This window comes from Glycine soja, chromosome 16 (genome assembly GCF_004193775.1).
Source record: "Glycine soja cultivar W05 chromosome 16, ASM419377v2, whole genome shotgun sequence".
NCBI classification, from domain to species: Eukaryota; Viridiplantae; Streptophyta; class Magnoliopsida; order Fabales; family Fabaceae; genus Glycine; species Glycine soja.
The window spans coordinates 8,573,913-8,646,001 of NC_041017.1; the positions used below are offsets into that span (position 1 = coordinate 8,573,913).

Consider the following 72,089-nt stretch of genomic DNA (forward strand, 5'->3'; position numbering starts at 1 on the left):
AGAGGAAGATATATACAAGGTTGGGAGACAAACAATTAGAAAAGAAATACATCAACTTGTATTGTATGCATAGAGAATTAATGTGTAGACATTCCTATGCATACACTGTTAGCAAGAAATAAAAATTGATAGAGGGGTAAGTGGGTAATACTTGTATTAATACATGACTCTTCTATAGGTAGAATTTTAATTATGGAAAACAGAAAAAGAAATTTTACAAACCACTGAAAATTTAAGCGCAAAATTTAATCAAGAGTATAGAAATTTAACTAGTAAAGTATATATGTTGCTTACTATTGGGAAATAATTACCTATCCTACAAGAACATCCAATTCCATCCATTTACCCCCTCTAAGAGAAAAAATAGATAAATCATTAACACATGACATGTTACATTAATGTAATTGTAATTGGAGTTTGAAGGATTTTTTAGACCAATTTACTACAAGCGTTGAAACAGTTTTGCTCTTGAATTGTACTTATTCAGAAATTAAGATATGGTGATGTGTTAACGGTTAGAGTAAAATAAACGTACACAGAAAAGAACCAATCAAATTTATCAATTTACTTACAATGAGAGGAATGAAAGAAATCCAGAAATATGCGTGCCAACCTGTAAAAGTAAACCAAACATCTTAATTTTGAGAGTCAAATTAATTTTCTTTGAATAGAAAAGCCAAAACATGCAATTGAACCACTACTCCTTATAGGCAAAGGTATATCATTATTGTTTTTTTTTTTAACTCAGGTATCATTATTGTTAATGATCCTCGTTGATCACACTTGAAATTAATTACGTATACATAAAATCCTTCACATCCTTTTTTTATGTGCAAGAATATTTTATTTACATTTATTTCATCAACAAAAGCACAAAAAGAGATTAGTAGGAAATTGCTACATTCGTAAACAATGTCACATGATATAAAATTACCAACAAAATTGATCACTTAGATCGATGAAGGCCATAAGTAGAAACACAAAACAGGTTCTGGATCCCAGTTTTGGGCACCACAGAGAAGGTTCAAACATAGCAGAGGCAATTAGACTCTGTTATATATAACATGTACACATTGGCTTAGGTGGGCTCATTGGGTTTATTATTAAAATGATTAAAAAAATTGGAAAAACCAAAAGAAATGAAAATTAATATTCTAACTCAAAAGTCTAAATTATTTTATAAGTATATCCACTAAATCGCATTAAATGCTTTTTTAATGCTGACTTTTATATTAGGCGTTGTTTCAATTTTTTTTACATAGTTGGATGGATTTAGATATGAGATTATCAAATCCGATTCCCAACTTGATAAATCCATGAACCCAACACAAACCAAATTTATGGTTGGCTCACATCAGATTAGTTGGGTCAAGTATAGCCATGATCACCATGCATGATCCATCCATGTTGTCAAGAAACCACAAAGTTATAGTAAAAAAAGATGATTGGGGTTCAATGTGATACAAGATATTGATAACAGAAAATGAAAATATATACTTGCAATTTCTCTGGTCCAATAAAGTATGTAATCAACTTATAACTGCAGTATTCAATTCATAAAAAAAAAAAAAAAAAAAATTAACAATAACTTTAAGTAGAAATTATAGATAACATGCAGTAGTAAAAAAAAGGTCATAACTTCAAAGTCTAGTAGCTTACCATGGACATTCAGCAACATAAAGATGACCACAAAGATCCAAAGATACCAGCTGCAACCATGAAATTGTAATCGTAACTACAAAGAATAAAAAACTTACACAATAGGCTAAACAACAAAGAAAGTTTGCAATTGATGAATGAAGGTGTGTGATAAGTATATAAGCATAAATAATTACTAGAGAATTATTCTTCAGAAGCATATACCTTATACCAACAACTTTCTTGAAATCATCTTCAAGGGTACGAATCATGTATTTATGGAAATTAAACTTTGGATTTCCTTTGCAGTGGGTCTAAAACAGAGATACAAAACAGATAATATCATGAATCAATTATAGAAGCCACAGCCTAATAGCAAGCTAGAGCTTATTTTACTGCACATTAAATACTCACCATAATGAACCCAAGCCTTAATGTCACATAATCTAATTTGGTCACAGATCCATAAAATTGCTTGAAGAATGATTTCTGAAAGAAACATGAAAAATGAGAAAGAATTACAATAATTTCAGTAACAGCATGACAAAGTCACATGACCATAATTTCTATAGTTACTAGTGTGTGTTGCCTATAGTAAGGATCAATCACAATTTTAACCCCTTAAGAAAATTGTCAATCGGTAAATGAAGCTAGACTGGATCAGAGACAGTGAACCAAATAAATTTAGCATGTGTGTGGTTGCGCTATATAACTTGTAACGGAAATGGTGGCATTAGTGTGTCTTCAAATGAAACGATTAGAATATATATATATATATATATATATATAATATCCTCTCTTTTATCAAAGTTTAAGACAATTTAATACTTGTAAACAACTTACCACCCAACCCAGAACAGCAGAATCTTTGCCAAGACCAGTAAAACGATTCTGGATAAAAGCGTGTTGGTGAACATGAGTCACTGTTGGTTCCAAAACTGCATTAAACCAATATGCATTTTAGCAGAGTAAACAATCGTTGGATGGCTTATACGAAGTTTAATACTAAGCATATTATGCTAATCCAATCTAATGTGGTGCATATTTGCATTAAAAGTTTCTTGTTGGTCACTCGAGGCATAAATTGAAGCGATTGAAAGATATGTAAAATGAGAGATAGGTTATGAGATAGCTTTTCAGAAGTTCAATCAGCAACATAATTTGTAAAATAATTATAGACTTAGACTTGGGCACATTGAATTTTTTATCAGTTTTTGTACATTTTCCTATAAGAAATGATGGACATATTTCATTAGTTGTTTTGGAATAGATTTTGATGAAAGGATACAAAGCTCATCTAAACTGATTGGTGCATAAATGCATTTGAAGTTTCATGTTAGCCATACATGCATTTGAAGTTTCATGTTAGCCATTCAAGAGACATATATTAAAGAGATTAAAACAGTTGTAAACTGAAAGATCAATTATCAAAGGAGAAATCAAGTAAAATATTGAGTTAACAATATGTAATTGAAATTTAAACTGAATGGAGAACTGAGGGGTCACTCCCACTTCAATTTTTATATATGATGATGATAAATAGAAGTTTTAAAAATTAGCAATCACAGAAACAGAAATTTGGCCTACAGGATCATGATGAGTTGAAAGGCTTAGCGTTTGATGGCTACCAAATGCTCCACAGGTTAATGAAATAATTGAACATAGAGAAAGTAATTAACCAATTAGTATATCTGTTTACCTGGTTGTGTTTCATTTTTATTGTCATTGCCAATAGAGTCTTCCCAGTGCTTCCACTCACGTATCTGTTAATCAGAGTTAATTTTTTTTGTTTTTATGGAATCAGAGTTAATTATTAGTACTGTAAAAAAGAGTTTTAAACTAGCACATCTTATAATAAAGCATATTATGCACTCACTTTTAACCCTCCAAAGACAACAGTGAGAACACAAAATGTGACATGGGCCACAGCTAGGACAAAAATAAAGGTATGAAGGTGGTGCAGTGCCTCCACAGATAATAGAGGAACCTTGCCCTGAAAACAAAATTTAAATACATATGATACTTTGGTTAGGCATATTAAAATTGAATATCGAAGGCATAAAAATGAGAAATCATCAAATAAAAACTGTCGAAATAACTATGAATATGATAATTGAAACAACAACAACAAAGCCTTAGGTCGGCTACATGGATCACACAACGGTCATTTGACACTATTAAAAATCAAACATTCAGGAATATTATTAAACTTGAGATCTCCCTTGATAATCGAAAGGAAGAGATAAAAATGACCATAGCATAACATGCATTTTATTCTATGGTTTTAATACCTTCCTAGCACAAAGTTTTTCTCCTGTTGCTGGTTGGTGATCCTCATTCTCACTCTCACTCTCAGCTAAAAGGCGCCTAGCAGTGCCAGAAATATCAGAGAAAGAGAAAAATGTCTGAAAATGTGATGTGGTTTTTGTTGATTCTTCCTTTTCTTTATCCTTTAGACTGCAAGGAAGCATATGGTGAGTCCAACCCACTGGAACACAAATTCTGATGATCCCATTTTGTGTTATTGTCAGTAGCAGAGAAATAAAGCCCAACAGCATCAACTCTGAAACAAAAACAGAAAAGGAAAACAAATACAAATTAATCACATCCCGATTTTCATAACGAAAGTCCCTGCATACCCATTAATCATTAAGAATTATGCATTATTTAATCAAAATTAGAATTTTATCTCAATTACTAATGCCTACTTAAACTCTAATTTGAGAACCACGCCAAAAGCCAAAAAGCATGTATAGTTAAAGCGCCTAAGTTTTGTTTCAAAATTGATCACATCATCCCATTTAGCCTATAAAATTGATCACATCCCATTTTTTCATATAAAAAAACTCTGCATACCCATTAAAAATTAAGAAGAAAAAAATGGGAAGTCAACTCTTTGATATTTAACCATTTTTCTCGGCTGATCAGTCGCTAATTCCTCGCCAACAGGTACACTCATGAATCAAAAATTAGACTTTCAATAACTCGTGTTGACTTCATCATTCAACTTAGTCTTGCAAAACTCTAACTTTGAGAACCACACCAAAAGAACAAAAGCATGTATAGTTGAGGATCACTTAAGTTTTGTTGTAAAATTGATCATATATTCATATCTCATTTAATAAAAAAAAATGTAAAGAAAGGATAAAAAGAAGTACCTTCTTTGATTTTTTCCAGGGCTTCATAGAGTGGCTTCTGATTCTTCCTCTTGAGAAACTTCCCTCCATAATGAAGAAACCTTTCAGCAGCAAACGAAGCAGCAACAATCACAGAACAAACAACAGCAACAACCCAAGTGGGAGTGAATTCCAAATTGTTCCCTTCTTCACCTCCACCACCCATTTTCTCTGCACTCTTCTAAACCTCTCTCTATATCCCTATATATATAATCTCTTCCTCTCTCTTCTATTGTGTTAATTTCAATTTTTCTGTGTGGAAAGTAGAAACTATTCAATACCCTTTTGGTTCAATAACTCGTCACATTCAAAATTTTAATTGTGCTGAGGTTTGAACTCTGAAAGCTCGAATTTATTGTTGTCTTTGGAACATGATGAAATTGACATGCCTTAACAACTCTTGTAGGGTGTTCATTCTGCAAAACCACGCGGTTAAGGCGACTTTTGACGCATGAACGTGTTACAACTTAATTACAAAAACTACTATCCTATAGTCTCACGATTCAATGCTATGATCTATGTACAGTATCTGATTCCGTTTAAACTATTGTTCATTTATAGAGTTTTTCTAACCTTGTATACGAGCTTCTTACTTAATTAGTGCAAAAGACCAAGTGATTGGTCCATCACGTTGGTTTAACTCTATTATATTTCAAAAGAAAAACGTGATGTAGTCATAAACAAAACAAAGTGATTGATTCGGTGCCTTAAATTTTTTTAAGAGGGTACCATTGTCTTTTCACCAAGAATCAATAAAAAAAAATTCACCTCTTTCTATTATTAACGTATAGTCAACAATTTTTTTTATCAATTATTATAATAAGATTTCTTTTCGTATCTTTTAGCACATTATTTATTTTTTTACTTTGAATTGTCTCTTTCTCATATGAATATCGGAGAATATGAACATATTTTCAATAAAGTTAAAGGATAAATTTTAAAAAATATTATAATTATAAACAAATTTAATTTTAATAACTAAATTAATTAGTGTAAATTAGCCCATTGGAGAAATTATTTGAAAGAATACATTTGTTCTAATTATTTTAGCCCATTGGAGAAATTATTCCAAATTAGCCCATTGGAGAAATTAGTCCATTGGAAAAATTATTTTAAACTTTTTTTTGCTTAAATATTTTTTCCTTTAAAATACATTTGTTCTAATTTTAAATAAATATTTAGTCGTAAAGACCGATTTATAAGAATTTTTAAAGAAGAAATTAAAAAAAATTAACATATATGTATATAAAATAAAAAATTATGAAATTATATTTTAATAAAAAAAGACAAATCAATCAATTATCATTATATAATAAGAAGGTTTTGTCATCTAAGAGATGCATGTAGCATCACTTTATTCATTTTTTTTCCTAAAATTCGTCGATTTTTATTTTTGTTTTTAAGTCATAAAAAATTATTATATTTAATTATAATAATTAATTTTAGCATATCTATATATATAATTATATATAATAATATTTTAGTCATTTAATATTTAATACTTTAGAGATTATTTTTCTATTGAAATAATCTATTCTTTTAATTTGTAAAAATATGTTATTAGAATAATTATAACCATTCCAACAACACATCGAATTATGTCGTCAATATAAAAAAATTATGTAGGCAAATATTACGTTAGAATACCTCATTCATTCTTTTTTTAACTGAAATGTAATTGATTATTTTTAATTTATTTTTTAATTAATAAAATACATAATTACAGAAATTAAATAAATTATAATGATTATTTATGTTGATAACATATATATATATATTAAACATTATATTAATATAAAAGAATTGCATATTATAAATTCAACACTCAATGCACATATCACGAGTCATTACGCTAGTAGAATTCAATATAATTTTTATTAAGATGAAAATTCAAACGAAAAAAACTCTGTTTTTTTAGAGGAGAAAAAAACTGTATTAATTAATTACTTGCAAACAGATATTCCAATTATTTATATTTATGTCAGGCTTAATCTATTTTTTTTATTATTTCTATGGTTTTCTAGGAACTGTAAACTTTAAGTCCATGTTTAATTTTATAGTTAAAATTGTTACTATACATGTTCTAATACACATCTATCAAATAAAAGTAAAAATATGGATTCTAATATATACATCTATCCCGCAATCTTACGACTTGCGTACTGCATTCAACATTACCAATTAATAAGCTTCGCTAACCTTTCATTTATTTGGATCAAACAATTTTTTTTCTATCATTATATTATTCTGTAATCAATAATTTATTGATGATAAATTTTTATTGAAAAATCTAATTGATAACTTTGAGGTCTTTTCTCCTTATCATATTTTTCTATTTATGAATTAAAAAAATCTTAAAAAAATTAAACTCAATTCTACTTGAACTAACTAGGTCAATTGTTGAACATTCAAATGACACAACTATAAATTTCATATAAATATTTTAATACAAAACTTCAGAAAACAATTGTTGGTACAATTTTTTTTCTATCATTATATTAGTCTGTAATCAATAATTTATTGATGATAAATTTTTATTGAAAAATCTAATTGATAACTTTGAGGTCTTTTCTCCTTATCATATTTTTCTATTTATGAATTTAAAAAATCTTAAAAAGATTAAACTCAATTCTACTTGAACTAACTATGTCAATTGTTGAACATTCAAATGACACAACTATAAATTTCATATAAATATTTTAATACAAAACTTCAGAAAATAAATATATAATAATAAAATATTTTTGTAATGAAGCTTAGGTTTAAATGAAAGGACTGATCTTTATAAAGTTACAAATATTTAAAAGTGTCAATATTTTCCTTAAAAAAAGTGCTAATACTGCTTGACCCGCATCACAAAAGCTAGTCTCATAAAAAATTAATATTTTTCATAATAAAAAATATTATTAGATATTAGATTAATGAATATATTACTTTTATTACAAAGTTACTAGACAAAATTATGTCACACTAAAAGTATATGCGGGTGAATTTTAAACAGCATTATATAAATGTAAATAAAAAATTTATTAAATATGTAGCTAAAAATTGAAAGAGGAATAATATTTTTTTAAGCAAAAGGGACGACCTGAAGCAAAGTAGAGGGAGACATCCAACCAATTTAGCACCCCTCCCTTTACTTCAAAAAGACAACAAACCCCAAATATATATAATAAGTTAATAACAAAAAAAAAAAAACCAATTACAGAAGACAAGGGATACATAAACCAAACACTTTCCGTCTACTTTTTTTTCAATCTACACTACTTTAATTCTCAATATATACTACTTGAGATTTTCTCTCTCTTTTTCTTGTTTTTTTAAATTTAAAATATTATAAAATATAAATATTATATTATATAACTTTTTAAATTAGTTTTAAAATTACTTATTTATTAAATTAATTTTTTTTATTTTTTTATTTTTTTTAAATAAAATGATATTATTAAATATAATTAGTTTTGTTTTATTATTTAATTTACTTAACATATTTTTTAGGTGAATATTTTTATTTAAAATCTGAATTTTGTAATATAATTATTTTTAATATAATTATGTTACTAAATATAATTAGTTTATTTATGTCATTAGATTTAATTAAAAATGAGAAGACTTTTTTGTTTAACAAATTATTTATAAAAAACCATTATATTGCATTATCAATCAAATAATTAAACAATTATACTTGGTTAAGGAAAAATTTAAGATGAAAATATGTTAGGACAATTGTTTCTGTACCATATTGCCGGCAAGTTCCACAATTTATTTTCTACTTTTGTCGAAAAATAATTGTTAATTAAATATCTTTAAAGATATTTTCTATATATTTTTATCATAAAAAATAACTCATATTTAGCAGTTATCAATATCTTTTGAATATTTTAATTTTTTCTTTTCATTTCTGCAAGCCATAAATAATAAAAATATTAATTCTTATCACTTAAGTCAAAAATAACTGTTAAATAAATATTTTTAATATATTTTTATTTAAAGATATTTTTAAAGATATTTTCAATACAACAATTACTACTCTTTAAAAATTTATGTCTATTGTATAAGATAGATGTATCAATTATTTTTTTTACTATGTTTTTTAGTTTATTTTAATACTACTAACTAATTTTCTTATTTTTTTAATTAACGAACATAACAAAAAAAAATATCAATAGCACATAAATTTAACTATAAAAGTACATACAAAGTAACTAAAAAATTTTATTTTAATTTTATCCAATTTTTTTATTTTTCTATCTGTATATTTTTTCTTTAAAAAAATAAAAAAATTTATAAAATTTAATTTAATAAATAAGTAATTTTAAAATCAATTAAAAAATTATATAATATAATATTTATATTTTATAATATTTTAAATTAAAAAAAAATAAAAAGGAGAGAGAAAGTACAAAGTAGTGTAGATGGAGAAAAAGTAGGAGAGAGTATTTACGGAAAAAAACCACAATAGTTTATATTAAATATTACTATATTAAATGTTAATTTTTCATTATTTTAATCAATTTTATTTGATAAAGATATTCCATATAAATAGTACTCTATTATTTTATTTTATTTTCCCATTTTATCTTAATATTAATTCCTACAATTATATAAACCGATGCAAATCACGGGTACTATATACATATGCTACATATATATTATATCTCAATCTTTATTTGGTGTAGTTTACTTACGTCTGTAGCCATAAATTGGAATGAATTTTGTCCGAGTTTGTTCCGCGTCTGGTTACTTCAAATAAATGAATTTAACGCACCGAGTCTATCAGTAATCAAGTGGGGTTGCTTTTAACTGGTTACTTATTTATCGATTTTAGATAATGTCTAATATTTTATTTATTTGCATATTAAGACAATTCCATGTATGATCCCCATGTGTGAAACCTTGTAGTATTTCTTCAATTTCCCACTTTGGAATGAATTTTGTCCGCGTTTGTTCCGCGTCTGGTTACTTCTTCAAATAAATGAATTTCATGCACCGAGTCTATCAGTAATTAAGACGGGTTGTTTTTAACTGGCTACGTATTTATGGATTTTAGATAATGTCTTATATTTTATTTATTTACGTACGTATTAAGACAATGCCATTTATGGTCCCCATGTGTGAAACCTTGTATTATTTCTTCAATTTCCCACTCAATATTCCTCAGATTTCCTGCTCTACAACGCTCCTGTTGTGTCCCACTCACGAATTTGATTACTACCAAGCGTGGATCACTGCTTAAAATTAGTTCAACATAACTACTCAAAATGAGAATTTTATTATTCATGATGATTCTATCGTATTTAAATAAAATTGTAACCAATAGTCTAAAGAAAAAAAAAAAGTCACGAACTTGGCACACAATCTTATGCTTTAATGCTTGTGATGTGAACTCCATAGTGCATGTCTTAATTTCTCACTGTCTGTCCCATGGGCCACACACGATCTTTGCATATGCACAGCTTATTGTCTCAGAATTTCATGGTTCTAATTAAGGTCCACATAGTGCATGTCTTACTCTCTCGATCGCAATCTCCTGCAGTCCTGCTTGTGATGTCCGGAGAGCGAAAATACCAAATGTTTATACGACAAGGATCAAACCATCTACCTCCTTTCATGGAGATAAGTTAGCACTTAGCACTAATTAAGTGACATTCGCATTTAGCTATTTGTAATATATGTATATCCTTTTATGTGATTTAAGTAATAATTTATAATAAAAAAACAGCTATGCATTGAATCATTAATAATATAAAAAGTTTTATATTGTTGTTAAATCTCAATTATGTATATGATAATAAGTTTATTAACTTTTTAAAATAACTATCATAATAATCATTCCAATAAAAATTTATAATTACTTGACAATATAAAATAACTTTACATTATTAATGCATCACTGTTAAACTTTAATTTAGTAGTCTAATTAATTTAACAATTCATCGACTAAATAGTTGATAACACCAATTAGTTAGTTAAATTATGAAAAATAAAGGTTTAGATTTTATGAAATTCTCAAATATATTAATGCATTATAGAACATGTTTTTTGACAAAAAATTATAGAACATGTTTGTTAATATCAATTTTTTTTCTTTCTTTTAAATGAAAAAAATACCTAGTATGGATTAATTACTTGATGTTGTTTCACCTTAATTAACTAATGAAACCAATTTCAAATCTTATATACTTAATTATATTAAATATTTATAACGAAAATTTTGTTATATATATAATCTTATTAAACTTGAGCAAACACTACTACAAAAAACACAAACAAAGACAATGGAAAATAACATACAAAGACGGTGGAGCACCGTCTTTGAATCTAACGTCGTCGAAAGTTTATGACGAGCCTATAAAACGCGTCTTAAAAAAAACGTTGTCTTCTAAGACGGTCGTTAGCTAACGACCGTCTTAGAAATGTAACTTTCTAAGACGGTGGTTAGCTAAGAAACGTCTTAGAACCTTTCTAAGATGTTTCTTTGCTAACTTTTTAAGATGTTTCTTTGCTAACCACTGTCTTAGAAAATTACATTTCTAAGACGTTGTTTAACTAACGACCGTCTTAGAATGTTATTTTGACAAAAAAAAATATTAAATTTAAAAAATAATAAAAACATTATTTGCTATCAGTAGTTTCCATGTTTTGGGACTTAGTAACATAAGAATTTATTTTTTACAACTATCTTAAACAAACTCTAAATTTATTTCTAATAGACCTTTAAGACAAATAACAATAAGAATGGTCCAAAAACATAATACTGGGAGCTATGATTAAATAAAGAGAGAGAACTCTCATGATCAAGGAAAATTACTAAAGTAGAATTACCTTATTAAATTTACTATCCTACAGAGGAAAACTTACAATTTTGCCATCCCTCCTTGCTTCTTCCAAATATTGGTCTCACACTTCTTTGGTGGTAATAACTTTCACATTCCCAGCAACAAAATCCACGTTATCATCAGAATCATTATCCTTAGCTTTGTTCTACAAGCATTAGAAATATGAAACTTCTCAGTCAACTTGTTTATCAATGTCTACAAAGTTAAGCATTGAGGATTTCCAACTAGTACATGACCTAATTAACACTCTAATTTTTCAAGCATTCAGGCTAAAATATTACTTTCAAAAGCAATTGAAACCTTTAATTAGATAGGGAAAAAAAGAAATTATATGTAATTATATGTAATAAATCAGAGCAATCTAGAATTTAATGATTCCTATGAACGGATTTAAACACCATCTTTTGATTTTGATAACAGAAGATAAAATAAAAACGATATAGAATAGGGGGGAAATGAATGGTCCAATCATGTATCAACTGCCAACAAAACCCATCTGAATCAATTTAAAAAATACATGCAGCCTTTAACTAACTGTAGGAAAAAAAAAGTTTACCAATTGCATGAAAGTAATATTTTAGCCTGAGCTTTGCAACCATGACAAGAAACATTCAACAGATTCTATCTTTCAACAGAATCATAACAGGCCTTGCATGAAAGCTCATTTAAGATTAGAAAAATACCTAGTGTATACTGAAATTATTTCATATTTTGTAAAACTATCCTCTTGAGAGCCAATCTCATGAAGATATAGACAATCTGGATTGCTGCAAGGCTGGTCATCAAGATCTATCCCCAACCAAGCTTTAACTAATGAAAGAACAAATTATATAATTCATAAGGAATTAGTAATTTTCAAACCATGTTTCTGAGCCATGCATGACAATATTTAGTGGTTCCAAAACAAGCCTTGCAAATGCATAAATTAAAACCTCTACCCTTTGTACAAATTAAAAAAATCCAAAAATTACAATTGAATAAAACCAAGACACACATTGACATAACAATACAGTGAAACACACATTTCAGTTTCTGCATGTGCAACAAGGTCATTAACTAATAAGAACTACAATCAAATAAGAGAGAAAATTATACCTTGATCTTGGCCAACATTATCTTGAACCTATCAAAATCATTGAGGGATGCCCTTCTCTTTCTGACAATGAGTTTCTGCCCCATGAACTCTTCCCTCACTTGGTCTTAACATTTGTTCATTAACAAGTAACATAAACAAATATTTTCAATTATAACCTAATGATAAAAATTAACAATAACAATAATCGATAGAAAAGCAACGAAACAACATCCTCCATGACTTTGACAAGACCTTTCTTCTTAGGGACCCTCTTAATGTCAATCTTAATGTCGGTTAAGGAAAGCCTTTTGAAATTGACTTGGGACCTCACCATATCAGGGGCATCAACAAGAGCCTAATATTATTAGCATTATCAACAAAGCAAGAACTAATTCTAAGAAAGCATGCAAATGGATGTGTGTAAATGTGAATAAAGGTAAGAACTTGGGTGGTGGTGGGGGAGTTACTCTGTTATGGTCAATGACGTCGACAATGACGACAAGCCTGCCATATTCCTTGCCGTAGTTGATTTGGGCAACCCTCCTGATCTCAACATACCTCTTGAAAGGCTGAACAAGAAATAGAGAAAACGCAGTTAAAATACAACAATATGAAAGAGAAGAAGTAGCGTAGAGTGAAAAAGAGAAGGAGAGGAATCACCATTTTGGCTTTAGATTGCAGAGAGGTAGACACGGTACATGCATCTAGGCAAAGCCACCTTCTCCGAGTTGGCGCACGATGTGGAAGCAGTTCTCATTGATCCAAACATCACCTCTGCCGTTCACGGAGTCGTAAAGTGCGTTCAACCCAAACTCCGAGCTGACGCGTGAGGGGTGGAGCATCTCGGAGGCGAGGTTGCGGGGCGCGCGACGTGGTGCCGTAGGGGGTGGATTGGTTGTTGTTGACGATTTTTCCGATTGTTGGTATAGATTTGAGAAGAATGGAGTGTAAATGATGGATTAGGGTGAGCGTTTTAGGGATTTTGAAATTGTAAGTAGTGAAGGAGCGTGTAAGAATGACAAATAAATCCAGGTACACGAAATAATATTTATCAGGGAAAACAATTATTTCTAAATTTTAGGAATATACTAAGTAAAAAAGACAAATAAATCCAGGTACATGAAATAATATTTTTAGGATAACCATAGAAATAATATTACTAAAAACTATAGTTGAATTAAAATAAATTTTATGAAAATGAATGCCACAATTTACTTACTGTTTAAGCGATAGATCAAATTAATCTAAGTTTGACGAAAGAAAAAGTTTAGGGTGTGTTTGATTTGCATTTTTATTTTCTGTTTTTATTTTCTTAAAATTGTTTTCATTTTTAAAATATTAGAATTCTGAAAATATGTTTGGTTTGACTTCTTGTCTTTTTATATTTTTAGATTTGCTTAAAATTATATTTATTGTCATCGCAATTTCATTTTATCCGAAATAAGATTTCTTTTCTCAACTGTAAATACTAAAAATGAGAATTTATTGTTTTCATTTTCTGGTTGTTTCCTATTTTCATTTTCACTGTTTTCAGAAATCCAACCAAACGCATTTTTATCACCATTTTCTATTTTCAGTGACAATGAAAATACAAAATAACCAAACCAAACACCCCATAATAAACTTAGATTCTAGAACAGTTAAACTCCAGTATTAATTGCATCATTGCAATCGTTACCCCTTGGAATAGACCGAAGACATCATTGAATAAATAATGATCATGATGCATATGGTATTTGAAATTATATGCACCCACATTTCACAAAAATTTATAATATGAATATTCAAAAGACCAATGATGTAATTTGAAAAAAAAAATGGTCATCATTATTATATCCATATTGAAACGTCGTTGTAATACTGTATTTGTAATAACACCCACCAGCATTTTACAAACAAGTGAAACAGGGAAGTGAACCGTACATAACCTAACAAGCATGCATAAAATATATCCCAAGTTTTTCATAGTGAGACATTTAACGCATTCACACATTCATGTAATAAGAAATGTCAGATAAAACTCCAACAACTCATATTTTATCTCCATAAATTATATTTGAAATACACACACACACACACACATATATATATATATATATGAGATTCGAATTGTTTGATGTTCACTAGCATGTCAATCATAACTGCCACTCTTTACTTTTTCTATCTGATTTGTTTATTTGTCTATTTAGGAAATTTAATTTATTTACTTAAATTATAAAATAGAACATGAATTTGGATTCTCATCGCTGAAAAGTTGTGGCGCGTAGACATAATGAATAATATAAGGAACATTATTATCCTTTATCTTAATTTCCTCTTTTGGGTGCCCTTGATGAACCTCTATTATTTTGGTTGTTTCACTAGATTTGCCGTCTCCTTTTTCCTTGGTTGATTCACCTGATTTTTTATTATTATCATCATCTTTTTTCTTGGTTGATTCACCAGACTTACTGTGATCCTTCTCTTTGGTGGTTTCTGAAGACTTCAGTTCCTCTTTGCCCTTCTTCTCTTGATCCTTTTTCACTTCCTTTATGGAAGTAATCTCAGCATTTTTATGCACCTTTTTTCTAAAAAATGATATCAATTTCTCAACTTCAATGGTTCCTTCCACTGTTACAGTTTGTGCCTTCTGGTCAGTTTTCACATTGAAAATACCTACATTAATTTCTCAAATCAAACTTAGAATTAGCTTGTTTGGTTAGATGGAAGGGGATTCAAATATTATACTATATTATAAATCCATCACTATGAGTTGTGTACCTTTGTGCTTTATTAATCTACTTTTTAGGTCAGCCTCACATTTGTCACAATGCATGTGAACCTTCACCGAGATGATGCGGATAATCGGCTTGAAACCACACATGAAAATAATTAATTAGTTGCCATAGTCCCAAAAGTATTTCAAACATGAATTGAATGATAGATTATTTTGCTACTTCTCTTTATTAACCACTTTTATCCAATTTTTAAAATCTTGACAGTTTTGCAACTCTGTCGAGATACTTAATTAATCATGGGTTGAACTGGTCAGTCGTTAGTTGAACGGTGTAAATTAATGTAATTGCATAACATAAAAACTAACATATATATATATAGTAGGTGAGCATCACTTAAAAAAATAGAAAACCTTTTACACTTTTGATATATTATAATTACATTCTTAATTATTTAGGTTATATTTGACTCAAATTTTTATTAATTTCAAAGTTACTTTAAAGTTAAATATCAAAATAAAAGCTTTAATTTAAAAGTAAAGTAAAGTAAAATTGTTTCATATTTTTTTAATTTTAAAATTCCTTTTAAGCTAAGAGTTATTTAGTAAAAAGATTTAAAACTTTCAAATTTATTTAAAACTAATTGCCTCACTAAAACCAATATATTGATAAAAAAAATTAAAATATGATGTAAACTTAATTAGTCAACATAAATTTTCTTTAATGATAACAAAATAAATAAAATATTAAAATATATGTTTAACATTTTAATTTAAAAACGTCAAACATTACTTTAATTAATAAAAAATAATTTAAAATATATTCAAAAAATATTTTATTATTCATAAAAATTAAATAAATTCAAGTATTTATTAAAAAATATAAAATATATAAAGTTTCTATATTATTATAATTCACTAATAATGAATTTGTTTTTAAACAGAATTCAATAATGCCAATATATATTTAAAATTACTAAATAAATAATATTAAATTTTTTATAAATACATTGTCGTAATTAAGATATAAAAAACTTAAAGAAAATTATTTTTAAAAAAATAATAAATATAAATTAAATTTATAGAATAAAAATCACAAATATTTAACATATCAAAGTTGTATTTGACTATATTATTTACTCATTTAAGTAACACTCTTTTTATTTCTTACTGAATACATTAAAAATTTTAAAACTGATTTATTAGGTTTTTAGATATGTCAAAATTTATTTTAGTAATTTAAGATATGATTTATAAGAATTTTTATATATAATATTGATTACATAAATATAAGTATTATTTTCAAAAGATAACATATCTAAAAAATCTATATTATTGTTCAAAAATATATTTAGAATGTAAAAATGAATTATTTAAACATAGTTTGATAATGCAAAATTAATATTTTATATAAAAAAATTAAATTAAATATTTTTTTTATTTTTCTAAAATAAATAAGTTATAAGCAAATTAAGACTTCTGGATAAATAAAGATAATTTAATATATATATATATATATATATATATATATATATATATATATGAGAATTATTTAATGGGGAAGAGGTGAAGTACTTAAATTGGAAAATCAGTATAAAAAAAAATGTATATTTGGGTCGTGTTGGAATTCAAATTTGGAATTGTATGCATAAGCTATGTGTAAATTGTTAAAAAGCTCTATGTAGTAATGTAATTGAACGCTACTTTTTTTTTTCAAATTTTGTTCTATGAAAATATATTATTTATTTTTCTAGAACTATTTCGTGAAAAATATTTGACTCAACTTCTTCTTTTGGAAAAAAAAGATAAATTCAAAAAAAAAAAATCTAGCCAAACCAAAAAAGGGAGGGAATAAATTATCACTTATAATATTTTTAATATACATATATATATATATATATATATATATATATATATATTAATATTGTCAATATGATTCGTCTTAACTTAATCATATGAGTGTCGTTGCATTTTTTTTTTCTTCTAACCAGTTTATTTTAACATAACTAAAAGTATGGGTTGGACGAGTAGATATTTAATTAGATAGATGTCGTTATCAATGTATTTTAGTGTTTTAAAGGGAAAATGAAATAGTTGGTAGTGAAAGGATAAGAATATGGAATTTCATGAATGGAAAATAATCAAAAGTTTAATCAACGAAGGGAGGGTCGATGTTCCCATCACAAACCTCCCCAAATTATAACGTATGACAACATCATAGACTAGGAGTAGTTTATGGTATAATCGAAATTTCATTAGCAGATTGATACGATAAACATGATAATTTAAACAATTAAATTGATTTATATGATTCGGTTAATTTATGTGTTTATTTTTTTCTTTCGCATTATTCATTATATTTCATGTTTTTCCTTTTTTTTAATTATATAATTGCTGCACTAATAATTCGAACAATATAATTTTAGACTGTGATGTTTAAATTGAGTATGAAATTTGATAGTGAAATTTAGTTGACTTTATCTACAATCTAAAATAAGTTAAATCTGATTATTGACTTTGGACTATATGCACATAAAATACACAATGTTTGAACTCGTTTCGGCCAGCGTATAGCTAGAGTTTTCAAATTAAGACTAAATACTTGTGGCTATTTGTTTTCTTCTATTCCGGGTAAGATTTCTTTTTTTGGGTCCAGAATCCGAGCAAAGTTTAAAGTTAAACACACCAAACCTTGGATATTAAAAAATAAAAAAGGCCAGGCAAGTTCATACAAACTACAACCTTTACCTTTACCATGTGTTTGGACGAAGAAATTTAAAATTTTTAGAAATTTTAAATTCTAAAAATTTCAAATACTTCAATTAAAATTCTTTTATTTTCAAAATTTTGTATGTGGATAAAAAAATTAAAATTATGAGGATGAAAAAAATGAATGAAAAAAAGAGAAGATATGATTGGTATGCTAATTATACGTGTTACTCTATGCTCATACCCGATCGATATTTTAGGAGCTCAGACGGTGTTTGTTGAAGAAGACTGTAAGAAGATAATTTCAATTTCTCACCTTTTAGAAGGAAATTGAAATTCTAGATTTTTAGTTGTTTAAAATTCTATTTTAAAATTCCAAAATTTTAAATTCTTTATAAAAAGCATCCAAACAATGAATTCTAAATTACAAAAATTCAAATTCTCTGATAAATTACTTTCCTCAATTAAAATTCTCTATCCAAACATACTCTTAATAAATTCATGATATCAAATTTTCTGCAATGAATGTGGAAATCCAACATTTATAATATTAGTATGTAGAGACTATTATATTTATATATTTGCCTTATATAGGTGTTATCAGGGTATATATGAATAATATGATATATCATAAAAGAAAGAATAGCTTACATCTTTTATTTCCTTTGTCTTTTGTTCCGTAGTAGTAATATCCTTAGGCTTCACTTTTGGTGATATTAATTCAACTTTTTTCTTGCTCTTCTTCTCTATAAGCTTCAAGATATTCAAAGGGTCTATTTTCCCTTTTGCCTTGATTTCTCCTTTCTCAAACTCTATTTCCACACTCTGTACCCCTATTGAAAAATCACCATGACATAAAATTATTAGCTCGATCTGTTCATTAGTGCATAAATTTCGATCAGTAAATATTAAATGTGCTTTATATTTCTAAGACTATTTACTTTTTTCTTTATAAAGTTTTTGGCAAATTTGTAGGAGAATTAACAAGATTAATAGAACTCATGAAAATTAAATTAACCATAGGGGAAAAAAATTAGAATATGTTCATACCTTGGGTAACCATGAGATGCTTCTTGATTTTGCTCCCACATTCCTCGCAGTGCAGGTTAACTTTGTAAATGGCAGTGATCACTTCAATGTCTTCTTTCTTCTTTTCTTCTTTTCCTGCTGCCATTCCCTATTGTGCCAAATGAAGGCTTGGAGATCGAGAATGAAAGAAGCAGTTTAAGAAAATGGATCAAGATCACTACAATGTTACATATTGAAATTTTAAAACTACAAGTTTTCTTAACAAAATTTCTTTCTTGGTTTAGCTAATGGTAGCTCACCAATTTCTTGAAACTTGCTTACATGAACGAAAGAATCTTGTACGTTTCACCCAAATGGGCACAATCAGATGGTTAGTTGAGGATGTTGAATTTTTCATTGGTTTTTAGAATATTGTATAAAATATTAAAGGCTAATTATACCAATTTGCTCTTAACTTAAAGCTAATTACACTTAGACTTATATATTATGAACAATTTAACAAGGTTTTAAATTACCGACAAATGCAGCCAAACAAATATAATTACACTTGGAGTAACTCCAAAAAGCTTGACGCGACAGTTGGAATCACCATAATTTAAAATCTTACAATTTTTATATGATATTCTTACGCTGTGACACCCATTTTTTAATTAAAACTTTATACAATTCTTTCTTATTTTTATATATAAATCATATACATGGCCCATCCCGTGTAACTTCCTCTTAGACAAATATAAATAATGCTTAAAAATAACAAGGAGAATAGGTATGATTTTATAAACAAAAATGGTTTGAGTGTTAATTACTACACAAATAACCTTACAAGAGATCGATGAAATTATCTTCAAAATTAATTATTCAGTATTTTTATTAAACAAAAGAAATATAAATAGTTATGTCAAAATATATACCTTTGAAAAAAAGTTATGTCAAAATAGCTTTTTTTCTTCAAAAATTACGAGATTGTTTAATGACTAAAATTGATGTAATCTATAGATATTAAGAGACAAATTGTCATCTTTATTTAATAAGGAACTAAATTAATGCCGACATTCTCTATCTTTTAAAATTAAATTGATTTAAGATATCATTTTAAGGATCAAAACAATTATTTTCACTTTTCTCCCACTACACCCAAAAGAAAAACATTTATTTTCACTTTTAAGAACAACAAATCGGTTTATATAGTTAAACCGCTTTTTGAATGGGCTGCCTCTGCCTGACCCACCATTACTCAACCACTATTTATATGTATTCAATAAGACTAAATTGGTAAATATACCTTATTTAATCTATCTAATATCTTACTCATACACTTATATATAAAAAATATTATTTAACCTATGTGAAATGAATTTTTGATGTTTTAAAAAAATATTATTCAGAATAATATAATAATTATCAAAATTATACCGATATAATTTTGATAATTATTATATTATTCTGAATAATATTTTTTTAAAACATCAAAAATTCATTTCACATAAATTATATATACAAAATTTTATATTAATCCAAAATCATTTATTATTCTCATTCATATAGATTAAAATCAACTTAATATAAATATTTTAAAATATATTAAAATATGAATCATTTTATTACTTTCATGTTGATCAATTTTAACAAAATTTGATACAAACAATTTTGATAATATGTAGATATAATTCAACGATTAAATTAATAAAATTCACATTCTATATCAAGTTATAAAAATGATATAATAATTATTAAAATTTAACCGATATAATTTAATATATATATATATATATATATATATATATATATATATATATATATATATATATGCGCTCTCGGGGAGATATGTGTCACATGGATGTTGTTTGAGCATGATCCTATCTAGAATTCTAAATTTTACAATAATAATAATAATAATACAAATCTGAAACTCTAAATGGAGGACAAGCAAGGACAACCAACCAAGAGAATCGGAGAAAATAACCAAATATGGCTTGATCATACGATAGATACTAATTTAATTTTACAGTTATAATATTAATACAAGCTATTAATAACTAATGACATGTCAAGATTAATTATTATATGTGAATAGCAGGAAGTAACAAACAATGACTTGCCAAGATTAGTTGAGCTGTTTTATCGAACATGCATTGATCGACTTGAATTAATTGACTATTATCAAGTGGGGTTTAACAAAAAAAATATTTACCTCAAAATTCACGACCACTAATCACATTCAATTGAAGACAATATATTATTATTGTAGTTAAATAAGTTCTAATTACTACCAACTGTCAACATGCAATCTTGGGCCGTTTTAGTTTTAATTTATTTGTTTGAATTTTTGGAGCTTCTTTAAAGCTCTTGCTATTTAAACCCCTTTCATCTAAGTACATCCACATACCCCCTTTCTACCTCCCCATTACCCATTATACCCTTTTTCTTAAACAAGTATATCCCCTTTGCTTTCTAAAAATGTCTTTCCAAAATTACATATACTTATTTTAGAAATGTATCTTCACAACTATATGATCCATAGTTTCAAAGATATACTTTCAGAATACGTATATATTTTTTTAACAAAATTTCACTTAAGAATTAAGATGGTTGACGAGAAATAAAAAAATGATAAACGCTTATCTTATATCCTTGTTTATTAGTCTTATTTTAATCCTATCATTAGTATTCTTTAAATCCTATCTAAAATTTTATTTTCATCTTATCTTTATTATTCTTTAAACCCTAATTTTAAACTATATTTGTCATATATTCATTATATAATACTGTATTTTCATCATCATTATACAATATTTTGTATTTTCCTTCATATGACACTACGTTTCAAGATATTTTTATCACTAAGTTCATATATTATACGCCTTAATTACAAAGCAAAGATATTGACAATGGTTTCTTTCCTTTAAGTGTGTTCATTCATTTTCTAATCCAATTCTATGTCATTGATTCAGTCTCACATGAAATTAGTGATGAACGTATCTTGAAACACATTGTCACATGAAGGAAAACATAAAATATTGTATAATAATGATAAAAATATAGTATAATGAATATATGGTGAAGATAGTTTAAAATTAGGGTTTAAAGATTAATAAAAAATAAGATTTTAGATCAAATTTATGATGAAAATAAGACTAACAAACACGGGTATAAGATAAGTATTTATCATCTTTTTTTATTTCTCATCAACCATTTTAATTCTTAAATGATTTTTATTGAAAAAAATATACCTATTATGCAAGTATTTCTTTGAAACTATGAATCATAGTTCTAGAGATGCATTTCTGGAATAGGTATATATAATTTGGAAAATACATTTTTGGAAAATAAAAAGAGGTATACTTCTTTATGAAAAACGATATATTGAGTAAAGGAGAGGTAGAAACAGAATATGGAGTGTACTTAGGGAAAATGGAAGTGTAAATAGCAAGACCCTTCTTTAAATATCCCTATGTTGGGTTGAGATGGGCTAGGTTCCTTCCTCCTCCGACAATTACTCAATGCACTCCATTTTTATTAGTACACCCCATAAGCTAAAGTAATGAATTTGAATGGACTATTATGCCCTTGGTAGTGTTTTACTCCACCCCTACCACCAGAGACAGTGCTGTTGTGATGTAGTCGGCGGAAACCATTAACCTCACCCACTCCTATCCATCTTCATCTTCACTGCATCACACCTCTCGTGGTGGATGCGGGTCTAAGCTTAAGGCCAATGTAGTGTGGGAGCTTGGTGGAAGGTTAATAGTCGACGATGCGAGAGAAGACGACAAAAGGGAGATGTTTGATTATGAAGGAGTAAAAGAGTGTGACCATTATGAAATGGAAGCAAGGATTGAATTCGAGAACCATAAATACGAATTAATGATAATTGTTGTGCATAGGTATATTTTATGATTAAGTCATATAAAAATTATTTGATTTCCTCTCTTTTATTGTTTTTTTAGTTGAATAGTTAGAACTTTAATATCATTCAAATTATTGTCCAGTAGGTATTTAAAATGGTAAATTTATAGTGTGTTGGTGTTATATTTGTTGCAAAAACATAGTGCAAAGCTTGAGAAAGAAGTTAAAGATCTGGAGATGCTTACTCAGCGCGTCATACGCGTTCAACGCGACGCAGTCACCCAACGGTCAGAACTCGCTTAGTGCAAAGAAGACACATGGAAAAGCATGATACGTGAAGGCGCGCTTAGTGCGAGTTGTGCGCTAAGCGTGTGATCACCGACTCACTCGCTTAGTGCGGCGATCATGCTTAGCGTGAAGTTGCGTAAAATTTAAGCTAACCGCACCTATAAAAAGAGGAGGAAGCAAAAGAAAAAGACACACTGAATATCCATGAAATTAGAGCTTCCCATAGAAAGCAAAGGATATGATTCATGCAGGAATAGGGAGAATCAACCATTAGAAGTCATTCCTTCCCCCCTTCTCCATCCCTTTTCTCTTCTCATCACTCTCTTGAATTTGTAAAATCTCTCATGACAATGAGAGGCTAAACCCCTCATTGTTGGGAGCCTAGCAACCAAACTCTCATGATATAATTTTTCCTACTATCTATTCAATATTATTTCTATTTCATTGTCTTTTTTCGATGCGTAATTTCATTGATTGTGGTTTGATCACCCATATTCATTTATGTGTTTTAGGATTTAGGCATTGGGAAATATTTATCTCCTAAGAACTGGGAAAGGTCATCTAAATAATTCATATCTATGGATAAAATTACATTGTTTAGCCTATTTTATGCATCTCTATTTATAATGCAATTTAACTAGTTTATTTTCTTAAGGGATTAGGTAAATTAGGCTTTTTCACTTGAGGGATCATGGTTAAAGTATATGAGTAGATATAGGTGATAATTTGAATAATATTAAATAGAGAAATATCATTAACATTATATCGAGAGTAGTTTTGACAGGCTAGGCCCCAACATATCCATAGTCTGAATCAACCTACGCTTCAAGAGTGTGTTTTTCTTCCCTTGCATGTTTTAAAAAATTAGTGTAATTTTATGTCAATTTATTTTACTATTCTTTTCACAAATCTTTAAATCAATTCATTGATTACTTGAAAATTGGATATACACCAATTTAAGTACAAACAAAGTTCTTGTGTACTCGACACTCGAACTTCTGTTTTACTTTACTACTTGAGAGAATTTAGTGTAGTTGCTAATGAGTTAACAATTAAGTAATCTAGAATACAAATGTATTGTGTATTATTCAATCTACAATTATGGTTTTAGTCTGCTTCCATTTCTTTAGCTTGTCCCTAAATGTGTTGCATCCGTGGAGTTTGTTAATGGTACCCCTTTATTGCTAGATATACTCTTTGATTTTAGTTTTTTTTTTAACAAAAATACCCTTCATAAAAAAATGCTTTTATAGTACACGACACAAGATAGAAACATGTTTATGTTTTTCATTGAGGTGTGCATTCCCAATACAAAACTAGAGCACATCTCTATTTTGTATTAGGAAAACACACCCCAATGCAAATGGAGAAGCATATCAAAACTTGTCTATCTACAACTAGCTCCCCATTCTCACTTAACCATTGTAGTTTGTAGAGCCTAGGGTGAGGGGAAGTTTTCAAGACAAGCTTTTTGATCAATCTTTGGCTAGCTACATTAGTGCAACTATCCCCATCAATAATCAAAAAGCATATTTTTCCCATGACCATGCACCTAGTATGAAAAATTTTCTCCCTTTGAGTTTCATCTCTATCCTTACACACACTATCCATTAACCTCCTAACCATCAAAAGATCACCTTCTAAGGGTTGTATATCACATTCACTTTCACTCTCACTAAAAGAGCTAGAAAAAGATGCACTAGTGATATTCCCATTACCCAACACAACCATAGTCCTTTCGTTAGGACATTGGGAAGCAATATGACCCTTTCCCAAACTCATAAAACATTTAATAGAACTTGCCTTTGAAGAAGTGGGAGTAAGGTTAGAATTATTTTTACCAAGGACAACACCTTTTTCATGAGATTTAAATGAAGATCCTCCCTCCTTCTTAAATGTCTCTTTTTGTTTCCAAGTTGAAGAGCCATAGGGGGACTTCTTGTATATTTGCTTCCTCTTTAATTGTTGCTCCACCTTGATAGCTTGATGAATAAGATCCTCCAAAGAGACATAGTGGTGCAACTCTATAATGTCTTAGATCTCCCTATTGAGACCATGCAAAAACCTTGCTATGGTGGCCTCTTGAGACTCCTCAATTTGAGCCCTAATCAAGGAAATCTCCATTTCTTGGTAATACTCATCCACACTCTTATTTCCTTGAATTAGTCTTTGGAGCTTGTTGTAAAGATCTCTCCCATAATAGGATGACACAAATCTCTCTCTTAAAACTCTCTTCATGTCTTGCCAAGTATTAATCAAAGGCCTTATCATCCTCTTAACATTACTCTTCACTTGATTCCACCATACTAAGACATATCACTCAAACTCCAGGGAGGCCAATTCGATCTTTTTCTCTTCATTGTAGTTGTAGCAAGCAAAGACTTGTTCAACCTTCATCTCCCACTCAAGATACACTTCCGGATCACAAGTCCCTTTAAAAGTAAGGATCTTCACCTTCACTCCCTCAATCTCTTCCTCTCTTTGCCTACCTCTATATCTTCTATGATTTCTTCTCTCCCTATACCTCTCATTCATCCTTCCTCCCACATCCTTTTCATACCCCTCATATTCTCCATGAGAAGAATTAGATTATTTGTCCTCTCTTTTTTGCTCTACATTTTCAATCCTCACACTTAAAGCTTCATTGCTCTTGTGTATTCTTCCCAAACTCTCCTCGTTCCCCTTTCTCATTGTCTCCATCCTTTCTTCATTGTCATAACTCATTCTTCTCATTTGATCATCAAGTTTAATCATCTCCGCCATGAGCCTTGTGGTTTTTGGAGATGGTGGAGTAGCATCTCCACTTGTAGAAGCCATACCTATAAGTAAAGTTAGTGCACAAGTAATAAATAGAATAAGACCTCACCACTCCACTTAGTATTTCACTCAAGTTCACTCGTGTATCACTCTTGCAAGACTTTTTTCTTTTATAATATGCACTCTTGCTTTTTACCACTCTTGCTTCTCTTTAGTTTTTAAGCAGAACCTTCAAGCTCTAAATCAATCAGTATTCAATGTGAAATATGTCACAAATCAAAACTCAAGAAACCAAAAATAGAAATACTCTAAGACAAAACTAAGGAATTTTAAAGACAAACACTAAAATAATGAATGAATACTCAAAAGGAATGCCAAGGAAGACAAAGTAAAAGACTCCATAATCAAGGAAAGGATTATCCTAGAATTGAACTAAATTTGATGTAAATAATCAATAAGACACATTTTTTTAAGTATAGGTATGTGAAAACTAGAAGGGAAACAACTCTGAATGTAGAAATTTATTTTGCACTTTTTTTGCATTTTTTTCTTTTTTTTTCTTATGTTATCTCTGCACTTTTTTTTTGCACGAAATTCAACTTTGAACGCAAATGAATGGTTGGCCAGATCCAAATTTGTAAAAACAAATTCAAATCCTAACAACTTTAATTATTCAAATGTAGATTGCAACAAAATTTTGGCTCCAAATCAAATTCAAATCCTAACAACTTCAATCATCCAAGTATGGATTCTAACATGATTTAGGCTCCAAATCTGAAAATTGAATTTCTCTTATACTTTTTTATTTCCTTTTTTGCACAATTTTTTTATAATATACATATAAAGAAGACAAAAAGATATTGATACTAAATAGAGTTCAAAAAATGAACATTATCCTAAGGAATAAAAAAAAAAGAAAATGCGAGATTAGTAAATGAGATGGAAAGAACAATGCCACACTACTGAAAGAGTTGAAGATGATTCACCACAAGAAATAAAATTCTTATCTTAAGGTTTCACACAAGAACCAAGAGAGAGACATTATCCCAACTGTGTCTAATATCAAATTTCATACAAACAGTCATTAAAGTGCTACTTAAGTCATTTATAACTCCTACTAATAATCCTAAATTAGGCTCAAAGGTCCAATAACTAATACAATAATTAAAAGACTAAAAAAGGTAGCAGCTATTAAAGTCTAAAGATAGGCTGAAAATACAATTACAAACAAAAATAAATCTTATTCTAAAAGTTAGCTAAAACTTATGAGTTTCACTTTTCTCCTTTTCCTCTAGTCTCCGGTGAAGCTCTTCTTGAAATGTCTATCTTACTCATTGCTCAAGTAACTGGTTAATCCATGTTGAGTCCCCAAGTTAAACTCTTCCTCCTTGGATAGTCTTTGTATGTTGAACTAATACAAAATGGAAACACTTCTAATTTTGCATAGGGAAATTTGAGGTAGTCAACAATTAACAAGTAAAAATGATATCATGCTATACAGAAAAAATCAATAATAACAAATTGTGACAGTACAATTAACAAGTATGATAACGATGAGTTTATATGACAACATAATTGTATTTTTTTAAATATATTTCAATCATTATTGGAGTATCCAAAAGAATATGTTAAAAGATATTGTTAACATTTTTCATGAAAAGAAAAATTGGATTTCCATCCTAATACCTTTCCTCTCAAAACTTCTTAAACCAAACATAGCATAATTTATTTCAAGTCATTTGTTGTCTTGTTCCTAATTGTTTCTCCAAAAATAATATCTATTGCAAGATAGATGAATTTTTTTAATATAATTGCAAGTTGTTTGGAACAAAAATTTGTGAAAGCAATTTAAACATACTTACGGAATGATTACATGGTAGCAGGACCACCTGTCCCCTTTTCTTGTTTTATTACAGTAGTTTAGGGGCTGGGAGCTTATTCATGGAAGAAGCGTGTTGTGTTAAGAATAAGGAGGCTTAGGCATCTACCTTTAAGGTAGCTGGGATTGAGATTGCCTACTGGGGCAAGTCCAAGGAGGTTATCAACTTAGGAGCCTTGTTTTGGTTAGTAGAAGACACTTATCTTTCCGAATCTACCTTTAAGCTTTGTTTTGTTGCAAGCTTTGTCCTCAGCTATTCCAATTTTTTATTTATCTTTCCTTAAAGCTTGGATAGGAACTTTGAGGGGAAGAGAGTTCATTGGGTAGAAGTAAGACAAGAGATAGTAAGGATGTTGGCTCAGGGATGTAAATTTTGAAATTGTTTAATACGACTTTACCAGGGAAGATGGATGTTAGTGGAGAATCAGTCTATGTGGTATAGGGTTCTGCGATGGGAAGTTGCATTAGAAGACTCAAAGTTCATCTTGGTGGAAGTGAGCTAGATGTGGGTGGTTGTGACTCTTGATTTTATTGAGACTGTGAAGAAAGCAGTTGGAGATGGAAGGAGACTCCGTTTTGGTTGGAGCCATGGGTTGGGAGAGAGGCTTTGGAGGTTCATTATAGATGACTTTTTTCATCTTACTTGCTTATCTGATTCTAAGGTGGTTGAAACTCGGGTGAGAGGAGATGGAGACTGGTGTTGGAATTGGTGGAAGAGGGATCTTTTGAGGTGGGCAAAAGATTTGTTACATGATTTGGAGGTTGAGGCTGGTCATGAGGGGTTTAGGGAGGGTTTTGGAGATTCTCGGAGATAGTTAAAGGATCCTCTTGATGTATACACGGTGGCATCAACTTACAAATTCCTCGTAATGTAAGGTATTTTCTCAGGGCATGGTTTGAGGTGGTATGATCAGTGTGAAAAGTGGGGAATAAGAAGATATTTGAAGGAAAGAATTTTTCAGTAAATGATATCGTGGAATCTGTCAAGCTTCTATCCTGGAAGTGACTCAGGGAGAAGGAAGGGAATTTGTTTAGCCTATCTCTTCGTGGTTATTTAATCCTCTTTCTTGCCTTGGAGGTGTGTGATGCGCGGGGTGTGAGTTGATGTTTTCTAGTTTGTCAGTGAGTTCGGTGCACTGGGACTCTATTCAAGTGTACCTTATTGGCTTAATATTGTTGCTGGTTTCATTGGGAGTGCAATTTTTATCTCTGCTTCATGTGTTTTGGGATAGAGGGCTGCTGCGGTTGTTGAAGAATTATTCGTGTTTTTCATGAAGTGTTGGGTAGCAAGCACATGTTCATTTCATGTTTTTTATTTTATTTTATTTTTATGTGTTTCAGCATCTTTCTTGTATTTTGCTCTCTTGGATCCTGTAGGGTACGCCTTGTGCTTTTTCAAGGATTTCTTTTTAATAAATTTGTTAGGCCGTTCAAAAAAAAAAAAAAAGAACAAGATCTTTAAGTCACGTCTCAAATATTGCAAGTCTCGATTATTAATTCAAAAGAACTTATGTAACATGCATTAACTAAACAGTAATACACTGATTACCTTTGTACATTTGGTACCCTTTTTACCATGTTCTATGGGCATGAACACAAGTTCAATTCACCAAATCTTCAGAAATTCATGCTAGGTACCCACAAATATCAGTGACATCCATTTGGCAACTGTGCCTATAATCCTAGCTTCCACGGTAAGTGCTGAATGAGAATGGTGAAAGCAGGAGAGGAACATGGAAATGTTCCCTTTTTTGTGACTCCTTGATTTCAAACACTAGAGACACATAAGGAAAGAAACCATTTGGGATGTACTTCCCAGTGTTGAAACTTATCCTGTATATCCCTGGATTCACATCATCAACTATGCTCAACAGTTGACCACTACGACCATCTAAATCGGTCGTTGAAGACCCTTGGAACACCCAACTGCCACCGCCTGAGGCCCCAAATGTCGGTCGAGACTGAGTGCCCCTCCACACCTCCAGAAGTACCTCGATACCAGCAGCTGGAGAGCCCTGAGAAACATCCAACACATGAGTGGTAATGGGAGGGCGGGTTCTGGCAGGATGGTGAATCAATTTTGCTGTTGAAATCTCTGAAGCAGCAGTCACGTGACCACCAATAATGCTTATACGATCTTCTAGCATTGGGAAAATTAAAAATCAAGATTGGTTATAGGTTTTAAACAAGGAAATATCATGATGTAGAAGTTGGAGACCTGAAAATTCATACCACATACATTATATAAGCAATAGGAAGGACAATTTATTCCCAACCAAATAGCAGACAATATACCTTTCAAATTTCCCAAGGAAGTGTTTAATGCCAAAGTAGGTAAGTTACAACTTACAAGCAGACAATAATAGGGTCATGCAATAATCAATCATTTGCTACATGTAGAACAGTTCATAATAAGGATGAATGAAAAATAAATTGTAACTAGACTTCCTAGTTCCTAGTTCATTCTTAATTGTCTAAATTAAATAGATGAGGTGGGGGCTTAGGGATCACTACAAATGATGGAACATCAAGGACTCAAAATGTGCACCACTCGACAAAACAACATGCCTATGACAACACAATGGAATAAAAGGAGCTAAGGTTTGCATAATAGGGAGGTCCAATTCATCCAGATTTAAGATATAAAAAGGTTTCTTAGAATATCTGTTTCCTTGGTTTTCTATTCCACGCTCCCTCCCCCTCTCACAACCACAGAAATGTTTCCCACAAGAACACACTTTTCAGTATTCACTTATGAGTTTCCAGATACCAGAATTTCAGAGGTAAAAACTATTCAATCACATAACTCCAATTACATGGTGTACATCTTTATTGTGTGTCAACAATAAACTATTTAAGAAGCTTAAGCTATTATTGAAAGGCTCGTGAATGATTTTATATCTAGCATGCCTCCTAAGTCCTGAAGCAGAAGCATTTGGACTTTAATTACAAATTACGGACAATGCACTTGCTCACTCACATTGTGCTAAAATTCAACTTCGTAATTTAGAAGAATAAAGCCAACAAGGATTGAGCATGACCACTTGGCATTGGGGCTCTAATACAAAATTAATTACCAACTACCCTCAAAGCTTAAGCTGATAGGTGAAGACTCATTAATGGTTCTAAATATTACAATTCTTCTACACAATACAAATGTTAGCACAAAACAGAAATTTTCATAAAATGTTTTTCCATATATGCACAAAAATTAGCTTTCAAGGAAAATTAATTTCAGAAAAAAGAGCATCAAGTAGCAGCAAACATAATTGAAGGGGGAAGAAAGAAGGCCTTACTATTCAAATTGGTAAAAAAGATGCAAGCAAGTTAGATTACACCGGACTAATGCTGTTAAACAAACAATGCTCATATAGGACAGCAGGCATAATACAAAACATACATTATCAAAGATAAATCTTACACACAAAAATAGTAAGGCTAAATATATAACACCAGTTAAATTTTTAAGCATTTACAAAGGACCCTCGGATATGCTGATTATTGATTAATTACCTACAATTGGATTTAATCAGATCGTGTCTTCTATCCTCTATTTCATTTGTACATTTAATGACTCGTGAAAATGACATGATTCTAACACGAGTTAACAGTTAAAATTAAATCACTTGGATCTCAGATTTGACTACTGCAAAACTCACAACTTTTAATATACTGATTGAATCAAAGAAAAAAATTCAAATATTTGATCCTGCTACTTCTAGACAAAAGTTCACGACTCGTGATGGTTTTAATTTATGAATACAACTATGAGCAAAACCAAATTTAATAGTAGAAGGGCTATCAGGGAAACACGTAGAGCATAAAGTTACATGTTTCCTAAGCAGATCTAAATTTGAAAAGGTGTTCTTATTCTTAAAATGTAAAAAAACAAAAAACATAACAAAGAATATGGAAGTACCTTCTGCCTTTTTAGCAGCGGAATATTTATCAACTGAAGAAGAAATGTTTTCTCTACTTGAAAAGAGCTTTGCAAGGCGCAGTTCTGTAATTTTCATTTGCTCCTGAGCAGCAATCTCAAATTCAACAATTGGCCTGTTTGTATAACGTCTCTGCAAGATGTGAAACAATTTTAAATTCAAATGAAAAGTCTTTTATCAGCATTTTCCTCTATCTCTCAAAATCATTCACTGGTAAAAAAATTTAAAATAATTTGGGTTCCTAAACAACATAGGAAATTGCAATGATTGAACCATGCACATAAGAGACAATAAAGGAGATGAAAAGCCCCCAAGGAAGGAATATTCCCCACCCTTTCAACAAGAAGCTCGTGAGATCAATCATACTCACAGTTCACAAGCTCAACCTTCTAAAAATAATTAATCCAGTTTTTAACCTTTCAAAAGGAACAAATGTATGTTCATAATATAATGGTTCAACAGAAACTCACCCAAATAAACATTAGATGAACAATAGAAATAAAATTAATAAATAAAAATATTGCATGCACTAAACTATAAATTCAAATTTACCTTCAGTTCAGCAAGTATCTCATCGGTACTTCTCCCAGCTGCACAAATGAGAAATACAAACCCAAACTTTTCCCTATATCGAGCATTCCATTCAGATAGTTCCTGCAAAATAGACCACATGCAGATGACTAAATTGCATTCATCAACAGTTAACATTGCAGTTGAAACATTTCTCTGGCCACATGTTTGCTGCCCCATTCAAAGCCCAATTTTATTAATGGATAAATGGTTCCTAACTTCCTCCACAATAATAATACAACCAATAGACAATAGTAAACCATGATGCAGGTCCAACCAATGAGGGTGCTTTTCAATTCAATATCTTACACACGTTATCTTAAGTACTCTGATAGCAGAGGGGAGTTATAAGGTTGGCTTGGGGGTTGAAGGGAGAAAGGGGAGGCATAGGTTGTGGGTTCGAATCCCTCCCACTAACATTTCTAACAAAACTAACAACTAAAATTGGCCGATAAAAGAAAAAAAAAAACTCTGATAGCAGAACCAGAGCCTTGCATCCATATATTTCATAGTATGGAAATTAGCACATAAGTATTGGTAATTTTTTTAGTACTAGCAGCAACCAAACCTGTAAGCTAGAACCAGTAGCAGTTGCTAAAGCAGTTGATTGCTCTCCCTTACTCCACCTGCCAAAAGCAGTTCCTTAGTCAAGTCATTATTCCTAACAAGCAAATAGGGGATATGTTTCTTTTACTCTTTTCATTGCATACATCCCAGATTAAGCCAAAAGCAAACACCACCAAGGTGAAGACAAATTCACAACTTCATGATTCTCGCATAATGTAAAAGGGAGAAACCAATCCAGACGGCTAAAAACAGGAACAAATTTGGAAGAATAACTGAACTGACAAACTCCATAACTAACATAAAATCCCATGCACCCACCAAGAAAAATAAAACAACCTTTGCATCTAACTCATTTGTTTCATATCAAAATACAAAGTAGAAAGCAACTGTTAGCAACATGGACCACAGCAGTAGCAACATAGATCACAGCAGACCCAAGAGGGATACCCGTAGGCCCACCCACCTCAGGGATTTTGTGTAATCCCAACTCAGGATAGTGACAAAGAAACAGAATATCTCCTCCCCCTGAATCATATATGAATTCTGTTATCTCCATTGCATCATATACGTATTCTGTTATAACAAATAGCCAATAAATTCTGTTATTAGTGCTGATTGCAGCTGGCCAATGATTGGCAACAGCCTTTCCATTATCTGTATTTCCTTATAAATATGACATTAGAAATGAGAAGCAACACAGAATTGCTATTTCACTATAATTTCCATTACCTGTTAGTAGCTTAGAAACATAAAAGCAACCCAGATAGTTAAAAACAGGAACAAGATAGGAGGAATAACTCAACTGAACTGACAAACTCCACAGCTAACTTAATGTCCCAGACCCAGATTTCCTGTAGTCAGGGATTTAACACGTTCACACTATCGCACAATTGCAACCCTCGGATGAACATTAGACAACTCACATTTTATTGCAGAGAATCCATTTCCTAATACCCCTGCATTCGCTCAGAAAGAAAAACACAACCATTACATCTAAATCATTAGTTGCACTGAGAGTTTCATTTCTATGCACCATCAGTGTAGATAGTTTTACACTGCAAACTAATCAAAAATCATGATAGCTAGGTAGTAATTATAAAAGTCAAAGTGTAACACTAACAGTTCATAGGCTATTTACTCTTGACTTAATATCAATACACAAAACAGAGAGCCACCATGATAATTAAAAGAAGGAATAGTAGATAGTCTATGAAATGATTTTTATACTGTCAGTCCAATCACAAAATTTGTTGACTTTTACAATAAGTAAATCAACGAATGATTTCTGATTGAACAGAATAGGAGGGATCAATCACTGAACCTGAACTGACAAATCCCAAATGAAGACGCAAACAACCACCAACCCACAATGAGAAATATTAAAAGCACAACCTTTTCACTCAACTCTATTATTTCACACCAAAACACAAAAAAGGAGAGCGACCCAGATTGGGGAAATAGGTAAATTTGAAGTACTGAACTGATCAGTAGCTTAACACACAAACAATCACCAATCCGCTAAAATAAAAACACACCCTTTGCATTCACAACTCAATTCTTTCACACCAAAACACAAAAAGGAGTGACCCAGATGAGGAAAAGAGATAAATTTGAAGTACTGAACTGGGTGGGCACTGGCTTCAGACACAAACAACCACCAACCCACAAAGAGAAAAACACACCCTTTGCATTCAAAACTCAATTCGTCACACGAAAAGGAGAGTGACCCAGATGAAGAAAAGAGGTGAATTTGAATTTGAAGTACTGAACTGAGCACTGGCTTCAGAGGCGACAGAGGGAGCGTGGGTTTGACCGATCTGAGGGTGCGCGGAGAAGGCCTGAAGCCAACCGTTGACATCAACGCTGTTGAACCAAACGCCCTTCGCGACAGAAACAGCGTCCTGGAACGAACGGAAAGGAGAGGCCGAAGCCATTTCCTTCGCGAATTTGGTGCTTCCGCAGCACGACGCGAAGTCCTTCTCGTCGAAACTGAACTCCATTGTTCAAACGATACTCACTCTCTCTTCACTTCGCTTGTGTTTTGGACAATTCAATTGGAATTGGAGTGTTTTTATGGGTTGAGGATCCGTGTAAGGTTTTGGGAAGAAAAGAGAAGAGGGTGTGTCAGCACCTTGGTCTTGTTCTTGGGATACGAACAAAAAGCCACGTGAGAAGCTCCTTCTGGCCAGCTAAAGGGGAAAGTGGTAGTGACACAATTTTTTTTATTTTGATGATTTTTAAAATTAAAAATTATTTTTTATCTTTTGTTTTTCTTAATTTAGAGTCTTATTTATTTCAAAAATTTAATCCTTTGTTTCTATTGTGATATGGTTTGACATCATTAAAAATTATATTAATATTTTTTTGTCGATTGTTATAAATTTAATCGCATTACAAAAAAATGTTACAATTTTTTTGGTAAACCAAGTATTCTTTACAAAGTTAAATGTGTAATTTAGTAATGTGTCAAATTTAATTTTTACATGTAAAAAAATTATTAAATTGGTTTTAGACAAGTTCTTAGATGAGTGAATAGATAATACTTTACACTTATAATGATAACCAAAAAATTAAAATAAAAGAAGAATAGAATCTCTTATCAAAAAATAGAAAGAAAAAAAAAAGATAAATCCTTTTTTCATTATAGACTAAGCCTCTATATAATAAGTTACATGTTCAACCTCTCACTCATCTCCCTTTTAGAGTGAAGTTCTTCTTCTTTCTGCCTGAAGGAGAGCACCCTCTTATTATATTGCTTCATTGCGAACAAAACAAAAAATTGATGAGAAAAAGTAGCAATCTTGTGTAAGTGCATTTCACATTAAATTATTTTAGTATCATTTATCATTTTTCATATTAGTTTTGTTATAATGTTAGTGGGGGAAATTCGAACCCAACACACCTAGTTCTCCCCTCCTCTTCTTCTTGGAACACCATCTTTTTATATTGCTTCATTGAAGAAAAAAAATAATGAGAGAAAGTAAATGAATTATCTTGTGTAAGCATTCTTGCATTTCTCATTATTGGGAAATACCCAAGTTCCACATCGACGGTCTCAATCTTTGGAGTGCAATTGGTTTTAAGATGAAATCTAACACTCATAAAACTGCTTTCATACCATTTATCATTTTTTATTAGTTTTCTTATAATGTATAATGTTAGTGGGAGAAATTGGAACCAACAACATCTAACTCTCTCCTTTCTTCTCTCATAAATGATGAAGTCGGTCTTCTAATTCGCGTTTTTTTTAATCTATCAACAAACAATATGAGTATCATTTACTTCCTTTTTTAATATTTTTTTATAATTTGCTATAAATACTTTTTTATATATAATTTGCTGTTTTTTTGTTTTGAAGCTATAAATGATTGAATTTGCAACTCAATTAGCTTCATTTTTTTCATGGAACTTATTTGATTTAAAAATTAAAGGTTATTTACTCACCTTTGCCAATAAACAAGTTTGAGATTGAGACAACAATTCTCTCTTCATATAACTATCTTTCATATATGTTTTTTTTTTTTCATCTTTGTTTTCCTTAATATTGCTTGTGTGGGTGAGGCTCCAACATGTTTCTAGTATCAAGTGTAGCAATCTATTTCAGCTATAAATATTTACAACAAGATGAAAGATGAGTTTTTGACTAATTGTTTGCTAGTAGACATTGAAATAATTGTTAAAAAACTTCAGTACAGATTCAAAGAGATCATTTTCATGACATGGATGAGATACTTATCTTGATAGATTAATTACTAATATAATTAATATTTGTAACATACAATTATAAATATTTTGAATGGAATTTGATCCCTTTCATAGTTACACCCCCTTATTAAGTTTGACTTTGTTTTTAGATAGAAAAGATATGATTAAGAGAATAGACTTTATTAAAAATAACTATTCAAGATAACTGATCAAGTTTTTCGATAAAAATTAATAATTAATTTTTTTTAAAGGCAAAATGAAGATGCATTTATATACAAGAATACAAACTGTACAATGAGTATAGATAATAGATAGTTCCCACAAAAAATATAAAAGCCCTATAAGTAGACCTCCAAATATAACCATTATCCAACCGAAAAACTATTTAATTATGAAGTCATGTTTCCTTTCCATATACCCCTCCTATTAGGGTGTTTGTGGCTCAATTTAGTTTTTCTTTTATCAAAAAATCACCCGAAGATTTTATTCAGCTTAATTTTTGTGGTTTATTACAATATTATTTTATTAAAATTTATATTCTTTTTTTCAACTTTTAAATTAAATTACATTAAAAATTGCTAATAATAATCTACGAAACTTATTAATATGTTAAATCTTTTACAATAAAAATCTATCAAATTTTTATCAATTTTAAGTCAAACATATCTTTAAAAAAATTTCTTAAAAAGAAAGTGATATATATTATATAAATTGATATAGATAAAACTACAAAATATTATAAAACTCATGTTGTATACATATAAAACATATAACATTAAAGTAATTCGGTTTGGGTTTGATTTCAAAAGAAACATACCCAAAATTGAACCACATCAGTCATTAGTTTGAAAAAAATATTACTCAAACAAATTAAAAAAAAATTGATTTGTTTTAGTTCAATTTTTTATTTTTAGTTTAGATCAATTTGTTTGAATTTGAGCACCCATAACTCCTACATACACATGTCGATTAAATCAAGTGGAACATAAAAAAGAAAAGCATAGCCTCGGGTTCAGGCACCATGAGGAGACAAAGATCTTGTGTTTGATCCGCTTCCTATGTACCATCATCTATTTCCAATCAAAGCTTTAAATATGTAGTAAGAGTATTTTTCATGATGTTGATATAAATAATCTAAGGGTGCTGTTAACATGTGTAATAAATGATGGTTGGTCCCCACGTTAATGTGTAATAAATGATGGTTGGTCCCCACTTATTATACTTTGGAAAAAACAGCATCATAAATGTGTCTCATAAAAAATTTAAAGACAAAATTACCCTCAACTATATGACACACATAGTGTGCTTTTGAACTTCCTACTTTAAATACACGCGCCTCAAAATTGCTAAACTGAAGAGTTTCTTTTTTTCTGACTTTTTTGTCTCTTTACTGAGTATGAAGCACCTGCGTAGCATCTTTTGCAAAATAAAAGTATTTTTTCATCCCTTCATTAACATTGCTGGAATTTTTTAATTTAAATAAATAATAAAAACTAATTCAAAATATATTAGCAATTCAAATGAAATAATACCATTCCAATACAAAAAATATCCAAAAAGAGGTTCAAATGTTTAATTAAAATAAAAAACTCATAAAAAATAGATCCAGGGCCTTCATGCCTATGCCAACATCAGCTTTCTTTTCTAAACTCTGAAGTATCATTCCACATGCTACATTGCCAACATATTCCTGTTAGAAACAAAGGGTAGAAACAAACAAAATATTATTAATTATCGGATATACATAATCCTACAAAAGTATATTAAACTAGAAATCTAAAGAATTTAATAAATGAAATGAAAAAATATGTACCTAAACTTTTGGAAGAAGAATTGGATTTAAATTTGCATCTTTACAAATTTTTTTCTTCTTGTTTGTGTGACCAGAAAATTGAGTATTTTCTTTTAGAGGACATGTAACAATATTATGTCCTACATCTTTGCACAATCCACAAGTATTCATGTTATGTGATAGCTCTTTTCCACCTTTAAGACGTCTTCGTTTGGGACGACCTTTTGTTTTGGAAGGTGGAGGACAGTGAACAACATCGACTTGTTCCTCAAAGACAACATTGACTTGTTGGGGATCTACTTCATCATCGTCATGTGATGTTTGAAGCCGCCATCGTGACGGCAAGTAGTTAGAAGGGATTTCATGACAATCTTTATGAAGAAAAATACTGAGAATGTGACGACATAATATACCCCAAAACTCAAAATACTTGCAACTACATGTAGCTATTTTACCATCCCAAAAGACCATGTGTTTTCTACTATTAGCATCTTTATAATACCGCAACACAAATTCATTACCATTTTCATGATGAATTGAATATTGGGTGGACCTTTCAAACTCCTCTTGAAACTTCTGAAAAGCAAATCTTGTAAGAACACCATGAGCTTGCTCTTGCAAGGGTGACATAAGCTTCAAGTTAATTCTTTTGCACTTTTCTAACATTATGTCATGGTCTTCTTTTTGCTTAATATCATCAATCGCTACATCAACCTGAAATTAATTTAAATTAATCAACGTATAAGATTAGAAGTGAAAAATACTAATATATTGGCAATTACACCATACCTGCTTTGTAAAGTCACTTAAACTTGTGTGAGAATTTATAAATCTTTTAATAAATGCATTAATACTCTCTGATCTTCCGGTAGTTGTCATCCCACCAAAGAAATGGTCACGAAGATAAGCGAGTGCCCAGTAATTCCTGATTTCATACAATCCTTTCACATGTTTATTTGACTGCAAGTTATACTTAGCAACAACTTTTGGCCATTGATGCTCAAATTCTTCACATGTCTCCAATTTATACAACTCGTAAAAATCAGAACACCATTTTGAATATTTGTCCCGAAGTATAGCATTAAACCAACTACTAAACTTAAAAGTGATGTGCCATATGCAAAAACTATGTTTTGTTGATGGCAAGTCTTTTGAAATTGCTTCTTTCATCCATGGATCTTGATCCGTTAGTATAGTCTTTGGTGGCTTCTTCATCAAAGATATAAAAGTCTAAAGAAAATTTAGAAGCGTTAAAAAAAGTAGTACAGACTCTCAAACAAATTAGCGGGAAACTAACAAAATCTAGGAAGAAAATAGACACAGTATGTGTTAAATGAGTGAGGGTAATTTTGGCATAAAAAAATTAAAAGCACACTTTTTTATATTTATTTGACTGAAGTTAATTTTCTCTTTGTCCAAAATAAAATAGGTGGGACCATGAGCCATTTATTACTCCTTAACATGTGCCTTAAGGGCACATGTTAACATTGCCCATAATCTAATTTATGTCACTTCAATCTTATTAAACAACTATTAAACAATTCTTATTGTAGACATTCTAACACGTCTGCCATTAATCTATATTTATTGTTTTCATTTGTCATAAAAGATACTTATTTCTATTAAAAGTAATTTTAAAGAGAAAAATAAATTGTCAAACACTTAAGTTTATGAAACAAATTAGGCTTAATTTAATTTAACGAATTTCCACCTCTAATTACAAATTCAAATTCTTAGATGAAAAGTAGCTCACTATCCCCTCTACGAATTAATCAATTACTTGACCCCTATGCTATTGAATCAGAGCTAAAATGGGTTACACTCTTTTTGATCCTATTAATCACGGTTGCAGTGATAAAAAATAGAAATAAAAGCATGGTGAAAACAAGTACCTAAATTTAATTCTCACATAATATATGTTTTTTGAAGAATATATTTTTTTAAAAAGAAAAGTAAACTTTAAATATGACTAAATCATGTTAAAAATTAATTTTGTAATTAATCTAATGTATCAAACCTTATAAAAATATCTCAGATCCTATCGAATAATCAGATATCCGAATTACAGTAATTAAAAAAAATTGTGACTGTAAATTTGGAAAAAAAAATATTCTTGTGTGAAACTTAATTTATTTTATCTCTCTATCTTTTTTCTCATACAAATATTTATTGAGAAACTTATCAACTCAACACCTTAATTAGTGTTTGTAGCCTTCAATATACAAGCTAGTAGTAGTCCTTGGCAATCTTTGCCGTTTCAATTATGAACTTTCCTTCCTTGAACTTCTGTCTTGCCTCATAAGCTTGTAGGTACTTCCATCCCAATTCCTCACCACAGTTGCTGCAAAAGATACCAGCAATAGTGTACACACCAGTCATGAGACTTCTCTCTTGTTTTGGCCCCAAAACGATGTTCCTTGCATGAGAGAACATAAATGCTCGCCCAGTTTTTGCCTGAATAGTCAAAGGTGAACATAAAGAATAATATAAAATGTTACAAATTGAAGGAAAACAGTGATTAAATTTTGAAAGTTACTTAAGGTAAAAGACGTCATTATTTTCACGTTTAAATGTAATTTTAATTCATCAAAGTTACATTTAAACATTTTTTTTCAGCAATTTTAATCTCTATTTTAAAATAGAGACATTTATTTTCTTTTAAAAAAATTGTAATTTTAGTCTTTTATTTTTAAAAAAATATTTAGTTTCTTATTTGTATAAAATCTGTAATTTTAGTTCTTCTCTCATATTGAAAGTATTGATAGTTAAGAGATTAACATTAAAAATGATATAGATTAAATAAATAATATCCTATCACTAAACTTTAATGACATTAAAGTTAATTTTTTATCGATCAAGATTAACGTATTTTGAATATGATGGAATAACTAAAATTATGAATATTACAAAATTAAATGATTGACCGTTTTTATTTTAAAATAAGAAGACTCAAAGTTTAAAAAATAGAAGGATTAAATTTATCTATTTTAAAATAAAGAGAAAAAAATTATATATTTTTTAAAATATAAAGATCAAAATTATATTTAAATATTTTTTATTTTTATGTGTCTGAACAAAGATAAGTACTAGGAGTTTACAATAACTCATCAATCTAAAATCCCTTTATAAAACATTATTTTATTATCATAAAATTAAAGTTAAAAATCTCATATAATAATAAAAAAGTTGAAAAATCGTGTGTAACATAGTATATTTCTTTTGTAGGGTAATCATTGTTAATTTGCTATCCCATTGAAAGAGCCGCCCCCTATTGTAGAAAAATTAAAAATAGTGAAATTTATATATAACTTGTAAAAAAATCTCACACTAAAATTTAGTAACTTGAGAATTAACGAAGAAAAAGCAGTTTTCCATTTGGTCATTAATTTATTGACTTTAAAAAGATGACAATTTTATTTCAAGAATGTACATGTATACAAAACATTAATAAGCATATACATGTACGATTGATCTCCTCCATTGCATATATGTTTTGATTCTTTTCAAGCATGTTGGTATTATAAGTACGTATTGAAAAAAATTATATCTGTTCTTATTTGAAATATGAGTTGAACTTATATAGCGGTCAGGAGCTTTCTGCAATTTGTAGGCTTATCCTTTTTGATTTGTGAAAGAGTATAATTGCTATAGCAAGTGCTTGCATCAAAGCAGATCAGACTAATACAGGTATAACAAGAATAAGAATAAAGAGACATAAGATTGATTTGAAGATGAAAGAAGAAGAAAAGAAGATGAGTCGTGTTGGAATCTTTCACTTAAAAAAATTAATAAATCAATAATTAATATTTGTTAATAAAAAAATATGAGAAGAACGAAGAAAAATAGAACTGTCCTCTAATTTTGGGAAAGAAAAAGATGGATCCTTTCCTCTAAAAGAAAAACAGACAAAAAAAGAAAATAAAAAGAGAAAGAGAATGCTTAGTTTTGAGGTTTGCAGTTTAGGCTCTATTACAGTACTGAAAATAAACGATCATATAATATAACCATCTAAAAAGTTCAACACACAGGATATAAACTGATGAAGAGTTATACAAAGAAAAGTAAAAAAAAAAAAAAATGAGTTTCTTGGACAATATATTACCAGATAGTTTTTGGAAAGTAGTTCAGCGCGGAAAGCAACAGGGTTTTGGCAGTTTTTGCATCTGTATGTAGCAGATGGATCGGTATGAATCGTCATCGAACAGAATCAGATCTATATGCTACTAAACTTTAACTAAAGCAAGTATATGAGTGTTGTTACTAGCTATATCTTATATAACAAGAGAAAATAAGGAGCTCTGGAAATTATTGTGAACTGGTCAATACATGTGTGTAGACCAAACTATTTGGGAATTTGGATTGCGTGCAATTGGCAATAGCATGCATCGATCAGTCAGCAAATGATAACTCATCAGACGACTCATATTTTATTTCGTAGGAGAAAAATGTATGTTTGGTCCTTATATTTGAGGCAAAATTAGTTTTAGGGCATATTTGGTTTCCACTTAGTAATTGAAATTGTGCTGTGCATATTTCAATATAGATTTACTGGATAAAAGTTAAAAAATATGATAATGACTTCGCTTTTTTTCATTAAAATCTTATAATGAAGTGTTGTGGGTAGAAAAATATGATTAAAAGGAATTAAAGTGATCAGATAGATTTTTTTTTACAAAGATTAATTCTAAATAAAATTAATTGATATTTCACATGTCCAAAAAATAAAAGATATTTAAACTTAAAAAAAACATGACTTTAATACTTTTTTTACTGATTAACAAAATCACATATTAGAGGATGAAAATCACGTATTTTACAAGGTTGAAGGATTGATCAATTTGAAAGTAGGATGATTAAAAAGTTTAAGTGAAAATATATGAAATAAAAACACATTGATTTGACTATTTGAAAATAATCAAGTTTTAAAAATATAGAGGGGAAAAAACACATTTTTTCCATTAAATCTGACTTCTAACACGCATTCAAGATCTACGCCATATGATCTTTATCAACGGTTACAAAGCAGCAACAACATAAATGCATGGGGTATCCCGCTGCACTGAATCCTTTTCCATCACGTGGCTTGATAGAGACAATGCTAGCTACCACGGAAGACCCACTCCATCTCTAATTATCTTTTTTAAAAATTTGTTTTTTTATAAGATTTTTTTATATTTTATAGATGTATTAATTATTTTTTTTCTTTTTGTATACTTATTTAATTATTCTATCTTCAAATAAAAAACAATTAAGAAAATAGATTAAGTAAATAGAGAGATAAAAAAAAGATAATTTTAAAATAATAATACAAATAATTGACATATTTAATATAATTAATTAAACAAATTATTTTTCTTAAAAGATCTGAATTAGTTGAAAGGTTTTTAGTTAATTATATTAAACCAGTCAATTATTTTTATTATCATTTTAAAATTATTCTTTTTTATTTCTTTATTTATTTAATTATTTTTTATTAATATTTTGAGAAAGAATAATTAAGTAAGGATATGAAGAAAAGAATAATAAATATATTTAAAAATTAAAAAAATTATATAAAAAACAAACAATTTTTTAAAAATCTTATAATTAGTGACGAAGAATCCATTACACAACCATCCATTATTGATTTCTTTCTCTTTGAATGTTATCCGTTTCTTCAATCTAAATATTTTGTTTTCTATTTCCCAAATTATTGACAATAAGTGTTACTGTATTTGCGTTATAGATATAACTATAATGAGTACAAATTTGAATCATATAAACGTGAGGAATTCATTTTTGTTGAAAATTTTACTAAATTTTAACAGTATTTAAATTGAAATATTAAATTTATTAGTTAATGAAGTTAATATGCAAAAGTGAATAATTTTTGCCATTTCATTTGAATTAACATATGAAACAATAAATTTTCGTTAAAGGGAAAAAATGGAAATTGAAAGTTAAGATTTCAGTAGTAATAAAGGTAAAAATAATAACGATGATGGGCGATAAATGTTTATTGATTATGATTATTTTTAGTTACTCACTCTAAAATATCTTTTATTCTTCTCAACAAATGAGACTTGCAAAAAAGTTGCATTTATGTCTTCAGTCACAGCTTTAGGATATGTTTGTCCTAGTATTTAAAAATGATATTTTAATAAATATAATAACTATTTTTTTATAAATATATGAATTTTCAATTAATTTAGTAACAATAATAAAGAAATATTAAAAATTATATACTCACAAAATTAATATTTATATTTAAAATAGAATGTCGTTGCTATCGTCAGTTGAAATGACAGTAAATTATCATGAGGTGACATTTTCAATCTTTGTAGAGGTGAAAGTCCTTTGCGTAGTGGATAAGGTGAAAGCTACAAAGCACAAGGACTTTCATTGTGCCGTGTCCAAACGCTATTTCTTATCTCGAAGTTTTAAATATTTTTATTCATATGCAAATACTGAATAGTTGTTGCGAGTTAAGGCATGAGGAACTCGAGCTTAAAAGTCTTTGGCGCTGTGGCGGATTCAATTTAATAATAGATATCATATACATGAATAAATAAAAAACATTAAACATATAAGTAAGGGAGAAAATAAAATAGTAAGTTGAAAAACATAAAAATATAAAATTTTAAGAAAAATATAAACAATTTTATTAAAATGAGAGAATACATTTTACCTATTCTCAAATTAGGGATGAGTTGAGGAGTCTATTAAAGGGGCCAAAAAAATTAACAATAAATATTAGAATCATTCGTTTAATTTTTTTTTATTAAAAACTGTTTCTAAATAAAATAAGTAATTTTTTTAATGTTTTAATTTAAATTTCTTTTACTTAATAATAATAATTTTTTATTGTTTAAGAAACAAATTTTATCTATTTCTTAAAAAAATATTTTTAAAAAACATTTTTTTCATTTGTTTTTTTTTTAGTTTAAACAAACTTACCATTAAATTATAATTAGTAAAATGGATAACCTAAAAATTCATTAGTAAGAAATGCTTAAATTAATTAAATATAAGACATGTTCAATTAAAGACACATGTACACAATAATATATACCCAATGATTTGTACTATTTGTACTATTGTAATAAACCAATACGAATTACCTTCCAAAAAATAATAAAAAGTCATGAGGTATAACAACAAAATTAAAGAACCGCCTAAACATTATCCTACCATATTAGAGAACATTATACCTGCTGCCAAGAAGAAAGTCTAGAAGCTTTTTCTTAGACTTCTCAAACAAGTTTTATCTTTTTTATATTTTTTTATACTTTGAATAATATAATATTATATCTTAATATAACAACATAACATATTAAAAATTGAAATGGAGAGGCCCAATTTTGAACTCCTCTTTTGCATCCCAGTCCCTACTCTTCCTCATTTTAATATATATAATATTCATATATTTTTAATATAATAATATTAATATAATATTTTTATACCCTGTGTTTGTCACAGCCTCAAATAAGTGTTTGGGTGTTGGGTTTTCGGGATCTATGGCCTCAAGTCAATGGGGGAAAGAAAACTAACTAATAGTTATTGTTATAGGAGGAAAGATAAAAATTTTCTTTCAAATTAAATAGTTGAAGGGGAATGAAAAATTAGAGAACAATGGATTCAAATATATACGAGAGGGAACAAATTATAAAAAATCAAAATATTTACTTATAATTTTGTCAATGTTAATGAGTTCATTTGCATACTTTAAATTGTATATAGATCTATCAATGTCTGAGTTCATGATGGGTTTGTGACATGTTAAGTATTTTTCTCGGTGTAGCTAAGTTATAGTTAGGTATTTACATTCATTGACGAGTGGGTTGTGTGTCTTGTATTCTCACTGGAATGCTCAAATACGATTAATGGAGATTAAGCCGACTGAAGGCATGAAGGTTGAGATGACCTTTAGAACAATTTCCTATAAGTCGGCATTGCTTGAAGTCAAAAGGTCAAGGTGACTCTCCTAAAGCTCATATTATTACTCTGGTCATCTGGTTGAAGCCCCCTTCTTCTTTGATTAAATGCAACTCGAATGAGGCTTCGAAAGTTAATCCTGGGCTTGTAGTCGAGGGAGGCATCTTTCAAGATTCCAACAAGAACTTTATTGGTGGATTTTCTTCCTGTAACACCTCAAAAAATCGCAGTAGAAAAAGAGGAATCTAGAGGTTGTGCAAGCATGAGACTGCACAGTTGAGGATAACTTAAAGGAATTAATTGGTACTATCTATACCAACAAGATGCATCTATTTTTCAGTGGTCCATCACTTAAGAACTTCATAGTTAAGTGTGCTTGACTTTGAATAGTTATGGGATAGTGACCTTCTGGGAAGTTTCCTAGAAAACGTGTGAGTGAGGACAAAACACGCTGAAAAGTCTTGTGTTAGTTTGACTCCATCTTTCATTTTGAATGATGTTAATAAAGATAGAACAAACCTGCCTTTTTACAAGTTTAGATGATTGTGGTTGGAGCCACTTCCCATGGCTTTGTTTGGTCCCCCATGGTTTTGTATCTTCATTTTTCTGCTATATATTACATCTCTGGGGGTGCTTAAGAAATTTAAGGGGATTGGTGCAACCTAGATGGATGAGTTCCCTTTCTTTAGCTCCTGCTCCTCTTATTTAATGAAAAAAGACTTAACATGGAGATATTGAATCAACGCGAGCACGAAAAAAATGCAAATATGATGATAATAATGCATGCACTAGACTAATTAAACTCCATGGAGATTTTGAAATACTGAGTAATTAGTCAAACATGTTCCTTAACATGGTACATCAAAATTACCAACTTAAAGGTTAAGAAGACAACACATACCATAAACCATTTGAGTGACACTAATACTAATTACATATAGAAAAATTATGGCTTTGTCAAGATATACTAATTAACATGGTACTTTCATTATATATACACCACTAGCAAAAAACCATGTCCCCTCAACGTCAAGGAACACCCTTTTAGAAAATGAAAAGGCTAGGCTAGCTTTGGTGTCTACCTAGTCATAATCAATTCCTCATCATCCTGAGTGCTAGTTCTTGTAGCTTCCTCAAGTCATTGTTGTTGTATAGTCTTTTTTATTCTTGGATTTGGAAATCCTTTCTACTTTGTATATCTTGCATGTTTATTCCATCATTGATGCTATTGTGATCAATTGACTCAAGAGAGCTTTTAGGATATATAGGTTTCATGTAAGTGGGATAAAATGGAAGATTCATTGGTTGTCCTATAGCAGCGCTATTATTATTCCCTAGCTACTAATGATTATTCTCTTTGTCTGAGTCAATTGGGCCTTCACCTGCATCAGTTGTGCCTGCAAACATGCCACCTACATTTCAACAAAAAGAAAATGTAAGAAAATTAGAAGAGTCAGAATTATACTGAGTGTGATTAGAGAATTTGTTGTTAGAGACAGGGGGAGCAACATGGGCAACATGGTGAACAACCTAAGGCTAAAGCTTGAAGCTCAATGAAAAGCTTGAAGAAGTTTTGAAGATGTTTTGACTTTTACATGCCTAACTCCCTTGAGTGACATTTGAATTGGTTGTTATCTTGATTGTTGCATCTTAGTACATTTGATATTTTGATTGTATCATGCATCATCATGGTTAGTGTGAAGAAAAGTTTCTAAGTTAGAAAATTTTCTTCAAAGGCAAAAACTCTTTGTTTTAATTGATTACAACCTCATTGTAATCGATTACAACAAGTTGTCTAAAGTTTTAAAGAGTTAAGTCTCGTATCAGTTTAATCAATTACAACTATTTCATAATCAATTACTCTATTGTTTGAGATAATGACTTATTTATTTAGGAATCTCTGCTTTAATTGATTACCAAGTGGATTAATTGATTATTTCTCTCTCGGATAGTTGTTCATAGGTGAACAAGAACACTTTTATCAATTACCTAGAGTATCTAATCGATTACATTGTTCTTGAGTTGTTATCTAGATGTTGGATGAATACTTTAATCAATTACTTAGATAATCTAATTGATTACTTTGTTGAAATAATCGATTACCTTATAGATTTAATCGATTATAGACAATTATAACTGTTTTCTCTATGAATACTCAACTTGTGTTCACATCTACACATCAAGAGATCAATAGAGGATTCTCAATACATCTTGAAAATAACATCTTAGCCTCAGAATGAGCAAGGTTTCGTGTTGTCATTAGTGAGTAAGAGAAGAAAACAAAAGAGCTATATAGTAACTTACAACTTCTTAATCGTTTGGTTTTAAGTTTTTTTCTTGGAAGTGAGTTGTGTCTCTCCTACTTGGTTTTTCTTGCATATGGTTTTTACACGGTCATTTTGTTTATGCATGAATCACTTAAAGAATGTTAGAATATGGTTTTCTAGTTTGGGCTAAGAGTAGGGCTCTCTTAGGCTTATATTCACAAATGACCCTAGTGTTAGGTGCCTTTGTCTTTTTTCCGAGGTGGGAATTATATATTAGCTATGATTACTTGTAAGGATTCTTAATGCACAGTGGAAATCTAATTCTGGTTGTGGATTAGATTTGCTAGAAATTGAGAGTGAACAAGTATAAAAGATTGTGTCTTTTTTCTCTAGTTTTGATCTTTTTCTCTCATTCAAGTATTAATCAAGTTTTTTTCATAAAAATTCAAGTTTTATGATTGTGAAAGAAAGGATGTTAAGGAAGGATCATGTTTAAGGAATGATTGATTAATTATTGATTATGCTCGATTCATATATGTTTTTGAGATACGATCCATAAAAAAGTTTTTTTAACTCTGTTGTTAAAAGTACATTTTGTTTTGAAAACCAATTCACCCCCTCTTGGTTTATTGAGTTCCATCATCTTTTTTTAGTTTTTTGTTTCTAGATAGTGATAGATATATAAATTTGATGTTGTAGGGGCAATATAATACATCCGTGCATACACACACGTGTATGCACGCACATACATTTTTAAATAATTATTTAAATAGAATCGATTGCACTTTTGTTCTCCTACTATTGCTAAAATTCAATTTTGGTCTCTTTCATTTTTTTGTGCAAATTTAGCATTTTTACTATTTTAATTATGCAAATTTAGTTCTTATATTAACTTTAACTAGATGATTAATATTAAACAAAAATGTTGATGTGACTGTGCATGACAATATCAAGTTAGCATTTCATTAAACATTGGATGTCAAGTTAATAAGTTAAACAAAATTACATAGTTAAAATAGTAGAGGGATTTGAGGAGATATAGGGTTCATGCAAGTGGGACAAAATGGATGATTCATTGGTTGTCCTGCAAAAACATTGTTACTATTCCTTGGCCACTGAAGATAATTCTCTATGTTCTTGGACTTCATCAGGTTCTGAGCCTTCACCTGCATTAGCTATGCCTACAAGCATGCCACCTACATTTCAACAAAAAGAAAATGTAAAAAAAATAGAATAGTCATAATTATATCGAGTGTGATTAGAGAATTTATTTGTTTCTAAACAATGACGGATCTAGAAATTTGATGTTGTGGGGGCAATATAACACACATGCGCATGCACCCAAGCATATGCAAGCACACATGTTTTATCTTAAATAATTATTTAAATAGATTCAATTTCACTTTTATTCTTCCCACTATTGTTAAAATAGTATTTTGGTTTTTTAAATTTTTTTGCTAATTAGCCTCTTTACTATTTTAATTGTGCAAATTTAGTTATCGATCAACTTTAATTTGTTCTTACTGAGTTTGGCAGAACCTCCTCATGGTGGTTCTCCTCCATAGGCTCCTCCTCTAACATTGGTGTGGTGTACTTGCGAAGAGACTTTGATGTTTAAGTTAGTGGCACAAAGGTATGCAAGTATCAAAATATAGGTTGGAATGCTATTGGTTTACCTGAACCTTGATAACTCTTTTTAGAGAGGTGAAATTGGATGATAGGATCTCAATTTCCAGTGTAAGATAATGTAAATAGGGAAGTATATGATTTTACCTTATCCTTCCTCGAATAATAGATAATATCCAGTTTTAGGGGATATTTCTATCTTTTTGGTAGAAGATAGAGTTTCCCTATTACCGTAATTATATCTTCCAGATACTCTGGATTTCGAGTAAGCTTCTCAATCGATCATAAAGTATAAAGACTTGTTGATTTTGAGTAATACACATGTCCCCAAGCTCTGAAGCTAGTTGTAGGAGCTTTATAAAAATATTCTAAGTTCTCTACTTTGACATCACTATCAATAAGTTGAGTTCTATTAGTACTCATATTGGTCTAACAATAGTCAAATTTGTGAGGGATTTGGATTTCCTTTTTAGCCAAGTATTACCTTAATCTTAAAGGGAAATGGATGTGGTAGTTGTCTTTTGCTGAATTCGTTTGGTTGAGTATTCAAATAGACATATTGTCAACTGTTACTTTGTTTAGACACATTAAATGTTGTCATGCATGGGGTCACATCCATCCGGCCCACCGAATAGGGCATCTCTATTTTCATTAATGAAATAGTAACACTTTTTCTTTCAAGTGTCTACTATCGCAAGGTTAGGTGGTATTTAACTTTGGGCCCCTTGAATCGAGTGGCATTTGGTAAGGTCCCGATCATTAATTGGTCGAGTGCCCTTTTGAGGGCCATGTCCAGATTGAGTAGTACACATACCCCCCCAAAGCTTTAAGTTGAGAGAACTAATACAAATAGAAGTACCCTACCTTGGGTTCCTTGAGCCGAGTGTTAGTTGTTGAGTAAATGCCATACTCAATTTTTTGTTAAATCAAGCAAGAATGCTAGATTGGCCAAACCAAAATGCCAAAAGGTCAAATTAAGTTGGATGAATGGTCAAATCGAAAACAAAGTAGATCAGGTTGGAATATTGAATCATATTTTTACTTGTCTGCATGCATGGTTTTATTAGCTAAGTACCACATAAAATCCTTTAACTTAAATGATTAGGGAATGATTGGTTGAGCCAATGGGTTCACAAATCCTCTTCGATCTATCGAATAATTGCAATTATATCAAGTCTAGGGGTTCATAGATCCTCTTCGACCTACCGAGTAATTGCAATTATATCAAGCTTAGGGATTCATAGACATTATTTGGTCTACCAAGTAATTTCAGTCCTTAACTGGTTTAGTTGGGAGTCTGTTAAGTCGAATAATCATGTAGTTTCTTTGGTATTTCTTAATGGGCATTTTGACTCCATGGAATTTGGAGTTCCTGGTCTATTTGGTCATTTCAAATTCCAAGTGTCATTTCCCTTGAATAATTGAGTTGGGGATCACTTAGTCCAAGAAATTGATAGGTCTATTGTGTTGGACAAGTGGCCTCAATAACTTAAGAGGGGGGGGGGGGGTGCATTAAGTCTTAAAAAATTTCCCACTAACAAACTTTTAACCCCCTTCTAAATGATAGACTTTGAATGCAGAAGAAGAAACAACAATCAATTTAATAATGTTCTTTAAACATGCAAGACAAAATTGATTGCAATACCATAAATGAGATAAGGGAAGAGAGAAATGCAACCTCGGTTTATACTGGTTCGGCCACTTCCCGTGCCTACGTCCAATCCTCAAGCAACCCACTTGAGATTTTCCACTATCTCTGTAAATCCTTTACATACTTTGAACACACCTTGCGATCCCTCACCCTTGTGTTCAAATATTCTCCAAGAGATAACCCGTCTCTTGATTACAATTCTCACAATCCAAGAGACAACCAGTCTCTTGATTACAACTGACTTTCTAAGATGAACAATAAGATTTCTCTCCTTTAGAGTGGATGATACAAATTGAAGTTCCTAGAGGAATTTCTCTTTTTTAGAGATGATAATACTATTTGAAGTTCCTAGATGGATTCTCAATAGATTTGCAAGTGTTTGCCCAAGAGTTGTTGAGAGAGCATTTGGCAATTAAGTTGTCTTGGAATATCTCTCTTTTGCTTTTCAAAGTCAGACACACATATATATAGACCCTTCATGCCTTTTCAAAATGGTTTGAAGAGATGTGTCTTTTCAAAAAAAAATTTTCTGAAATTCTTCACTGGTAATTGTTAGATTTCCAGTAGAGTTAATTTTCATGCAAATTCTTTTCTTCCTGCAAATATTTTCAAAGGGAAATCCAACTAACCAGAAAATGCACCGGATCGTCAAGTATTTAAAATTAAAACGGATGAATCCGAGTATCGAACTCAGGGAACTAGGGTCAGACAAAGTTATATTCAGAAATAAGGCATTGATGAAACAACATTGATAATTGAAGGTTTAAAAATAGAATTAAACTAAAATCTATGAAAGTAGTAAAAATTGCAAGTAAATAAAATTGACAGCAGTAGGTAAAAGCGTTGGGTCTTTCTAACAAACAAGCTGATGCATATAAAGATATTTCTCTAATTAATCATGCTCTTGTGTTCTATGTTGTAGCCTAGATTACTAAACCTCGATCCCTAGTTAGGCTGAATTAACCCAAGCTTCGTCCTCAGATTCCTCTTATTGGACTAGGCTTAATTAAGACAACCCTCGTAGGTTTAGACTAACTTAAACTAAGTTTTGTCCGCAGATCCTTCTTGTAAGACTAGGCTCAACTTAAATAACTTACGAAAGTTTAGACTAATTTAACCTAAGCTTCATCCGCAGATCCCTCATGTAAGACTAGGCTTAACTTAAAAAACATTATTGTAGCATATTTGAAAATCAAAATTTAATCCGTAGATCCTTCATTTAAGACTAAGTTTCAATCCTGCTTCAATCAAGTTCTAAGGCAACAATACATTTCCCAAAGCTAAAGTCACCTAACTATGCACACAAATGGGTGATCAGACCAAGAACATACATAATTTAAGCACTGAAAGAAGCATTGAACATAATAAACACAATCAATTAGATATTAAAGTAATTACATCAGCTGTTCTTTAGAAATCCCCAACAAGGGTGTTTTGCTAGCCATTACAGAAAAACCCTAACAATAATTGAGATTAAGAGTACAGAATAATTGTTCTTTACACAAGAAGGGGGATCCCTCCTCCTCTTCTCAGCACCTCACAATCACTCTACAGCTCACTAATCTCTCTAATTGAAGAACCAAAGTTTTTCTGCAAAAGCTGCTCCTCTTGCTGCCTCCAGAGCTTCTATCTCGAAAATAGCACTATGGTGTACTTGCTCTGGCTAAAAGCTGTGTTGTGTGTCTGTTGTTGTTGTTCCCTAATTCTGCACAAAACAGGCTCTGAATCCACGATGTTGCGCTTAGCGCCACCCTCGCGCTTAGCACGAGTTAGTGGATTTGAGCTTAGCACCAGTCATTCGCTGAGCCTGGCTAAAGACAACCGCAACGCTTAGCGCGTAACCTAAATATTTATGCTCTGCCAAATTCTTCTGTCGTGCTAAGCGCGTTGAAGCTACACTTAGCGTGGTATGCGCGCTTAGCCCAAATGCTGAGCTGAGCCTAACTGTCACTTTTAGCACTTCATGATTTAGCCTCTCTTTAACCTGAAATCGCACAGATTTCATCATTAAATCCAATGGAATATTCTAGAGACAGCTTTAGCAATAAAACAAGATTTATTTACAAATCCCTACAAAATAACTATAAATTGGGGAAACTATACAAGTTTTGGAAAATGTTTTCTATACAAAAGTTAGTCGTATAAGACAACTAACAAACTCTCCCAAATTTACAGTTTTGCTTGTCCTCAAGCAAAGAAAGAACAACACACTTGTCCGTAAGTGACAACATACAGTGGTCAATAAAAAATGATGTTTGCTACACATAAAAATTCAATCACATGAAATGAATATCATGGAATGCTTCAATAAATTGCTTTTCACAAACATGCAGCTTTTCAAAGATAAGAACATATGCATTAGAGTCTCAACTGAAATAAGTCAGTAAGAATGACAAATATCAAGGAAAAGAATCATCAACCAAAGCCTCACAGTCATTGTTTCACTCAAGCTCAAGTGTTTAGGCTCATTCCATTCCAAACAACTAACACATGTCCCAACCTTTGCATTTCATCTCATATCATACAGAAATAAACACACAAAATGAATCCAAAGGACTTTCTAGGCTTGTAATGGGGTTAGGCTGCCAACAAATCATGGTTTTTCTAGGATTCAAAAGCTTAGATTCTAGGAGAGCATTCATCCATAGATAAACCTTACTTTTTCATTCATTCTTACCCTATACTTGCCTTGATTTAGGCACTCAGCTTTCATTTCATTAATTTATAGCATACACACTTATTAAATCAATTCATACTTACAGTTTTTTTAACACATATATACAACTACAATATGCGTATGTACATAATTTAGTGTGTGTATGCTATTTACTTTGACCACTTCAATTCTTACCCTGTATTTCCCCCAAATTTGGAATGAATTTACCTTGGCAATTACTCCCCCAAATTTGGGACAATTTTGCTTTGAACCAAGCTTCTGAGGATGTTGCTCTCCTACAACCTAAGACAAGGTAGCAGGAAATAACACTTTATAGGCTCAAGGTTCAATCAATCAATAACTCATTTAGCTCAAACTGGGTGCAAGGGATATCATTCAAGCACAAGGTCAGCTTTTTGGCTAAGTGGTTATCACAATCAAAACATAGCCTTCATCATCCTCAATTTGTGCATTCAGTCCATACTTGAGAGATTCATGCAAAGATAAGTACTAACTGATAGTCGTTTCTCTCAAAATTTAAGGATCACACTCTCATCGGGATGTGGTTAATGCATTCCTTCATAATCAATCTAACAATTGACTAACATTTTCAGTCATACTTCCAATCACATGCTCATTCTCTTTTAATGAATGCAAGCTTGATCAAAACAAACATCTAATCATTCCAGTCCACTCAAATCATATAGTTGCTAATTCAAATCATTCGCAAACACTCATTTCATACAAAACAATCCACTACATATCATTTTCAATCAGTTCACTGTTCAAACAAGCTTTTTGTACAAGCAATCAACTCAAAGTACTGAAATGTTTAAAGACTGGAATTAAAAACAACTAAAATATAAAGCAAACTAAAAAGAAATTAAATAAATGATAAACTAAAGTGTTCATGCTTTGCAGAAATTAAAACTAAACATAATTTAAATAACTGAATAGAATTTAAACATCCTGCTCATCGTGTGGCTGATCTTCATTAAGATCCAGTACTGGAGTAGCTGGTACATCCTGGATAGGCTGCTCGGGCTCCATGACTGGCGAAGATGGCAAGGTCTCCTCAGGAACAGGTGCAGGAGATGGCTCTGGTCTCTGATCTGTAGAAGTCTCTTTCTCCTGAGCCAGGTACATCTGCATCATAATAAAAGGGCTCAGGAGAAGTGAGCTCATCCTCCCCCTCTGCTGCTGCGGGCTCCTTTGACTTAGGCTCCTAGCTAGGCCACCTGTGTCTGAAACTCCTCCACGGTCATGATGGAAGGCAGGTCGAGGCTCTGAAGACTCTGCATAAGGATGACCTGCCCTCTATGGAGGCTTTGTAGCATTGAATGAAGCATCTCTAGAGTGAATGAAAATTCTGATGGTCCAGAAGATGAAGGAGCTGGAAGCTGAACTGGAAATGGAGCAGGAATAGCTGGAGTTTGTGCTGGAGTCAAACTGGGAGGATCTGGAGCTGTGGATGAAGAAGGAGTTGAAGTGTCTGGCACTACTGAAGTAGTGGGGGCCTCTAATCTCTTACCCCTGGCCTTCCTTGGCCCTCTAAATGTCACTGTTGGATCATCTAGATTCCAACATTTCTTCTTAATGTATGCCAAGTTAATGGCATGGCTCAGGATCTCTAGGGATCTAGAATCTGATTGGACTCCTCTAGCCTTACACAGAGTTTTGATCAAGGCTGGGAATCCAAGTCTGGAAGAATCGTGCTGGGCAATAAGAGAGATCTGGTGGGAGATGAGGTACCCCACATTCATATCCATCTTCATAATGATGCCATAGATGAACTTGGCCCTCTCCAATGTGATGTCAGAGGTGTGGGAGGTAGGGACCAAGTTACAATAAGAAAGAACGCTCCATGTCTGAGCTAGAGTAGTCATGTTCTTCCTTAAGATCTTCAAAGGGAGACCATCAGCATTCAGCTCAAATCCCCTCCCTAGGATACAGAGCTTAACAACTAACTCCTGAGGATCAAGCCTCAGGAGTACAAATCTCGAATAAGCACATAAAGTTTCCCCCTCTTCTATAATCACTGGGGTCTTTAGAAAAGTATTCAAAGTATTTTCATCAAATTTAATCAAATGACCCCTGACCCGCACTTGCTTGGGCGATTTATCTTTTGGGTCTATCGCAACCTACCCTTCGGTGGGAGGGCGACACAAAGGTTCATGGGTGCGTCTTCCAAGGGAGGAAGGCGCGTGGAGTCGCCACCAACGTTTATTCGAGGAAAACGTCGGAAAAACCAAAATGCGGTCTACGAACTTAATTGTAAAAGGTTCGGGAGTTGTTTTTATGCACGGAGAAGGTATTAGCACCCCACGCGTCTGTCACGAGGGACGACAACCTTTAATCGAGTGTGCAAGACATGACTTCAAAATTATGTATTTTTTTCCTTTTATATATATATTTTATGTATTTTCCCTTTTTTATGTTTTTTAGCTTTTTATGGGCCTTTTTGTATTTTTTTTTATCTTTTTTATGTTTTTTAGCTTTTTATGGGCCTTTTGTATTTTTTATCTTTTTGTGGTCGACAAGGGTATTTCCCTCGCTCCTATGTATCCTCAATTGCGATGAGGAAATCAGACCTACGTAGTTCTTTGAGAACTAAACGTTGGTTAAGTTGTTTTTTTATCTTTTTTCGCAAGATATATTTTAACCGAACAAAAGTTGTTTAATGCATTAGACCATTAAACGATCTTTTTATTTCGAAAGGAGAGAAACGTTAAGGCATTGGACCATTAAGGATCTCTTGGTTGTGAAAGAAGAGAAACGTTAAGGCATTGAACCATTAACGATCTCTTAGTTTTTGAAAAGGGGTGGTCAACAAAAGCGGGGCTTTTGCTCCGACGTATCCTCGATTTGTGATGAGGAACTCAGGCCTACGTAGTTCTTGTAAAAGTGGTAAAGTTATGTGTTAATTTTATGCTTTTGAACGGTCCATGTTAACCAATAAAAGCAAAGAGGGTCGTTTTAAGGCGTTGGACCTTAAAACGATTTCAAGTGATTTTTGCGGACAAAGCTTGATTTGTGAGTTGATTTTAGCCTTAGTTTTACTTTGATTATTAGTTAATTCATTCAAGGAAACCTTCAAAGAAAAACGTCCGATTGATTTTTTTGATTATTTTATTATTATTTTTTCAAGATATTTTGATTATTTTATTATTATTTTCCTTTTTTTGGTTTAACCGATATTATAGTGTGAATAATTGGTTAGATTTTGCTTTAACAGTGATTAAATGAGATTACAACACAAATGATGATTGGAATTCATTTTATCATTTATTAGGTGAGAAAACGACTTAAATACGATTAAAAGCTCGTTAAAAGCGGAAGAAAAGAAAACCGAAAGTGACGAGATGAAGATGAAAGCAAGCAAAACAATAAATAAATTGAAAGCCTCGGATTCGAACACGTACCGATTGAAGATCGAAAAACGAACGAAGAACGGTGAAGAACGGCAGAAAATCTTCACGGAATTGCTCACGAAAACATCTCGGAAGTGTTACAGAAGTATCTCGGCTTGGATTTTCTTCACGGAAACACGTTTTTTCACCCAAAAAAACTGAAATGCATAGCCAAGGGGTTCAGGATCAATTTACATAGCCTCCTTCCCCTATTTATAGCCAAAATGGGGAGGAGATTGCCGCCTAGCTTGCCCAGGTGAGCTCTGGATTGCCCGGGCGAGCCCAGGGTTTCAAGAAATTTTACGAAAGCCCCTAGAGCTTCTATCTCGAAAATAGCACTATGGTGTACATGCTTTGGCTAAAAGCTGTGTTGTGTGTCTGTTGTTGTTGTTCCCTAATTCTACACAAAACAGGCTTTAAATAGGCTCTGAATCCGCGACGTTGCGCTTAGTGCCACCCTCGCGCTTAGCGCGAGTTAGTGGATTAAAGCTTAGTGCCAGTCATGCGCTGAGCCTGGCTAAAGACAACCACAACGCTTAGCGAGCAGATCTCGTGCTTAGCGCGTGGCATAGATATTTATGCTCTGTCAGATTCTTCTGTCACACTAAGCGCCCTGAAGCTGCGCTTAGCGTGGTATGCACGCTTAGTCCAAATGCTAAGCTGAGCCCAACTGTCACTTTTAGTACTACATGATTTAGCCTCTTTTTAACCTGATATTGCACAGATTTCATCATTAAATCCAATGGAAAATATTCTAGAGACAACTTTAACAATAAAACAAGATTTATTTACAAATCCCTACAAAATAACTATAAATTGGGGAAACTATAAAATTTTTAGAAAATGTTTTCTAAACTGAAGTTAGTCGTATAAGACAACTTACAGTAATCGATTACAGGTATTTGGTAATTGATATGTGGTAAGTAAAATGAGAACACTACATTAAAGGATTTATATGTGGTATCCCATGAAATTCCCTAGGATACAACATGAATCTCTCAACCAAGTTAAGGCAACAGAAACTGGGATGGGCCAAAATTCAAACCCAGGAACAGAGAAGGAAAATGAGAAGGAAAGGAGAAGAGGTTTTGTGGTGTGTATGAAACAAGGTCTGAAGTACGGTATATATAGGGTAAGAGTAGAGCACAAAAATGAAAAAAAGAATTAGAGAATTAAACTGAAAATAAAACACATTTATGAAAAATGATAATATAATTTGAAATTGCCACAATAATTGAATTGGTAATTATAACACACATTAAAAAGGTAAAAAAAAAATTAATGGTAAAATCCCATGATTTCCCTCAGAAAATGAAAATTTAGATGAGGTCATAATTATTCTTGAAGTTTTTCAACTTTAGACAAGAATCCTGCTCGGATACCACTTGTTGGACAAGTGGCCTCAATAACTTAAGAGGGGGGGGGGGAGGGTGAATTAAGTCTTACAAAATTTCCCACTAACAAATTTTAACCCCCTTTTAAATGATATATGATAGAGTCAAAATGCAAAAGAAGAAGAAGCAATCAATTTAACAATGTATTTTTAAAATGTGCAAGACAAAGTAAACTATAGTAAAATAACTGAGATAAGGGAAGAGAGAAAGACAAACTCCATTTATATTGGTTTGGCCACTTCCCGTGCCTACGTCCAATCCTTAAGCAACCCACTTGAGATTTTTCACTATCTCTGTAAATTCTTTACAGACTTTGAACACACCTTGGGATCTCTCACCCTTGTGTTCAAGATTCTCACAATACAAGAGACAAATAGTCTCGTGATTACAACTAAGTTTATGACATGAATAGAAAGATTTCTCTCCTTTAGAGTAGATGATACAAATTGAAGTTCCTAGAAGAATTCACAATAGATTTTCAAGTGTTTTGCCAATAGTTTTTTATAGAGCATTCGACAATTAAGTTATCTTAGAAAAATCTCTTTCTTTTTTTGAAGTCAAACACACATATATATAGGCCCATCGTGCCTTTTCAAAATGGTTTGAAGAGATGTGTCTTTTTAAAAAACTTTTTTGAAGTTTTCAAATTTCAAATTTCAAACTTTCTGAAAAAGTTTTTAAAATAATTTTTCTTCTGGTAGTTGATTACAATGCCTAGTAATCGATTACTGGTGGAAAAATGTCTTTTTTTTATAGAAAATGTTAAAAATATTCTAAAACCTTTTTATAATCAATTTAAAAACTATGTTGTGAGGCCAAACCTTTGCAATCATTAAAAGACTCTTTTAACAAAGATAGACTAAGACTTAACTTTCTTTTTTATCTTTGTTTTCTTGGTCTTGATTTAATCTTGAAGCTATCTTTGTTTGCTTAACCTTGAATATTTCTTGAAGCAGTCTTGTTTGATTATACTTTGGTATCATCGAAAACCTGTATTCATACATTCATAAAACCTAGGTATTTCCCAACTACTCAGTGAATTGGATATTCTTCACCCCGTATAGTTCCTCTTTCATTCTCATCAGGACACCATTCGAAGCATAAGCCCTTGACTTCTCCAAATTCACTTTCATACCTGAGGACGCACAAAAGGTCAAGACCACTCCCTTAATTTCCAAGCCTGATCAAGTGTTGCTTTTGCAAAGAAAAACACATCATATGCGAGAAAGAGATGTGAGATGTTAAGCCCATTTCTAGTTACTTGAATAGGTTCCCAATGCCCTTCCTTCACCTCCTTAGATACCATAGCTCCTAACCTCTCCATGCATAACACAAACAGATATGAGGATAAGGGATCTCCCTTTTGGAGTCCCCACCTAGGCTAAAAATTCTCCAGCCTCTACCCATTCCATAAAAGCGAAATACTTGTGGACTAAGTATCATGCATAACACAATCTCATAGTTTGTTTCAAGAAATTCCAATCAACCTGGTCATATGCCTTCTCAAGGTCCAATTTCAGAATCACCTCTCCATCCCTTTTTCTCGACATTCCCATATGATGAACTACTTCCTGTAACACTGAAGCATTACCCTTGGTTCCCTACCCCGAAATGAAACTACTTTTATGAGGACTAATAATATCATTTAGGAACAATCTTAGTATACTTACTAGGACTTTCAACATTAACCTGTAAACCACATTCAACAAATTGATGGGCCAAGAGTGTTTAAATGTTGTTGGAGAATCCTCCTTTGGAATAAGCACCATTAATGCCTCTACTACTCTAGTATCGAACGTACCACTTTGAAACACTCTAGCCACAAACTGCCACACATCATCACCTGTAATCTCCCAATATATATTTAAAAATATTGGTTGAAAACCATTGGGCCCCAATGCTTTATAGGAATTCATCGACATGAAAGCTTGATGCACCTCCATCTTCGAAGTTGGTTCCAGTAAAACCATCCTCACCTCATACAATAATTGGCTAACAGACTCATCAAAATTTTGACCCCTCCCTTGTGTTTCACTTGTACAAAACAAAGCTTAAAAGTATAAGGCTTCATTTTTCAGCGTTTCAGTCTCCGTACACCACTCACCATCAGGTATATCTAACCCGTGGATCTTTTTCCTTTTCTACAAACCATTGCTTGTGCATGGAATAATGATGTATTCCTACTACTTAAACAAATCCACTTTTTGCATGAATTTTGAAACCATAATGTTTCTTCCTGGAAAATGATCCTCTCATATTCCACCAATAGCTACTTATACAAATTACACAATAGGGCCAAGACTACATTTTCTAAAGTTCATTGAATCCCCTTAAGTCGGGCATCAATTTTCTTCTTCCTACCTGTCATATCTTAATTTCGTTCGGGGACCTTTATTTGCTAACACTTTGATTCTTGCTAGACAAACTGAGTTGCTTGACACCAGTTTCTGCACAATACGAAAGGTTTTCCGATGTTTCCTAAAAGAACACTAAAATACCCAAAAGGGGAGGGCAAAAGGGTCATTTTGGGGTTTATTTAGGCCCCTGGCTCGCCTAGGCCACCAGAAAACTTAGGAGTGAAGAAACTAGCTCGCCTGGGTGAGTTGTTGTTCAACCTCCACCCTTTTTTCCCTATACATAGACGTGAGGGGTTGAGGTAAAGGGTCCAGCTTCATATATTGAGAGCATTTTAGTGAAATTAGTGAGAAGAAGGAGAAAGAAGAACAAAAAACGAGGCCGAGGCGCTTTAGAATTGCTTCTGTGATCGATTCCTACATCGTTCTTCACCATTCTTCATTCGTTCTTCATCTGTTCTTTGTTCTTCATCCGATTAGTGTTTGTCTTTAAGGATTTGGACATGATTTGTGGACTCTTAGGGGGGCTTTATATTGTTTTATGCATCTTCATCTCCTTCTCCTGTCATCGGTGATCACTTTTCTTTTGTAAAGTAAGTTTTAACCGATTGTTAGTGTCGATTTATCTTTAGAAAAGGATTGAAGATTAATAAGCAAAACCAAAATAAAACCAACTCATAAAATTCTTCATTTCATCAAAAAATCAAGAGATCGTTTCAAGGTCCAACGCCTTAACGATTCTCTCTTCTTTTCAAAAATCAAAAGATCGTTTTAAGGTCCAATGCCTTAATGATTCTCTCTGCTATTCAAAGTTTAAAACATCGTTTCAAGGTCCAACTCCTTAAACGAGTTATGTTCGTAATTAAAATCAACCTTTTCAAAAATATAAAAAATATTTAACACATAAACTTTCAAATTTAAAGAACTACGTATGTCTGAGTTCCTCATCGCACCTGAGGATATGTAGGAGCAAGGGTAACACCCTTGTCGACCCCAAAAAAATATGAAAAGGGAAAACACATAAAAAATATAAAAAGCGAAAATACATAATTTTGAAGTCATGTTTTGAACACTTGATTAAATGTTGTCATCCCTTGTGACGGGCGCGTGGGGGTGTTAATACCTTCCTTATGCGTAAACAACTCCCAAACCCTCATTTTCAAAATCCGCAGACCTTTGTCTTTTTGGTTTTTCTAATGTTTTCCTCGAATAAACGTTGGTAGCGACTCTGCTCGTTTTCTCCCTTGGAGACAAACGCTTTGGGCCATCTATTTTGGTATTTTCGCACCCCCGCCAATGGTAGGTTACGATAGTTGGAGACTCCATTAAGGACGTATGAAAGAGTTAGGTCATTCAGTCAGTGTGCAATGTTTTCATCATGACTTCTTCTTTATTTATGTTCCTTTTTATCTTTTGTTTTGTCCATATTTGTATATGACCTTTGCTATGTTGTTGTGTTAGGTGTGTGTTTGTCTATCGTTTACATTCATAGCTAAAAATACTTTTTCTACACACACATGACACTTACAGCTCGCACACATTGAGATATTAGGCCCTATATCCGGGTCTATGTGAGACATAAGGAGTGGAGGTCGATCTGTGGTCATGTTGGGTCTCCGACTTGCTTGATGACAGTGAAGTCACATCTAGAGTTTTCCTCTTTTACTGATGCATTTCCGTTGATAGTCCCTATTGCCACAATGTATTACCTAAGAGGATGATATCTCTAGAGGCCAATAAAGTTAAATGAAACCACCCTCGGAAATTATCACTAAAAGTGGACTTTTGGATCCTTTCCAATTAGGTTCCTCAATTAGGGGGCACATAGCAAACTTACTCTAGCATATTCCTTGATTGTGTCATGCATCTCTTCATGGAATCGTAATGAGTATATCATTCCTGCATCATATTTGTGCATTGCATTTGTATAAATCATTGCATTATCATACACCTTCATTTAGCATGCTTTTGTTTTGCCAACTGCATATATTCTACTTCCATCGTTCGCATGTCATGTTTACTCATGCACGATCCTTGCATTTTCCTCTGCCAAAAAAAAAAAACAAAAAAAGAGTTCAAAAAAGAAAGAAAATAATGTTTGATTGACTATGTTTCAAATAAAAAGTACAGACATTCATGTGACCCCATTTTTCTTAAAAGTTGCCTTTTTGAGAGAAAAGTGAGTTGCCAAGAGCAAGATTCATTTGAATTAATCTGTTAATTGAAAATACTTTGAATGTTTCTTGTCCTTGAAAGTTCATTTTCGAGAACTTGCACAATTTCTTTCTTTTCTTCCTTGCTACAAGGTCATAGATACCTCAGAGCCCTACACTGGGGCAATGAGAGGCACCATGTGTAACATCCCATTTTTCGTAAATAAAATTTTAGAGAATGATGAGGTTTTTATAATTAAATAAATAAATAAAAATAGTTATAATAAAATAATGGTTTGAGAGAAAATAAAAAAAGTATTTTATTTATTCATTTGATAGAGAATAAAATAAAGTTCCTTTTTTATAAAATAATAAAAATAAAAATACATAAATAGAGTAAATAATAAGTTGTGAGTATCCTAGGTATAAATAGCAATGTTAGGTCAGTTTTCAGACTGACGATGCCTCCTCTTTTCCTCAATTTCGTTTTCCCTCTCCTCCTCCCCAAAACCCTTTCTTTTTTCCACAACCCACCAAACCTGTTTCAGAAAAACGATGATCTCGGAATTATTCACCGTTGGATCATTGTGAAATTTAAACACCACGTTCAAAACCTGATTATGAGCATTCTCACCGTTATGAATTACAAAACCATGTGAGATCTAAGAGAAATACACTTCTTACCATAGCTTTCTCTTTTCCCACAAAAATCCAAAATGGTCTCAGTAAAAATACAATCTCTTCGTTAACCGTTGGATTTTCATGAAATTTTGGTATGTGGTTCGCGATTGAATTACACACACCTTCATCGTTGGAATTTGTAAAATAATATTCATGGAGAGAGAAAAAGGAATCGCACGAAGACTATACAAGTGGTGGCTTCAATCCTTTCTCTATCTCTCTGATGTTTGGGAACTCTATCAGAGCAGTCAGAGGAAAAACTGAAGGAATCTCAGGGAACTGCTAGAGATGTTGCTATCGATGTCGGAAGACATGTGATCCCGCTTAGAGGTAAGAGATGAGTTATTCACAATTGGGGGTTAGTGAGAATATGTGTAAGGATCCTTAGAGAATTAAATTGAGGTTTTATTTTGGGATGTTTATTAAATTGCAATTTTTCCTTTATGATAATAAATAAAATATTGATGTTCTGATGAGAATTTCTTGATAAATTGTACTCTTGATATTTGTATATTTTGACCTATGATTTTGATATAATTGTGTAATATTATTTGAGGGGTTTTAGTCCCCAGGTTGTGATAGTCTTTTGTATAAATTGTTATATTGAGGATATGAAATGATGATTCAAATTGTGAGTAAGTGGTGAATTGAACATGTGATGAATGATGGAATACATGTATATTGAGATGTGTATTGTGTTGTGAGCTATAAATTGTGTAATCACACAACTGTAAGACACTTTAAGGGCGAAGAGTTTTGTGCGACGAGTATTATGATGTGATCCATTATGGGAACCAGACGAGTTTGATCACAAGCGCGATGAGTTAAAATGATTTTAAAAATAATTGAATAGTTGTGTGTATTGCATAGTTCATAGGTGAAGTAAATATGATTCATGAGGTGTCATAACATACTATTTTGAGATTATACCATTGTAATTGAGATCAAGTGTATGTGATAAACTGAGTATGCATGTGATTAAGATGCTGTGTGCATTGAGTTGTAAACTGTGGATTGTACAATCACACGACTATATGACCCTTTAAGGGCGACGAGTTAATGCTAAGTCTCTTTAAGGGCGACGAGTTAATGCTAAAACCCTTTAAGGGTGACGAGTTAATGGTAAGACCCTTAAAGAGCGACGAGTTAAAAATATTTGAGAACAATTGAGGAGTTGTGTGTTTTGTACAGTTCATAGATAAAGTCTGTGTGCTAAAATGTTTTCTGGGTTGGACCTGAATCAGGAGGGAGAGGCCCTGACGGACTCTTCAGAGTGTAGGCCTTGGGGGTCACTTGGTTTGAGTGCTCCTTTAAGCCTGTGGCGATCCCACATGGTTGGAGCATTCTCGTAAAACACTGTGACCCTGACTGGTCTCCCTATGATATTACCTAGTGAGAGTGACTTGACTTGCTAGTGTGTGGTTTGTCTTGTCATGTACTCCTAGGCGCTCGATGATGTTTTTCACTGACATGGTACCACATTGCATATAGGATTGAGTCTTAGTGTATCTGCTGCATAACGCTTGTGTATTGTTCTATATTGATAGATTTGATGATATTGTGTTTTGACTATTGAGTATGCGAATGTATTGAAAATGAATGAGAGCTGTGGTAAAATAACATGAGTTATGCTCAAGTAAATTGTATTTTGTAATATAATATTTATACTTATATGTTGCCTTATTTTTCTCTATTAGTTAGGAATGTGATAATTCATTCCCTGTGTGTTGTCTGTGTTTGGATCCTGTGATGATCTTAAACTTTGTGTTCAGGGGAGCAGATGACTAGGTGAATTGCTTTAAGGAACCTTGTGCTGAAGGACGTCGGGACACAATGCTATGATAGGATGTGATATTAGGGTATAAGTTGCTATATTAATTGTATGAGGTCTTGGACAACCTTGTTTTGAGTCGAAATGATTTATTAATTATTTGAACAAGTTTTATTATGGTGTTAGAAAAGTGAATGTGAGCCTTTTACCCTTTTGAAAGGCTTGTATTTATATGTATTTTAAAAAAAAACTTATTTAAATTTGATCTCTTATTTCTTTTATTTATTTATATATATGTCGGGGTAAAGGGTATCACACCATGCATGAGCCTCAAGCGAACCTAGGGGCATATAAGAAGTTCTTACCTAGTAGGCCGAGAACCCGAAAGGGCGACTTAAGCAAAAATTTAAGGTGATATAAAAAAAGAAAAAAAAATCAATCAGGGGCATGTTATTAAGGTTTTGTCCCAAAATCCAAACTACAAAAGGATCTAAGTCAATATTTGAAATGACACATGGTCATGTTTCAACATCCCATACACTAGTTTATCCTTTGCTACCCCCTACCAGTCAAAGCATATTTTTTTTCTAAAAACAACAAAAAACAACAAAAACAAAATAGAAACTCCAAGAACCACCGCTAAACCAGCGGGAAGAGCAATGCAAATGCATGAAGTTGGAAAAAAATGAAAAGAAAAGAAGCCTGCCAAAGACGAGTGAAGAAAAGAGAGACAAAAGATCTCCAAATTCTACAAGAAAGGCACAAAAGTGCAATGAAAGATTAATGTACAAGACAAAAAGAGTATAGCCCAACCCCAAAGGTACAAGCAACACTCTTGAGGTTCTTACTCAATGTAACCCACAAACACTCTTTGAGCATGTCTAATCCTTTCTTTGATAGCCCTCTTACCCCTGATCATGTTACAAGCCCAATAAAGCCCATGTGGATCAAGGAATAACTAATTTTGCTTTTAACATGGGATTCTAGAATGAAACCCGCACACGCTTGTGATTGTTGAAAAAAATATAAAAAGAAAGAAAACCCCCTGAGGTTCGCACTTGCACATTTGAGAAGGAAACTCATTTGACCAAGAGCTCATGGAAGATGCCCAAACATCTAATGTTAGTCTCTCATGCAAACTCTTTGGGATTTCTTTTGAATCTAAGGGTAGCTTTGTTATATAAATTCTTTCATGATCAAGCCATGTCGTCAAATTTCAGTGGGATCAACAAACCCTTGGCATCACTTTATAATCTTAAATCAAGAAAGTTTCACTTGGCCATATACCAAATGTAACAATCCATTGCCATCCTTCAATGGTGCATGTGATTTGTCCCAAAGCCTTGTGTTTTCTTGCTATGTAGAATAATTTAAGTTTTTAAAAAAAGGAAAAGGGAAAACCCTAGGGTCAATATTTCAATTGATTGATTAAATGTCAAATGGCTCCACTTCCGTCACCCAAAATTGTCAAGTGACTAAATCAAATAGAACATACACTCTAAGGGAGTTCCCGAAGAAATTTGCAAAAGATAGGATGAGGTTGCATAAGTTATCACATCTTTCAAAAAAGAGAATGTCAATCTGTGTTTTCCACAAAAATAGAAAAAAAATAAAATCAAAATCACAAAAAAATAGGAAAGAATGTCATGAACATTGTACAATTTTCCATTGCATTGCATTGTTGCATACAAAGCCTGCACTTACTCCATTCCAAGATAAAGGTTGAATGCATCTGCATCCCAAAAATCATGTTCATATTAAGCACATAGATTTCTCTTTTTTCCCCAAATTTAATGTCCTATCTTTTGAGGATGAGAGGCCTTCTAGAAGAGTCAACCTCTTGCTTTCTCATAAGGTTGAGCCCCTTGGTACTAGTACGTATTGGCTTGTTTCACAGGACTCAAAGTCCTCGCTTTTATCATTCATAGGACTCAAAGTCCTCGCCTTTATCTTTCAGAGGACTCAAAGTCCTCATCTTTTATCTTTTAGGGGACTAAAATTCCTCGCAGTTATCTTTTCAAAGACTATCATAGTCTTTTGTCTTACGAAGACAATCAAGGTCATTCACTCCTTTACTTTTCAAAGACTATCATAGCCTTTTGTCTTGCGGATACAATCAAGGTTATCCACTCCTTTACTTTTTAAAGAATATCATAGTCTTTTGTCTTACGGAGACAATCAAGGTCATCCGCTCCTTTACTTATCAAAGACTATCTATCTTTTGTCTTGTGGAGACAATCAAGGTCATTCGCTCTTTTACTTTTCAAAGACTATCATAGTCTTTTGTCTTGCAGAGACAGTCAAGGTCATCTGCTCATTTATATTTCAAAGATGACAATATCTTCAGTCATTTATGCTTTCAAAAGGAGATAATGCCTTCATTTACATTTCAAAGGACGACAATGTCTTCAGTCATTTATGCTTTCAAAGGGCGACAATGCCTTTATTTACATTTCGAGGACAATAATGTCTTCAGTCATTTATGCTTTCAAAAGGCGACAATGCCTTCATTTACATTTCAAAAGATGACAATGTCTTCAGTCATTTATGCTTTCAAAAGTGACAATGCCTTCATTTACATTTCAAAAGATGAAATGTCTTCAGTCATTTATGCTTTCAAAAGGCGACAGTGCCTTCATTTACATTTCGAAGATGACAACATCTTCCGTCATTTATGCTTTCAAAAGGCGACAATGCCTTCATTTACATTTCAAAAGACGATAATGTCTTTAGTCATTTACGCTTTCAAAAGGCGATAATGCCTTCATTTACGTTTTAAAGACGATAATGTCTTCAGGCATTTACATTTCAAAGACGACAATGTCTTCATCTCAAAGACTTCAATATCTTTTGTCCTTGTTTGTGCTTCATAGGACTCGACGTCCTTTGTTTCTATGTTTAAAAAAAAGAAAAGAAAAAAAATAAGAACTTCAATGTCCTCATGTTTTCTCGGTTTCACTTCCTTGGTTTTCGCCAGTTGCCTAATCAAATAGCAAGATTGCTCGAACAAAATTAGTGTCCTTATCTTTACTTCCCTTTTATTTCCAATAAGAGATAAGTAAAGAGGGGCAACTGTCATACCCTAATTTCATCCGGAGACCTTCATTTGCTAACATTTTGATTCTTGCTAGCCGAATTGAGCTGCTTGACACTAGTTTCCGTGCAGTACGAAAGGTTTTTTTTATGTTTTGGAAAAGAACACGAAAATAACCAAAATGGGAGGGCAAAAGGGTCATTTGGGGGGTTTTTTCAGGCCCCTGGCTCGCCCAAGCTAGCCTCTGGCTCGCTTGGGCCACCAGAAAACTTAGGAGTGAAGAAACCAGCTCGCTTGGGCGAGTAAGGAAACTTCTGGAGGAAGCAACCAACTCGCCTGGGCGAGCTGCTGTTCAACCTCCATCCCCTCATTTCCTATAAATAGGCATGAGGGGGTTGGGGTAAGGGGTCCAGCTTCATATATTGAGAGCATTTTTGTAAAATTAGTGAGAAGAAGGAGAAAGAAGAAAAAAAATGAGGCCGAGGCGCTTCTGAATCGCTTCTGTGATTGATTCCTACATCGTTCTTCACCGTTCTTCGTTCATTCTTCATCCATTCTTCATTCTTCATCCGGTTAGCGTTTGCCTTTAAGGATTTGGACATGATTTATGAACCCTTAGAGGACCTTTTTATTGTTTTATGCATCTTCATCTCCTTCTCCTATCATCGATGATCTTTTTTCTTTTGTAAAGTAAGTTTTAACTGATCGTTAGTGCCGATTTGTCTTTAAAAAAGGATTGAATATTAATAAGAAAAACCAAAATAAAACCAACTCATAAAATTCTTCATTTCATCAAAAAATCAAGAGATCGTTTCAAGGTCCAATGCCTTAACGATTCTCTCCACTTTTCCAAATGTAAAACATCGTTTCAAGGTCCAAAACCTTAAACGAGTGATGTTCGTAATTAAAATCAACCTTTCAAAAATATAAAAAAAAATATTTAACACACAAACTTTCAAATTTAAAGAACTACGTAAGTCTAAGTTCCTCATCGCACCTATGGATATGTAGAAGCAAGGGTAACACCCTTGTCGATCCCAAAAAAATAAAAAAAATACAAAAAGGGAAAACACATAAAAAGTATAAAAGGGAAAATACATAATTTTGAAGTCATGTTTTGCACACTTGATTAAAGGTTGTCGTTCCTTGTGATGGGCGCGTGGGGTGCTAATACCTTCCCCATGCATAACAACTCCCGAACCCTCACTTTCAAAATTTGCAGACCTTCATCTTTTTTATTTTTCTGACGTTTTCCTCGAATAAACATTGGTGGTGACTCCACTCATTTTATCCCTTGGAGACAAACGCTTTGGCCCATCTATTTTGGCCTTTTCACACCCCCGCCGAAGGGTAGGTTGCGACACTACCAATGATACCAAACTCCTCCTTATTAAAGACCCAGAACTCCTCTGATACATTATGCAGTGCTTTAAACACTCATGCTCTCTCTTTATTCCAAGCCAGGTTTACTACTCGAGTATAAACCTCATGAGTACACCATGCAGCTTGGAATCTAAATGGTCTCTTCCCATAAGTTCTTACCTAGTTACAACACCTTAACAAAATGGGATTATGATTTGAGTGTCTACGAACTAGATGTTTCATCTTCGCTTCAGGAAAAGCTAACCTCCATTGAATGTTACTCACTCCCTATCAAGCCTTTTTGTGACTAATATTCCTCTTGTACACCACTTCTTCCAAGTGAATTTAGTTCTAAAGAATTCTAAATCCACTAGATCATAGACACCCAAACAATCCTTAAACATTGTAGCTCTCAACTGCAAAAATACCTCACCTCCTTGCTCCGATGGAATTAAAATGTCATTGAAATCTCCAACTAGAGTCCAAGGATTGTTAAATCTACCTTTTAATTCCTCCAAATACCTTCATATTAACTTCCTAATCGAAAAATTCGGGCTTGCATACACCCCATAACAGAACCAAGTTTACCTCCCCTTCACCAACTTTAGCGTTACATACTATGGCATAGACTCTTCTGGAGTGATTAAGCAGTTCATTCCTTTTAAACAAAGCCCCCAAATACCATCTGAATGCCACTGCACTTCCTTTAGGTCAATCACTTCATACCCTATTCTGCCCCAAAAATTCCTAGAATTAGCTATCACTTTGTAAATGTCATAAAGAAAAACCACTTATGGTTGATATTTCTGGTTAAGCTCTCTCTCATGTCAATGGCTCTTTCTACTAGCAAACCCCCTAAAATTCCAAGATAGCACTGAAAAATGTTTTAAACCAATCATCGTAGACAACTATAAAAAAAGAAATCAAACCGGGCTCGAGCTTAACCAAGATGATTGGTTATTAACCCAGCCTCACCATCCACCACTATGTCCATAGCTTGAGTTGTGTTATCCAATCCCTTATTTCCACCCTTGATGCAAACTTCCTTGCCCTATTGGTCAAGAGGATCCAAATCATCATTCCACACTAATCTGTTTGGCCCTACTATTTGCATTGGCATAACCAATTGTGATGCAATCCTCCTACGGAGGATTAGGCCTAACATGCAGAAGAAGGCCCTAAGATTCTCATGAGCCTTAGGGTAGATTTTGGGCCCTTGGGCTAAGTATGAGCCGACATATTTTTGTACATATTAGATTAGGGTTTCATTATTTTTTTGGCATTCTATTTAGGGC

The 72,089-nt window shown here is 31.7% G+C and overlaps 5 protein-coding genes and 1 long non-coding RNA gene across 16 annotated transcripts in view; all 6 read right to left on the reverse strand.

Annotated features, from left to right (window-relative positions):
* Positions 1-5,371, reverse strand: part of LOC114391230 (MLO-like protein 1) — a 6,753-nt gene extending 1,382 nt beyond the window's left edge. The window contains exons 1-9 of one of the 2 annotated variants that reach the window (XM_028352283.1): positions 4,797-5,371; positions 3,930-4,201; positions 3,515-3,631; positions 3,338-3,401; positions 2,482-2,576; positions 2,053-2,127; positions 1,864-1,952; positions 1,660-1,709; positions 573-613 (exon numbers count right to left, since the gene is read on the reverse strand). In XM_028352283.1, the coding sequence (XP_028208084.1) occupies positions 573-613; positions 1,660-1,709; positions 1,864-1,952; positions 2,053-2,127; positions 2,482-2,576; positions 3,338-3,401; positions 3,515-3,631; positions 3,930-4,201; positions 4,797-4,980 (987 nt within the window). In that variant the 5' untranslated portion in view covers positions 4,981-5,371. The remainder of the gene's footprint in view (positions 1-572; positions 614-1,659; positions 1,710-1,863; positions 1,953-2,052; positions 2,128-2,481; positions 2,577-3,337; positions 3,402-3,514; positions 3,632-3,929; positions 4,202-4,796) is intronic. The other variant, XM_028352284.1, reaches the window with a different exon arrangement.
* Positions 5,372-10,018: 4,647 nt separating this feature from the next.
* Positions 10,019-13,759, reverse strand: LOC114390453. Of its 4 annotated transcripts, XR_003661909.1 has the most exons (5): positions 13,389-13,759; positions 12,749-13,297; positions 12,337-12,463; positions 11,676-11,798; positions 10,019-10,352 (listed from the first exon to the last, which is right to left on the reverse strand). It is a non-coding gene; the product is annotated as an uncharacterized LOC114390453 (long non-coding RNA). The 4 variants fall into 4 exon arrangements; XR_003661908.1 differs by lacking the exon at positions 10,019-10,352 and having other exon boundaries at positions 11,418-11,798; XR_003661910.1 differs by lacking the exons at positions 10,019-10,352; positions 12,337-12,463 and having other exon boundaries at positions 11,418-11,798; positions 13,389-13,758.
* A 967-nt stretch (positions 13,760-14,726) lies between these two features.
* On the reverse strand, positions 14,727-19,410 carry LOC114390213 (heavy metal-associated isoprenylated plant protein 4). Its single transcript, XM_028350916.1, has 4 exons — positions 19,201-19,410; positions 18,802-18,983; positions 15,489-15,576; positions 14,727-15,383 (listed from the first exon to the last, which is right to left on the reverse strand). The coding sequence occupies exons 1-4, from the start codon at positions 19,322-19,324 to the stop codon at positions 14,941-14,943; spliced, it is 837 nt and encodes a 278-aa protein (XP_028206717.1). The 5' UTR covers positions 19,325-19,410; the 3' UTR covers positions 14,727-14,940.
* A 10,002-nt stretch (positions 19,411-29,412) lies between these two features.
* LOC114390689 (uric acid degradation bifunctional protein TTL-like) lies at positions 29,413-35,195 on the reverse strand. 6 transcript variants are annotated; one of them, XM_028351521.1, is made up of 6 exons: positions 34,795-35,195; positions 33,948-33,980; positions 33,026-33,083; positions 32,440-32,541; positions 31,869-32,019; positions 29,413-30,086 (listed from the first exon to the last, which is right to left on the reverse strand). In XM_028351521.1, exons 1-6 carry the CDS (start codon positions 35,022-35,024, stop codon positions 29,632-29,634), a joined length of 1,029 nt encoding a protein of 342 aa, XP_028207322.1. In that variant the 5' UTR covers positions 35,025-35,195; the 3' UTR covers positions 29,413-29,631. The 6 variants fall into 6 exon arrangements, with proteins under 6 accessions (XP_028207322.1, XP_028207321.1, XP_028207325.1 ...); XM_028351520.1 differs by having other exon boundaries at positions 29,413-30,089; XM_028351524.1 differs by having other exon boundaries at positions 29,413-30,089; positions 34,707-35,013.
* Positions 35,196-38,204: 3,009 nt separating this feature from the next.
* On the reverse strand, positions 38,205-40,445 carry LOC114389457 (protein FAR1-RELATED SEQUENCE 11-like). 2 transcript variants are annotated; one of them, XM_028350140.1, is made up of 3 exons: positions 39,311-40,442; positions 38,543-39,235; positions 38,211-38,419 (listed from the first exon to the last, which is right to left on the reverse strand). In XM_028350140.1, exons 1-2 carry the CDS (start codon positions 39,734-39,736, stop codon positions 38,543-38,545), a joined length of 1,119 nt encoding a protein of 372 aa, XP_028205941.1. In that variant the 5' UTR covers positions 39,737-40,442; the 3' UTR covers positions 38,211-38,419. The 2 variants fall into 2 exon arrangements, with proteins under 2 accessions (XP_028205943.1, XP_028205941.1); XM_028350142.1 differs by having other exon boundaries at positions 38,205-39,235; positions 39,311-40,445.
* Positions 40,446-40,500: 55 nt separating this feature from the next.
* On the reverse strand, positions 40,501-42,783 carry LOC114389458 (protein yippee-like At4g27740). The gene is made up of 2 exons (XM_028350143.1): positions 42,624-42,783; positions 40,501-40,975 (listed from the first exon to the last, which is right to left on the reverse strand). Exons 1-2 carry the CDS (start codon positions 42,717-42,719, stop codon positions 40,748-40,750), a joined length of 324 nt encoding a protein of 107 aa, XP_028205944.1. The 5' UTR covers positions 42,720-42,783; the 3' UTR covers positions 40,501-40,747.
* Between the last annotated feature and the right edge of the window lie 29,306 nt (positions 42,784-72,089).

Bases quoted from the DNA above. Each gene is read 5' to 3' on its own strand.
- LOC114390213 (XM_028350916.1), bottom strand. From the start codon at position 19,324: ATGGCAGCAGGAAAAGAAGAAAAGAAGAAAGAAGACATTGAAGTGATC. The intron at 18,984-19,200 runs GTATGAACATAT...ATTTTTCAATAG, and splicing joins GCATCTCATGGTTACCCAAG to GGGTACAGAGTGTGGAAATA. The intron at 15,384-15,488 runs GTACACAACTCA...AAATTAATGTAG, and splicing joins TAGATTAATAAAGCACAAAG to GTATTTTCAATGTGAAAACT.
- LOC114389458 (XM_028350143.1), bottom strand. From the start codon at position 42,719: ATGACGATTCATACCGATCCATCTGCTACATACAGATGCAAAAACTGC. The intron at 40,976-42,623 runs GTAATATATTGT...TTGACTATTCAG, and splicing joins TACTTTCCAAAAACTATCTG to GCAAAAACTGGGCGAGCATT.
- LOC114390689 (XM_028351520.1), bottom strand. From the start codon at position 35,024: ATGGAGTTCAGTTTCGACGAGAAGGACTTCGCGTCGTGCTGCGGAAGC. The intron at 32,542-33,025 runs GTTTGGTTGCTG...TCTATTTTGCAG, and splicing joins CTACTGGTTCTAGCTTACAG to GAACTATCTGAATGGAATGC. The intron at 30,090-31,868 runs GTACTTCCATAT...TCCCAATGCTAG, and splicing joins CGCTGCTAAAAAGGCAGAAG to AAGATCGTATAAGCATTATT.
- LOC114389457 (XM_028350142.1), bottom strand. From the start codon at position 39,736: ATGAAGAAGCCACCAAAGACTATACTAACGGATCAAGATCCATGGATG. The intron at 39,236-39,310 runs GTATGGTGTAAT...AATTAATTTCAG, and splicing joins TAAGTGACTTTACAAAGCAG to GTTGATGTAGCGATTGATGA.